At 34.7% G+C, this 72,089-nt stretch overlaps 1 protein-coding gene across 1 annotated transcript; it reads right to left on the bottom strand.

Annotated features, from left to right (window-relative positions):
- Positions 1-37,499: 37,499 nt before the first annotated feature.
- Positions 37,500-41,268, bottom strand: LOC107854939 (UDP-glycosyltransferase 74G1). Its single transcript, XM_016699936.2, has 3 exons — positions 41,134-41,268; positions 39,646-40,311; positions 37,500-38,418 (listed from the first exon to the last, which is right to left on the bottom strand). Exons 2-3 carry the CDS (start codon positions 40,285-40,287, stop codon positions 37,678-37,680), a joined length of 1,383 nt encoding a protein of 460 aa, XP_016555422.1. The 5' UTR covers positions 40,288-40,311; positions 41,134-41,268; the 3' UTR covers positions 37,500-37,677.
- Positions 41,269-72,089: the final 30,821 nt, after the last annotated feature.

Genomic DNA, 72,089 nt, shown 5'->3' with positions numbered 1-72,089 from the left:
GTAGTTGTAGAAAGCCGAAGGTTATATGGATAGCCTAGACTAAGTATATATATGGAATAGAACTCCCAGATAAAGTACGACTTTTATGATGGTTAGATGAATGATTATATATCTTCAATAACTAGTGATAGCCATTTTATGAGAATTGGTGTTGGTATAGATGTAGTTTTTGGATACCTATCATGTTAATTTGTCATGAAGACATAAATTTGAATTTTGTAGCTTACTTACTTATAGAATTATACGTGTTATATGTTTCTTATTTTCATGAGCTTATTAGTTTTCCTATCATGTGCCTTACAAATTATTTATTTATATGTTATTTGCATCAAAAATCTTTTATTATAGGTTATACGTTACATTAATCATTGTTTATATGGTAAGCATATCGTATACCATTTACTCATAACTTACATGCTACATAAATCATTTGTTTATCTATTATATATTTTATAAAGAGAGTACTTACATGTTATACGTTTCATAAGATACTAATGCATATGTTAAATATTTTTTGTGCTATTTGTTTATATGTTATTTATATACTAGACTATTTGCTTATAGGTTACATGTTATATGAATTTTTATGTCACATATTTTATAAGGGACATGCTATAGTGCCATGTGTAGATTTACGTGATTAGGTGTTTTTACAAATTACTTGTCTACATATTTGTTTCATGAAGTATTTGATCGCTACTGCATATATACATATTAGAGAATCTTTCTTTTATGTGTCATATTCATTTACATGGTGTAGATATCATAGGTCGCCAATTCTATATTACATGACTTATAATTTATCTTCTTTAACATTATACATTTTAAAAATTTAATATAATTAGAATGTCAAAACTAAACTGTTCATGTGGCATACGTTTAACTGTTTAAAAATCGTAAGTATATATGTTTAAAGGCCATATTTTATATGCTCATATGCCCTAATCAGGTTATTTTCATGCTATACATTTTCATAATTTTAAGATTAAGCCATAAGTACTTGCGTTGCTTAATTGTCTATTTGGTTATATAGGTAGATATAGTGTCATAGTCCACCTATTTACGTGTTATATATATATATATATATATTAAAAAGTAATTATATGTTCTACAAATTAATTTCTCATATCTCACCTCATTTATGATATAGTTGTTTGAGTATTATACATTCTTCATAATAAACCTATTTAGAGATGTTAAAACTCTAATTGCTCATATACTAGGTCTTCTTACTTATGAGAATTATTTGATTGATTTGTGTAGATTTGGTACTTCTTTCTGTTGTTGGTGAGTGGTTAATATTTTTCCTCAACTGCTAGATCATGGTTTTAATTGAAAGGATTGTCATACTTGGTTAAGAGAGAGAGAGAATGTCGTTCTTCAATATTTAATAGGATCGACTGCATTGTTGAATCGGCTGGCTTGCTAATAGTTGGAGACTATTTGTTGTTTGGCAAAGTAATTCTCAACGAGGACCTTGAGAATAAAAAAATATATTATATTTTTGAGTTCCTACTCAAAAGAGTATATTTATACATGTTTGTTACAGACTTATGTTGCAAGTATTTTTCTTGAATTTTTGATTGCACTCTCGCTTTAAGTAGCTGAAACCTTTATGTGGAAAATTTTCACATATGTTCTTTGTCATGGATGATTGTAGTATTTTCTAAAGAAATATGTACTTACCTTAAAAAAATGAGGGAGGATTATCTTATTTATATTGTTCTTTGTCATGGATGATTGTAGTATTTTCTAAAGAAATATGTACTTGCCTTAAAAAAATGAGGGAGGATTATCTTATTTATATTGAAAAATTATATACATTAAAAGTAGATATATGTGGTGTAGTTATCTCCTTGCTTTTAATTTTTGAAAATAAATAGCACTATGATTATCAGATTTTGAACCTCGTCTTTCATATTCATTTTTTTAAACTTTTGGAGGAATTCTCTTCTCTAGAAGACCATTGTCCTCTTTTGGACTTTTTACACTTTATTTTTTGAATAGTTATTTTGGCCCTCAAAGGAGCAACAGTTGATTGCTACGGTTATCCTTGTCTGCATTACAACGAATGTGAGCCTTAATACATAATTGAGTGTGTAATAAATCCTCTATACATAGAAATGAAATTTTTAAGTGTTTCTGTCAAGGCAGACGTTGATATATGATATATTTAATATGATGAATTTTGTATCATGGCTTATTTGTTTACATGCATCTATTTATTATCTATGTCCACATTCTATTTTATAGTTTACAAATTCTTCTACCATAGGTTTTCACAGCTTGTCCCGTGTAGGTTACATTTTATGTTCCTCTCTAGTTTACAAGTCACGCGCTTATCAAGTTTATATGTTAATAGGCAGAGATTTTTATTTTTTTATTTTTGTAGCTCATATGTTTACATGATTACATGCATTTCATGCTTATTTGGCTGCATATTATAAGTTTCTGTATGATTTGATTGTCGTTTAGATTTTGTATGCCTCGATACATACCTACTAGTAGATAGGTAAGACTCCAGAGTTAAGTTTATCTTAAGTTAGAGGCATGTAGAGTGATCGGTTAGATTGGGTTGCACTACGTGTATCTATAATCCTAGGGACTGGCATGAATGCAACTTTCGAATGTGGAGTATAAGGTAAGTTACAACCTTGGTTATAGCTATCATTTGATTATAAGGCCAAATGGAGCCTCATATTTTATCCGTTGAGCATTATGTTTGTTGTGACGCTCTGTGAAACGTATTTGTATATGTTTTGGCTAGATGACAGGTTCTCAGTAGGCCTATTTACAGGGGAAACTCTATCGAAATTTTTAAAAAATTTAGGAGTTAGTCAAAGTTTAAGACCTTAAGATAGATTAAGGAAAATGAAAGTTGAGTAAAGGATCTCATGAATGTCTTGGCTAACTATAGAAGTCAAATTAGGCTATAAGTATCATTCAAGGGCGAATGATTCTAAGTGGGGGAGATTGTAACATTATGAATTTTTTTTTCTTTAAGAGAGTTACTCCAAAAATAAAAGTGTCCATTTATATACTTTAGCTAGAAAGTTCCTCCAAAAATAAAAGTGTCCATTTATCATCCTCTTCAGAGAGGTAACGTGAGGTTCATAGTTTCCAAAGAAAGAAGTGTTTTGTACAAGTGAGTAGCTTATGTCGATTTCAAATTTCTAAGCGATTGTTAATATTCATCTAATAATTTTAGAAAATTTTCAAGAACTCAAGTTGGGGGTTAATCTCAAATAGGTAATTCTCTACCTCAACTAAAATTTAGTTATGGATTATGGATTTGGGATATAGTATAAGATAGTAATCACCTTCTAATTTGAATTTCATGTTAGTTCTTGAAATGAGTCTTGTTAATTAGGATTTATTTTTAGAAAAAAATGAAATATGATAAAAGTGGCATTTTTGGGCATTTCTATTATTGATGGGATAGATTTGATATCAACCTTGGTAAGTTGGAAAATAAAAATTCTCCCTGATCAGTTGTTAAGGAATTTGACTAATTTTAGGCCTCAGGGAAGAATATTGAAATGTGTTGTTGGATGAAATTTATATTGTTGATGAACTTTTCAATGTATTACATATATAGTTAATTGTGTTGGAATGACTGCTCATTGGTCGGGGGTGGAAGTTATTGGTTGGTTGTGCAAAGACTGCACCTAGGGGTGTTGAGTTGTTTGAAACTCTTGATACCATCGTTAGCTAGTGAGACATCCAAGGTATGTAAAGATAAAAACCTCCTTCGCCTTTAAGGCACGACCTATAATCATTTGTCGCTTCTAAAATAACCGAGATAGTTTACTTGATATATGCGAATAGAATTTTCAATTTCTATATGCCTAACACATGACCATATATTTTTATTTGAAATTACACATATTCATGCTTCTTGCATCAATTTGTTGAGGTCAAAATATTTGTACTACTCCTGTCAAGTCAAGTATCTATAGAGTTTGCTCATCTTCATTAGGACTTCTTATAAGTCACCTAGTATATCATCATATTCTATGAATTATAATAAATCGCCATACTATAGTCGCACTAATATATTAGATCACATAGCCATATAGTCATATGGTGATGTAAAGTACAAGCGTTGTAATAGTTCGATATCATTAAAGAAGTTAATTGTATATGGAAAGCACTACTTGAATAACTAGACAGTATTTTCCATAATGCATACTTGCATAGGCATACAAAGCACTATTTGATAATGGTTAGCGACAGAAGGGTATCATAGGTTTGGCTTGGCACACACGCGACGTAATTCTGTGCACAGAATTGAGACCAAACCACTATAGTGAGCTCGAATGCGTGGCATACCTACCCTTGTGGCATCATTTGTATTTTGATTCAGTTGGACTAGTTCCCCTGACTTGAGCCAATATATAGCACATATGGCCTACGGGCAGACCCTTATAGTTAGTCCCAAGGAGGGGCATACCCTGCATCAGACTGCAATTATAGTTATATGTATAACATCATAATCAGGAGTATCTAGGTTAAACATATGGTACACTTGACATAGAATTCCCTTGGTGGGCTATCATATGATTATTGGTATTAAAAGTGGTCACAGGACATCACTTAGGCAAATTACTAGGCACTTAATAATGATGATGTATTCATAAGTGTTTATATGATAAGTAATAAGGTAAATACATAGGTAACAACCTTATTTGGTGTATTTTTCACCCATTCTTTCTTAAGTTATAGTTTCAAATAAGAGGTTCTAGTGTTTACTTGTCTGCAGTTACTCATTCTATTGTTTGATTCATTGAGCATTCTTATACGTTTACTTATTATTCTGTCTGCTTTACATACTAGTACCTTTTTTATATGTACTAGCGTCCCTATGTTTAGGGGCACTTCACTTCTATAAATACAGGATAAGATATATCATTGAGCAGACGTCTATACTAAGCACTTGTCCGTATTTAGCAAAGCAGTCAGTGAGCTCCTATCTTACCTGGAGCTAATAAATGTCTAGTACTATTTCACCATGTTTTCAATTATAGTTTGGGTATGTTGGGGCCCTACCCCGACCATCTTCCCTGGTGTAGTTACTATTTCTCTAGAGGCTTCATAGATGGTGTTAAGTTGTCATGTGTGGTCATTGTTTAACTTGTTTATATCTGTTCGGTTTAATGAGCCAGAATTGTGCAAACATAGACCCTCATCATTGTTATTGTTTAGGGGTAATAACTCTTTTTCTTAGAATATCTATTAGTTGTGTAGCGCATATTTATACGGTTCTTGTTCACTCTGTCTAGGCTTCAGGGCATGACAACAAATTTCAATAAATTATTCTATGCCACATTACAAAAAAAAACTCATCCGGATAAGCCATCAGTTGGAACAGATGGGGAATCTATTTGACTACCTATTTAATATCTCACAATAGATATCCCACCTATTGCAACAGATGAACCACCAACACCACAACCAATGCCACTGCCAATGCCACCAAGACCACCACTAATGCCACCAATACCGAGATCAAGACCACCGACACCACCACCACCAAAAATACAAATATCGACAACAACAACAACATCCACCAACAACACCACAAACACCATCCAACAATACCACGACAGTCAACAAAACACTGAGATAAAACCTAGGATTTTCTCAGGTGCTTCCTACTTTTTTAGCATCAAAACACAAAATTGTTAACCCATTCTCAAAGATATTACAACTAAAAGTCTTATTTTAAATCATTAATTAAAAATCCCTAATTTTTAGAATAAAGAATAAATATAGAACTCTTCTCGAACTCTGTTACCTGTGAAGATAGAGAAAACGACAGATACAAGCTAGAATGAAGTAAAAAATAATAACTATGTGGTCGAAAATGGGAAGAAAATCAATTTGTTTTGAAGGGTTAAGCAATATGTTGAGTAGTTGTTATCTGTATTATTGAGATACAGAGAGAGGAGCGAGAACTTGAGATTTGAAATGAGGAAAATTTTTTCCTTCAAATAGATGATTTGTATGGGTTGATTTGTAATTTTGGAAAAGAATGACAAGTTTTGAAATTGTTAATTTGGCATGAATTGATCTTAATTAATTTTTAAAATTTTAAAATATATAGTTTTTAAAATATTAAGTTAATGAGAACTCATTTCAACTCAGAGTGATCAATCGACGACTCGGGTTGGGATGAATGCAATACCAACACCATGCAAATGCAACGATGCAATTGAAGTTGTTTTGACCTTGTGAGCTTATTCATTCATCCCTAATCCCATCTAAATCAATGTAGGTACTATTATTCTTAACATTAAGTTAATGAGAACTCATTTCAACTCAGAGTGATTGATCGACGACTTGAGTCGGGATGAACGTAATATCAACACCATGCAAATGCAACGACTCAATTGAAGTTGTTGTTGACCCTTTGAGCTCATTCATTCATCCCTAGTTCTACCTAAATCAATCTAGGTACTATTATTAATGACAACATTAAGTTAATATGAACTCATTCCAACTCAGAGTGATCAATCAACGACTCGAGTCGGGATGAACATAATACCAATAACATGCAAATGCAACGACTCAATTGAAGTTGTTTTTGACCCTATGAGTTTATTCATCCCTAGTTCCACCTACATCAATTGCAATGAAATATGTTGCAATAAATGACTAAGCTATTGGATATTTTTAAATAGATAATCATATTTGTTGTAACAGATGATATATCTGATTTAATTATCAAATAGACATTTGCATCTGTTGTGACAGATGGCTGAGCTGTTGAAAAATTTCAAACATATATTGATATCTATTGTAACAGATGACATATCTGATTTAGTTATCCAATGGATATTTGCATCTGTTGTCACAGATAACTGAGCTGTTGGGACTTTTCAAACAGATATTTATATTTTTTGCAATAGACGACATATCTGTTTGAAAATCTTTTTTTGTTTTAATTTAAAAGTAAGCTTCTGTCCGAGTAGATAAAGTAGTACTGCTAAAGACGGTAAAAAATATTTCTTGGGTAACTCAAAAATCACATTGAGTAGTCTTGTCTTGTCATTTCAATGTCACTGATTTTCTTCCTCGCGCCTCTCAAATTATTAATGAATATTGAAACCACTAATACTTCCTCCGTTTCATATTAGTTGGCCCCCATTGACTTGGCACACCCATTAAGAAAATACAATTAATTTGTGGTTTATTTTATCAAATTAGCCTTATTAATTATGCTTTGAAAATATAAATTTGAATAAATACACTTTGTTTAGTTATTTAATATTAAGGGTAGTACATTTGGAAATTAGAATTATCTCATCTCTCCTTCATCCCTAAATTTATTTTATTCATCTTTCATTTTTTCTTTCTATCCTCTTTAGGGTTATCACAGTCTTTTTTCACTCTTCTTTCTCATAAAGATCCTTTCGAATCTAAAACAATCCATATCTTAGATTCCTCAACTATAATTGCTATTTTGATCCCCCTTTGATATTAAGGTATGGTTCACTATTGCTCTTTCATTCTCGCCTTCTTTTTTGAAAGTTATTTTAAACTAATTTTTTTATTTAATTATCATTTACGCATATCATATTTATTGAAAAAATTTGAAGGAACTTTTAATTGTTGAATAAATGAACAGAGAATTTTTATTACAATATGCGAAAAAGTCATTTGTTGGGAGAAATTTAAAAGCCTTATTGTCAGTATTATTTTTTATATGTATTTTATTTATTTCTTTGTTGTTGATGCTGTTATTGATGTTGTTGGTGGGGTTGGCGTTGTTGAAACTTGTGGTGTGGTGTTGTTGATGGTGTTGGAACAAAGGATGTTGCTTCTTTGTTGTTGATGATGTTGTTGGAATAAATGTTGTTGTATTCTTTGTTATTGATGTTTTTTATTTGTTGTTTTTTTGTAGTTTATGCTATTGTGGATGTTGCAATAGATAGAGCAACAGTTGGAACAAATCAAACCACCAGCAAGGCTGGTTTGATGTATTTCAATAGACTCCACATCTGTTGCAACAGACTCCACATCTGTTGTATCAGACTCTACATCTATTGCATCAGACTCCATATCTGATGCAACAGACTTCTCATCTAATGCAATAGACTCTACATCTGTTGCAACAGATGGATAATGTTCTTTCTGTGACATTAATTATTTTCCTTTTCTTTATAGATATAAGAAACTGATAGTTGATCAACTTTTTCTCGACCATCATAAGAGGTTGCAGTAAATATGGGTTCGGAGAAATAAGTTGCATGCAGATGGAATCACTTCATATGTGGGAGGTATACATTACTGATAATGTTATCATGGAAACACACATAGAGTACACTGATTTTGTGAATGCTATTTTTACTGATTAGTCATAGATCATTCAAACAAAATATCTGCAATTTTACAGTTAATTTTGGTAGGTTTGAACTGATAAGGATGAGGGACCATGAATATGGTTTTGATACCCTGTTAAGATTTAATATCGGTTGTTGTTCATGTTCATTTGTCAAGCATTGTAAAGAGATCTAGTTTTGGTGTCATTGTAAAGAGATTCAATAGCGATTGGACTAACTTTTAGGGTGCATTAGACTCTAAGAAGGCCTTCAAAGCCTAGCACTACATCTAAAAAGAATGAAAAACCAATATAGTTATTGCCCTAGGCCAAATTTATATGGTTGGGTTGCTCGGGGTGATGATTATATGCCAGAAGGTGCGGTAGAAGAATTCCTTCGAGGGAAAATGAGTGATTGATGGAAAAAGATATCATATGAGAGCTAATTGAAGATGATACATGGGTAGAAAGTAACTTCTAGCAAATCTGGAAGATGAAATTATCTTAAAATCTGAGAAATCTGTATCAAGTGCAAATATAAAAGTGTATCCGGTAATGTTAATTGGTGTATTGTTTCTCTAAGAGAAAAATAATGCAGATGATCACTTTTCTTGGGAGCTGCGACTAGGTAGCATGGTCGGGATTATCACATAGATAGAAAATAGCAGAAGAACAAGAAAGCCGCCTTAAGGGAATCGAGGGTTGAAATGTTGTACAGTAAGTCTATAAAACTTCCGCTAACAGCAACTGCAGCTAAACTAAGGAATCTAAGTGAAGGCAATAATTTTTGAATTTTAAATTATATTCTATGCCTTCTTATTTGTGGTTTCGATCAGGTCCACTACTGTTGACCTGATCAGAAGCAAAAACATGATTGAAAGAAAGATAAGTGTCACTACTTTCGTAGTAATATGGTTATAATTGATTATGTTTTCTAGCCTTAGCATGCTTTCAACATTCCTTGGAGAAGAGCAGAGGCTTGCTATAGTATGTGAATCTCGATAATTTTCAAGCTTGCCTCCAGCTTGCCGATTTGGTCTTCAAGTTTGTCGTTGCCGTCTTTGAATTTGGTATAGACTTCCTGATCTCTTGTGAGCCTACCTTCAAAGTTGTGGCATTGTATAAGCCCTTCAAAACACCTTCTTCAGAAGCCTTAAAGGATACATGAAGGGTCGCTGTGTATGTTTTTAGGTTAAAATGTGTTGATGCACAGTGAAGATGTGGTCCCAATAGTTGAATAACTCACTTTAATCGAGCATTGCTCAATGCAACTTGCTCAACCAACCTTCAAGGGTTTTGATAAATTAATTAGCAAGGAGTTACGTAATGTTTGATCTAAACTGACTCTACCAAGCCTATCAAACGTTATGTAACTACAGGTTCATTATCCTATTAAAACCTTTGCCCGAGTTACTGAATAGATTAAACGATCTTAATATCACAACCTTTTTGCTGATCTCTCTTCTCCCATATAGAGGACAACATATTCGCCATGCAAAAGTCTAAACTGTCACTAGAATTGCTTGCCACAACGAAAGTCTTTAGAAGGCTTGATTATTAGACAGTTTGAAGGATACAAAGAAAAAAAGAGAAGCAATCCAAGAGAAAAAATTGAGTTTGGAGACCAGCTTGAAGGATGTAAAGAAAAAAGAGAAGCAATCCAAGAGCAAAAATTGATTTTGGCCAAGAAGTGTTTAGAAAAATCTAATGCTCTCGATGAAATTGAATAAACAGATGACTAGCAAGTTGCAACAGACGCCACATCTGTTGGAAAAGCAAACTGATATATCCATCTGTTGCAACAAATTGTCAATATGTTGTAAGTTATCTGACAGATGGAATATATTTTGCGACAAATTACCCATCTGTTAGATTTATTTTAAAACAATTTTCATTTCTTTTCGAAATACAATAAAAAGATAAAATGTTGTATTTAGATCCATTTTTTTTTAATTTATATATTCGAAAAGTCACCATTTTTATTTAATTAAGGGATATGAACAATCGTGGCTTTTTATTTGACTAAGTCAAGTCACCCCTTCCAATTCACTCATTTTATAAATTGGTCCCTCCGGCCTTCTCTCACTCATTCATTCTACTACACTTACAATACAAATAAGGCTGATCCAGATTTATACAAGAAGATTCATATCGAGTTCTTGCAGGAATTTCGAAGGCAGTTTGATGAACTCCAGAGGAATTTAGCCGACTTCAAAGCAAGGCCGAGGAGGGCCCTGCTGTTGCCGGATGGAAATTATTCTGTTGACAATAATAATAGTAATAATAGAATTTAGCGTATGTATTTTCCTTGTTTTATAGCTGATCTACCTATAAGGGAATCAAAAATCTATGTATATGTTTGGTTTGGTTTGGTCGATTTTGAATTTTTAATTCTTGTTTACTATTTAATTATCATTCTATTTATTCTCTATTCTCAAAATGTCAACGGTTAGAGGTAGGGACTAAATGATATACACAATTTAATAAATAATAAGGAACTAAATGATATACTCAATTTATAACCGTAAAAGAAAGATTATTTAATTTAAAAAAGTCACAATATTGGATTAATTAAATTATATGATGATGATTGTTAAGAAAAAGGTGAATAGTCGTGACTGTAACTTTTTGTTTAAACACATTCAACAAACAAAATCAAACAAAGCTGTTGATGCATCAAATTCCTCATCTGTTGCAACTAATGAATCAATTGTTAGAAGAAACCAAAAAAGCTCCTAAAATAAATGGTCGATTTGTTGCAACAGATGGTATATCTGTTGCAACAGATGGGTTATCTGATGCAACAGATATACAATTTGTTGCCATAACTCAATAAAAAATGGTTATTATTTTATTAAGGAAACAATTATTGAAAATCAGGTGTCTTCGATTTTTAAATTGAGAAAAAGGTTATTTAAATTTAAGAACTAATTAATAATAAGAAGCTGAAAAATCATGACTAGTCACAGTAATAAAAGCTCCAGCTTGATTTAATTAAGTCATTTCTTTTCACAGAAAACAATAAGGAAATAAATGACAAACACAATTTAAACCATAAAAAACTCACCAAAAATATTCTTATTTTTAAATCTATTTTATTAATTTATCTAATAAAAAAGTCAGCAAATTTGGATTAATGATATGATGATAATTTTTTTTAAAAAAAGATATATAGATTATATGTTGCAATAGATAGATTATCTGATGCAACAAGTTATCTATTGTTCCAATGGATGATATATCTGTTATCACAGATGAGTTATTTGATACAACAGATACATAATCTGTGGTCACAACTCAATATAAAAATGGTTTCTGGAAAAAACTAATTATTAATAATAATAAGCTGAAAAGTCATGACTTATCACAATATTGCTTAATTTAATTAAGTCATAACTTTTTACGATAATCAAGAATATCATTAATAAATGGAGGTGAACAGTTGCTCCTTTAAATCTATTTTATTAATTTATATAATAAAAAAGTCAGCAAATTTGGATTAATGATATGATGATAATTTTTTTTAAAAAAAGATATATAGATTATATGTTGCAACAGATGGATTATCTGATGCAACAACTTATCTATTGTTCCAACGAATGATATATCAGTTATCACAGATAAGTTATCTGATGCAACAGATATATAATCTGTGGTCACAACTCATTTTAAAAACGGTTCCTGGAAAGAACTAATTATTAATAATAATAAGTGAAAAGTCATGACTTATCATAATATTGCTTAATTTAATTAAGTCATAACTTTTTACAGTAATCAAGAATGTCATTAATAAATGGAGGTGAACAATTGCACCTTTAAATTTGTTTTATTAATTTATATAATTAAAAATTCAAAAAATTTTGATGTTATCATGATAATTTTTTTTTGTAAAAAAGATATATAAATTATATGTTGCAACAGATAGATTATCTGATATAACAGGTTATCTATTGTTTCAACGGATGATACATCTGTTATCACAGATGATTTATCTGATGCGACAGATATATAATCTGTGGTCACAACTCAATATAAAAATGGTTCCTGGAAAGAACTAATTATTAATAATAATAAGCTGAAAAGTCATGACTTATCACAATATTGCGTAATTTAATTAAGTCATAACTTTTCACAGTAAGAAAGAAATGTCATTAATAAATAGAGGTGAATAGTTGTGATTTTTTGCCTAACACAATCAAGTTCAATCCTCTATAAATAGGTCCCTCCTCATTCAATGGTTCATTCTACTACACTCTATTTATTCCTTGCTCTTGTTACACCTTCAACTACTTTCTCTTCAAGGACTTGATAGTTTTTTTTTGTCTCTGGTAAGTTTTTTCTTGATTTTTGTTTAATATACATTGTATTACATTTGAATTCTTTCTTTTCTTTACTTTTGTTTTTATTTTTATGTGTGTGTTTTGCCAACTTATGCATTTTCTAGCTATGACTGATCCAGTGTGGGATGCCGCTATTTTATAAGACGCCATATGGGAATTGTAAAAGGAGGTTCATGACCTGCAGTGGGAGTTGACCGCCGTTAGAGTAAGGATACTGTGGGAGATCCGCAGGCTGAGGAGGGCACTTCTACTGCCGGTTGAAGATTGGCCGGCTGGCCATACAAATAATAATGATGATAATGATAATAATAATAATAATTAAGTTTTTTTTTCTTTTACCTATGTATTTTTATTTTTTTGTTTGATAAAAAATTTATGTTTGATGCATTTAACGTTTTAATTCCTATTTAATTTTCAAGTTGTCTATTTCTTTTTCTCAATAAATGACATGTCTACAATTAAGGAATAATATGAATCTAGTATTATTAGGAAGATATCAATATATGAGTTGAGTTATCTGTTGGGTTTATGACAGGAGCTGCATTTTGCTATTTGAAACAGATTATTCATTTGTTGCAACAGAAAAATTATCTATTGCCATAGATATATATTCTTTTGCAACAGATATATATTCTGGTACAACATATTAATTATCTGTTGAAATAAATTGGTAATCTGGTACAACAGAGTATTTATCTGTTAAAATAGATTACTAATCTAGTACAACAGATTATTAATCTGTTGCAACAGAAACCCATCTATTTGATTCATATTACAGGCAACATGAGTCTACTATTGCAATAGAACATTTATCTGGTGCCACAGATGATGGATCTTTTTAAACAGATTGCACTTATGTTGCATCCATGTTCGCGTGCTAGCTATTGTTGAAAACACAGCACACTAGCAGTTATCCATATGACAAATTCAACTAAAAAACATAATTTGACTTACCAAAGTCTCCTTTCAAGTAAATGCCAAAGTTGAAAGTGATGTACGAAATAAAATTTGACATAAAAAATTGGTTAAAAAGCAGCAATTGCGGTAACAACAACAACAACAATGGTCAACAATAATAATATAACGATGGTAATGAAGTATAATATGATGATAATGAATCAGAAGATAATGAATGAAGTAGCAGCAATAATAAATAACAAATATCGCAAAAAGAAAGAAAATAACAACGGATGAGGAGAGAGAAAATGTGCCTTTTTTTCCTTCGTTTCCTGTTATATTAGCTAACATTTGGATCAAAGTATAAATTTAAAAACTTGTGGGTTATTTTAAAATTTTTCAAACTTTCTTAATCCATAATTAGGTAATTGTCATCTCCACTTAATTATTAAGACTTGTGTCACCTACACCTCATTTTAAAACTTTTTTATCACCTGTAGCCCAAAGCCCCAAGTAAGTATATTCGTCCTAAATAAAATGATCAATTGACTAATTTGATGTGAAATGATTCATATTAAATCATTATTAGTAATAAATAAATTGGTTTAACTAAAATTATCTTTCAATTAATAATCAATTACAATTTTAATTAATTTCATACTAATTACATGGTCAACTAAGTATATTCATCCTGGATAGAGTGATCAATTGACTAATTTAATGTGAAATGATTCATATTAAATCATTATTAGTAATAAATAAATTTATTTAACTAAAATTATCTTTTAATTAATAAGTTCAATTACAATTTTAATTAATTTCATAGTAATTACATGATCAACTTAGTGTATTAATCTTGAATAGAGTGATCAATTGACTATTTGATGTAAAATGATTCATACTAAATCATTATTAGTAATAAATAAATCGATTTAACTAAATTTCACTTTCAATTAATAAGTTCAATTAAAATTTTAATTAATTTCATAGTAATTACATGACCAATTAAGTGTATTCATCCTGAATAAAGTGATCATTTGACTAATTTGATGTGAAATAATCCATATTAAACCATTATTAATAACAAATAAATTGAATTAACTATAGTAAATAAATTGATTTAACTAAGTGCATAACCTATTGCAACATCATGTTTGATGATTTCCAACAGATGAGACATCTGTTTCTACAGATAATGTATCTGTTGTAATATATATCTTTATCTGTTTGATTATTTTCAATAGATGAGTCATCTGTTGCAACATGTTAGTTATCTTTTGCAACAGGTGTGTATGCTTGTTTGATAATTTCCAATAGACGTATCATCTGTTGCAACAGATATCTATATCTATTTGATAATTCTCAACAGATGAGTCATCTATTCCAACAGGTTAGTCATATATTGCTATTGATGTCATATCTGTTTGATAATTTTCAATAGATGTGTTATTTATTGCAACAGATTTGTCATCTGTTGCAATAAAGATCTATATTTGTTTGATAATTTCCCATAGTTGAGTCATCTATTGCAATAAGTTAGTCTTTTGTTGTAATAAATATCTATATCTGTTTGATAATTTCCAATAGATGTATCATCTGTTGCAATAGGCTAGTCATCTATTGTAACAAATGTCTATATCTGTTTGATAATTTTTAACAGATGTATCATCTATTACAATAGGTTAGTCATCTGTTGCAACAGATGTCTATATCTATTTGATAATTTCCAACAGATGAGTCAGCTGTTGCAACATGTTAGTCATCTGTTGCAACAGATGTCTATATCTATTTGATAATTTTCAAAAGATATGTTATCAGTTACAACAGGTTAGTCATCTGTTGCAACAGATGCATATATCTGTTTGATAATTTCCAATAGATGGCTCATTTATTACAACAAGTTAGTCATCTATTGCAATATATAACTATATTTATTTGATTATTTTCAACACATGAGTCATCTATTGCAAAAAATATATCTGTTGCAATATTTGAATTTAGTAATCCATTTTAAACAATAATATAACAATTTTCAAATCTAAGGATAAAATAAAACTCATGACAAAATATCTGGTCATCAATTAAAATAAAATTCATAAAAAAAAAATTCCAAGCCATCACAAATTACATTAAATAATTTAACAAAAACATGAAATATAAAATTGTTATGGATAATTTGTTTCAACAGATGACCTATCTTTTGCAACAGACAAAGAATATTTACAAGTTTTAAAGCCAACTTTCTAAGGTTACTATGACAGACTCAAGCGAGAGCAGTTGTGCTTCATCTGGTGGTATGAAATTCGGCTTTGGTCACAATGAATCTTCATTGTCACTTATGTACCCTTTTCGATCCTTCACAATTTCATAATTCCACTAAAGTGTAATAAAAAATGCTTCTCACAGGGCTATATAATCAATAATTTTACATAGCAATAGCAATAATATAAGATGGCCCCACATGAAATATTTGAATAAAAGTTGCTCACGAGACATAAGGAACATACAATTATGGCCCCACACGACCTATAATACAATACAATGTAAAGAAAACTTACTTGTTCCTCTATCATATGATCAAGCTAATCTCTCCCTGGGACTACAACATAGTGTGCCTTTGAAATGCGTCGAACCCCCCGTGTCTATTTCCTAGCTTATGGTAGCACTGAGTTGTCCTCAGCGATCGGCCAATCAACTCTGGCCTGAAGGGTCGAATCCTTTTCCAATTCCATACCTAATAGTTACATCAATTTTTTTTAAGTAAAAATATAACTAAACAACTTAAATTTATATAATGATAAAGGTTACCTAAAGGATAGGAACAAATCCTCCTAGCTGATTCGCGCACATGGATACCCGACACAAATACCTATAACTGAATTCTAGATGCCACGACCCAATTTATGATTCATGATGGCACCTATTAATTTCCACTAGTAGGTAAGCCAATACCTTTACTCGGAGCTAACACAATAGGTTAATCCAATAAGAAAGGCCCAACATAGGCAAAATTTGAGTAACATCAACAACTAACATAAGGATTTTAGGCAAACTAAACAGTCATACAAGATAGCAATCCTAAAACCTGGTAGAACTAGTACAAGGGCTACTAATAGTATTAATACAACTCTAAGTCTAGAATAGTTAATACATCTTTCTTGAATACTAAAGACAGAACATAAGAGATGGAAGGAAATCGGGTGACTCAAAATCCAAGAGCTCACCCTATCTTTGAGATTCAATCACTGCATGAACCATGTTCAATGAAGACATCTAATACTCGAATTTGCATTAAAAAGATATTGAAGTGTAGTATGAGTACCAAAACAACAGGTACAATTAGGCATCGTCGGCCGACTGGGCTAAATCATGATGTAAGAATGATAAAGTGCATGATAATCATAACTAAGTCAAGGTATAGAATCGAACTGGAATCGTCCCCATCATCACTGTATATAACAAGTAAGCAATAAACACAAGGCATCAACACATGCCAATATCGCTGAACATAACAAGCGTAGAATATCGAAAATAACAATATAATATAAGGTATCAATGCATGCCAATTCGTCTACCATAAGAAATAAATGGTTCAAAATCATAAAGCAATACAAGTGTAATAACGGGCAAACACAAGTAAAAAGTTGGCGCCCATACACCAACTAGTGAATAAAGTAAAGAACCCACCATGGAGTCCCATACCACCGGAGAGTACACCCAAGAGAGCGTAAAGTAAAGAATCGAATCGCTAATTTATATATATATATATATATATACAAAAAAAAAAACACACAACCAACTTTCTCGTTATCTATCGTTTTCCACAGTTTCCATCAAACGACCATTTGTCAATATTCATAATCATCACCAATAATCACAATTGAATAAAATATACCAATATACTCGTAACCGTAACCATACTACCATATAGGCATCTATCTCATCATTACACCCTATTCACTCATTATTAGCTAGCCATGCTTATTACTAAACCTATTACTTACTAGTCATCATATAACCTCTAATTATTATCCATCCACTATTTATCACTTAGTCACTATTTATGGATCAACGACTAACAATTATTTATCCACTAGCTAAACGTAGCATTTAGTCAAGATTCACCACTAGATCGTATTCTCTAATTAACCAATATTCATTTCTATCCAACATAATTCCACTAGTAACCATTTAAGAAAGGACCACTAATCATCATGAGTACACTTATTCATCTCTCAACTAACATCTCTTATTAACTAGCATCATTAATCAACAAATCCTCATTAAACAATTAATCGATATCATAAATTTAGTCATTAGTAGCAACTAATTATCACCATCACTAAAATCCATTATCATTACCCACCATGATAAAATAATCATCCCTATTAATATCTATCAATGCCACTATTTCTCTTTACCGCTAAGGTTCACAAAACCATTAGTCACTATTAGCCACTTAAGTAATATCCACCACTAAGTAACTTTCTTCCTTAAATCAACAACTATACCACTTTATATCTCAACCCATGAGAGGAATATAAACGGCATCTCTAATATCAATATTATAGCCAATTGTACTAGAACATACATAAATATATAGTTTCCATACATAGAACCAGCTAGATTCAACCAGTAGGTGCACATATAGGCACATCAATAATCATATCCTCCAGCCTTTTCGGACATCATCTTGTCATCATAATATCCTCCAGACTCAAATTGGATATCAATATATCATCGTAATATCCTCTAGCCTTGCCGAGCATCAATATATCATCAAAATATCCTTCGACCTTACCGGGCATCAATATATCATCATAATATCCTTCGGCCTTGCCGGACATCAATATATCATCATAATATCCCCCGGCCTTGTCAGGTATTAAGATATTATTATAATATACTCCGAACTCAAATTGGGTATCAACATCACCAACATATTTTTCAAACTCAAATTAGGTATCAATATCATAAACATATCTTTCGAACTCAAACCGGGTATCAATGTCATCAACATATCCTCCAAATTCGAACCAAGTATTAATATAATCAACATATTCTCTGAACTCGAATAGGATATCAATATCATCAATATATCCTCCGAACTCGAACCGGGTATCAATATCATCAACATATCCTCCAGACTTGTCGGGTATCATTATATCATCACAATATCATCATAATCGACAATCAATATCAATAATAAAGAACAAGCATGATAAGGGATAAAGTAATTGACAAGCTCCACAAGGGCTAAAGTAAAGTGCAAGCCCTACGAGGGCTAAAGTAAATGACAAGCCCCACAAGGGCTAAAGTAAAGTACAAGTCCCACAAAGGCTAAAGTAAATGACAAGTCCCATGAGGGCTAAAGTTAAAAGGGAAGTAAAGAGAAGCGTACCTTCGTATCTCATCATTTGTCATCTAAGATAATTTATCCATAAATATGTGAATATATATAGCATGACTATTACATAGCATTAACGGGTTCAGCATGGTTAGTAGAATAGCTTCTCATGTAGTCAATAAGTATAACTTTTAAAACTCTTAGTACCATGACTAATAATATTAGCAACAAGAAGGCTTTCTAACATGATCACTAGTTGGGTTACTAGACAAAGCATAACATGAGTCCAACAAAATCTGTAGAGTATCTTTACGCATAGTCAATAAGCATGCCTTATAGCACCATTAACATCATCATTTCCAATATAGACAATAAGAAATATTTTCAATACAATTTATTAGCATAATTATTTAGTATGATCATAACTTGGGCAATAGTAAAGTTAACGGTTCGAACACTAGCCTAAATGATAGCTTAATAAAGAGTATAGTCCCTTGACTCATCATTACAAAATACATAATTTAGTCATTTAGTCCTTGGGCATAACCATAAGCAATATCATGAACACTGACCCATTAGTAGTATATTCATTGGCCTAAATATATTTCATCATTAGTATGAACAATGGATAAAGCATTACATGATCCATAATTTATTTATAGCATGGTAAAAAATATCATTTATGACTTAGGCCATATTATAGACAAGGGCTCATTTAATAGCACGTTCATTAGCCCAACCAATAGATAATTGTAATAACATAATTAATAGCATGACATAAGCTTTAGACAACAAGGCATATAAAGGCATAAGTACTTGAGTATAATTCTCAATGCCATTCCACATAACCAACAAGTACCAAGATTTATCAATATTTCCTTAAAGGTCACTCCTTAGTCAATTACTAGGTGTAAGGGTTCAAGGAAACTAATCACAAGTATTGTCTTAAGGTGGGTCAACAAGCCCACATCTAAATTCCCAAAATGCATTCTAAGTCAATTTCTACCTTCGACTAGGCTAAGGTATCTAAATCAACTATTAGGTACATAGCAAGACACCATAAGACTGAAGGTAGATATTCTATTCAAGCACCTTTACTATGTCCACTGGAACCAAGGCAACCTTCCCTAGTATAAGAAACTAAGGCCAATTTACTCTAAATATGAGAAACTAGATCATTCTGTCTAAGTTTTAGTATTCTAAGGACTTCTCATGCTAAACATGAGTAATGAAGTCTATTCCACCTAATATAATGGGAAACAAGTCAAGCTTTCCAACTTCTAAAATTCATATAGCTTAATTTATCCATCTAACCCAAGTTTGAATTTCATCAATTCAATACTTAAAACCCATCCCAATCTAACATGAATCACAATTATATCAAAAAATATAGCTCAATCTAACAAGGAGTAAGCCTAACCTACCTCAAAACCAAAGAAAACTCACGAACTGCTAAACCTTTGCTTTTTCTTTTCGAGAAGCTTCTTCAAGGAGACAAGATATCAAAAACACAATCTATACATTATTAAGATAATTTCGATACCCATATTGCACCATTGTGCTTCAGGTTCAAAAATGACACCAAAAATTCCAAGTGGGTCCTACATATAGAAAACACATTTTTAAGACTAACCCAATGTTTATACACACTTTTAGGGCTCAAAGGGGAGTTAAAATGGCCAATTTTGCGACCAAGGAAGCTATTTATAGTACCTTGGTCGTGGTTAAATGGGGTCCCTGAGGTTAAAACTTATTTTTGACCTTTCAGACTTATTCAGACTCCATTTTTTCCAAACGAACTATGTAACCCCACTAAATTTGATGTCCTAGACGCATTGGTCAAGTTTGATTTTTCATTGGATGTTGTTTAGGCTACTTGTGGATCCCACACCCATATCTTTTGATTTTTGACTTTTTGACCAACGGATCAAAATGAGCTCGGGTGTAGTGAGACCCAAATCAAGTGTCTACCTAGCCTAAAATTAATATTATAGAGCTGTTGAAACAATTGTAATTTGCATCTATGTTCGTTTAATTGAGGTTTTTGCTCGGTGGCCATTCGAAACCAACAAAGAATTCTAAATAGGGAATTGGTCCTAAAACCAAAAAGATTGCCTGGTAACTAAACTATCAGTTCCAACAATTCATAAATAACTTGGGAAAGCTATGTAAAATCTCTAATGGCAAAAATAAGAATACAATATGAAAAATGACCTAAAGGGTCATTACAAAAGACTAATTGGGATGGATAATAAAAATATTAGAGTTGAACATTCCCTCTTGAACTTGGAAAATCATGAGTCGAAACATCTGTCTTCTGCTTTATTTTGCAAAGAGTAGGTAAAAATGGTACACACTTAGAAAATACACATAATTGCATACCAACAAAACATCCTCAAAACATTTAGTCCTAGTGCTAAATCTACACAATAAATGCAAATTTAACTAGTCTACTACTCCTTAACCAGGAGCAGTAGACTAGTTAAGGAGTATTGAAGGGGAGCCTTAGAGTAACTGGTAAAGTTGCTGCCATGTGACCAGGAGGTCATGGGTTCAAGACTTGAAAATAACCTATAGAAGAAATGCAAGGTAAGGCTGCGTACGATACACCCTTATGGTGGGGCCCTTCCCCGGACACCGCAAAGAGTGGTAGCTTTAGTGCACCGGGCTACCCTTTTTACTACTCCTTAACCAGACCAAAAATTGATTTCCTTTTTCATAAAATGAAGCATAAGACAACACAACAATAGGTTGGTACTGAATAATAGTATCATAAGCTTGACACAAAGTTTGTCCACATAAATATAGTATGACACAGTGTGCTCAACATTAGTTAGACATTTTGAACAAACAATCCTAACAAATGATTTAAACCATTATTTTTTTTCTAAAAAATTCAGAAATTACCTCAACTTGAATAGTAATAATTTCTCGATTTTCAAGCACCAAACTACAATCACATAGGATCAATGGTTAGGAATTGACTAAAATTTGTGTCGGGGAGACCAGATAGGGAGAATCAAAGTGGGAGATTTGTAGGATTTTTCTATTTTTTTAAGGAGAATAGAGTAAAGGTCAAGTGGAGAAGAGGACTGTGAAAAGGAATTTATATTAAATAGATAACTCACATATTATGTTAGCTTTATAAAAATAAAAATAGATAACTCACATATGATGCGAGCTTTATAAAATAAAAATAGATACCTCATATATTATGCGTGCTTTATGAAATAAAAATATAAAACTCACATATTATATGACCTTTATAAAATTAAAAAGGATAACTCACATTTTTGGTGAGATTTATACTTTTTCTAAAAGTTGACACCAATGCCAAACTTCCGTTAAAAGAAAAGGATAAAACTCACAAAATATGTGAGTTTAGACCATTTTGATATCATTTTAAATATATGACATACTTTGGTATTTTAAATAAATGGAGGACCCATTTTGATCGTGAGTTCTATCAAATGGATATTAAGAGTGTATTTTTGAGTAGATACTTGAAGGAGGAAGTCTATGTGAAGAAACCACCTGAATTTGAAAGCATAGAGTTTTCTGACCATGCCTACAAGCTAGAAAAAGCTTTGTATATATCAAAACAAGCCCCAAAGGTTTGAAATGAAAGATTGTCAGATTCTTGTTGGAACGTGGGTATACTAGAGGTAAAACTGACAATACTCTCTTTTGGAAAACTAATGGAAAAAACTTGTTGATAGTGCAGGTATATGTAGATTATATCATTATTGGTTTTACTGATGAAAACATGACTCAAGAATTTTTTAAGTCTAATAAATAGTAAATTTGATATGAGCATGATAGGAGAACTAAACTTCTTCCTAGGGCTGCAATCAAGCATACTCCAACTAGAAACTTGATTCATCAGCAAAAGTATATGAAGGAACTACTCAAAAGATTCACTATGAAATAGGCAAAGGAAACAAACATTCCCATTGCCACTGCCACAAAGTTTGACCTTTATGAAACAAGTCCATCTGTGGAACAAAAGTTGTATAGATAATGATTGGGTCTCTCTTGAACCTCATTGCAAGTAGATCTGACATTGTGTTTAGTGTAGGACTTTATGTTTGGTGTCAGGAAAATCCCAAGAAATCTCATCTTAAATTTGTCAAGAGGATCCTAGGTATCTAAATAAACCACTGACTTATGTCTATGGTATATGGGTTATGCAGATGCTGAATATGTTGGCTATCTAGTTGAAAAAAAACCCTCTTTGTTGAATTCAATTTTGTTCTAAATTGGATTCCTCATCCTCTTTTTCCTAAATAAAAAAATCATCTAAAAACCGTATTCTCAAATCTCTTTAGATAGTGATTCAAGAAAGTGTCAATCCTACACCAGCGATTCCACCTGATATTTCAGTCAAGATGGTTGATTTGTGGCGAAAAACATTAAAAACTCATTCTCTACCTTTTACAAAATCCTCCATTTATCTGTATACCTCCTTTTGAGGTTATTGAAGTAACGCCTCTCCAAATTACTAATTTTGATGACTTCCCAGTAGCAGATCTGATCCCCTAAAATCATAGATCTTAGTTGAGGAAGAAGTCAGGAGCCCTTATGACACGAACCAAACTAGGGACTTTTCATAATAGGCATCCCAAGTCCAATTAGGTCTGGGGACCACCGCCGTTACCCAACCCAACCGCCAAATGCATACCTTGAGTCAGATGAATTCCGAGCATATAACAAGATAGCGTATTTGTACAATTCTAGACTCTGGGATAGATCCATAACCGTGAACAACCTAAGAAAGTCCAACCATCCGACACCTAACCAATAACCATACAAAAACAAAAAACAATAGCCAAATGTGAGTCCAAAGCATAATAGGATGGAAAAATCATAAATACAATCCAATGATGTCAGACCCAATACCAATGCCAATACTAAGGCTAACACCATTACCGACACCGCTCATACCAACACACAGTAGTCTCACAAAGCCTCTAACCAAAAGTAAAACAACATCCGGTTTAGACATGCTCCCAACCATAGCAAACACAAATATCTATGAAATAAACAGAGTATGCAATGACATCCATTACATGAAATGGAGCCTTTCAGAATATATAAGCTCAACACATCAATCCAACTGAGCAGATCCCAAATTCGATCACTAAGCGGGAGGAGTGGAATGACCGGTTCCTGTATCGCGTGGGGATACAGCCGCCCGAAGATGGGGTAGCGGGTGAATGTTACAATGCACTCAGGATAAGGATAACACAATACTAACCTTTAAAATCAAGTAAACAAACCATATGAATTCACAACCCCATATATATATATAACCATGCAGGGAAAATGCTTTAAAACCATTAATTTAGGTATATGCAGCTTAACCATCCTAGAACCACCCACGGGATATATGGTTCTAGTATAACCCCCTGAACAGGCCCCAATACGTGTAGCTAGGGGTGTATAGACCAAACCGAGAAGTCAAACCGAACCGATGAACCAAACCAAACTGAGAAAAAAAATTGACTTATGGCTTGGTTTGATTGGTTTGGCGTTAGAAAAAACCCAACCATTATTGGTTTGGTTAAGTGTTAACCAAAAAAAAAGTCAAAACCGAACTCGAATCAAACCAACATAATATATATATATATATATATAATATTTGAACTGTTTTATACATAAAATATTAATTATACTCTGCTTTTAAATACTTTTTGAACTAGTTTTAGTAATTTTCAATAATTTAAAAGTAGATGTAGATATCTATTGGAAAAAATATATAAATTAGCATACTTAAGTATTAAATTACAAAAAAATAGCAACACTTTTATCAAATTACATTTTGTAGCATATGTATTTGTATGTATTTGTATTTTTGTAGCAACAGTTTGCAAAAATACAAAATACATATCGATCATAAAGGCAGTAAAAATCATATGTATTTGTATTTTTGTAGTAATAGTTTGTAAAAATACAAAATACAACTTGCTATATTATGTAATTATGAAATTGTTGCTATGAAACTCATAATTAAGGGGATAAGTATGCTATTTCTGAATTTTGCCCTATATATATATATTTAGATTTGGACCTTTAAGTTGTAATATTTGTCCATTAAATGCTAATTAAATGATGGAAAACCCAATTTAAACTTAAAACCTAAACATTTCACTCTTCATCTCACTTTTTAGTTTCAAGAGAGTTTTTTGCTCCTCATTTTTTCATAATTATGGTTTTTCATTAGCACATGAGTGAAAATATATTTGATCTAGTATTTGATCATAATATAATTGTAAAAACTAAAGATTATAAAAAAACCTGAAAAAAACCAAAAAAAAAACAAAAAATCTAAAAAAACCGACTAAAACCTAAACCGAAAAAACCAATTTTATGTTGGTTTTATTTGGTTTATAGTTTTAATAAACCGACATGATTGATTTTTTTTTTTTAATAAAAACCGAACCAACCCGACCTATGTACACCCCTACGTGTAGCAGTATGAACCGGAGATACCATAGGAGTAGGGGACTCCCAAGTACCCTTCGCTCTCTATGATACATATGTACAAGTATACTTAGGGGATTCCTTTATACCCCATAAGTATTATCTATGGTCGTCATGACTAATGATCATGTCGGCAAACATGAGTTTTCAGTGTCCATCCGTTAGACTCACACCTTCACGGTTAACTATCACACCCCATCATTATTGTCCAATTAAAACCATTACCACACAATTAAACCACCAATTCTATTTATTATTTACCAAGGCTATAAGTAGTGGCAGCGTCATACCGACTATAGCTTACGAACAATTTCCGTAGCCATCCTTTTTAAGTAAAGGGATTTCCATGTACCCATTGATTAAATTATCTAGATGACTTGAGGGAATCCCATGCAACCCATAAGTGTTTATTATTAAGTTTGCTCAAGGGAATCCCTTGTACCCTACAAGGCTTTGAATTAGACCAACCATAACCACCAAGACCTTACCATTTAACCATTCAAACCATTTATACTATTTAGGATTCCATTACCAAGTTATACCATGCAATAGTTCAATGAAAGTCCAACAATTTAACCAAAACATTCTCATAGGCATTTTATCAAACATGTTGGGGGCATATTGTTTCCAAAGCCAAAACCAATTACCAATTAACCATTCCCATGCAAGCAATTATTCAAACCAAAATTATAATATGAAAACCATAAGTAAAAGACATAGAAAAACTATACCTAACCATTATAACCCAAACCCCCAACATATAATTGAAAACCCAAAACCATATAAAAATTATGCCACAAAAACAATTCATAAATCATGAGGGAAGGAGTACATGCCTTAGATTAAGAAGATGACGGAGACAAATCACCCGTTACAAGCCCCAAATTGATCCATTGATAAAACCCTAGCCTTTATTGACCCAAGATCCTTGAGAGAACTAGAGCGTGTTTAAGAGAGTTTGAGTGATTGTAAATAGGTTAAATGATGTCCCAAGAGTGATATAAGTCGCGAGGCCTGAAGATGTTAAGAGGGGAAATGTCCAGATTACCCCCAACTTAAACTGCTTAAAATCCCTGCAGGATGGTACGATCACTCCACCTTAACCGTACCCTAGGGTATGAGTGGTACCCCTATCTCGTACCCTAGGCCTAACCTTGGACCCCAACACTATCCAACATATGATGACCCAAGCCAAACCGTACCCAACCACACGATTAGTATCATGAAACTGTATCCTAGGCAGAATAGAATCACCTAGGCTTAACTTAGGGCAACATACGATTGACACCTTAACATTGGTTCCCAAAGGTACGACTAGTATGATCCAACTGTACCTTGAACAAAAACCATCCAACCCACACTGGTCACCATACGACCAAGACCAACCAAATCGTACCCCATCATATGAGAAGTACCCCAAGTCGTATGATGTCCAGAAGCCAAAAACTTTGAAATTTTCTAAGGGTCAAAACCCAGGGTGTTTTAGTCTCCCCTACTAGGATCATCCGTCCCTGAATAACGAATAAGGCAGTACTGGCACGATTTGAATCCCCAAACGCCTCTACTTTTACCTTTAAGACAGAAAATAGAATACAAAGAAACCAATCCTTCTTTTAACAAAGTCAGAAAACGAAGATGTGATCAACAACACATACCTTCGCACGAATATTCATAGCCAAAAACAAATGCAGATACTTGGACTTCATGTCCTTTTCCGCTTCCAAGTAGATTCTTTCACCTTGTGGTTCCGCCATAGAACCTTAACTGAAGCTACATCCTTGGTCCATAATCGACAAACCTACCGATCTAAGATCTTAGCTGAGATATCTTTATAAGATAGAGAATTTGAGATACCCAATCCTTCCAAAGGAACAACCGATGAAGGATTACCTATACACTTTCTCAACATAGAGACATGGAATACTATATAAATAGAACTCAAACTAGAAGGCAATTCCAATTCATACGCCATATTACCAACCCTCCTTGAAACCACATAAGGGCCAACAGACCGGGGATTGAGCTTTTCTTTTTTGAAAATCCACATTACTCCCTTCATAGGAGACACCTTTAGGAACACCCGATCCCCAACCTCAAACTCCAAGTCCCTACGCCTTATATCCATATAAGACTTTTGGTGACTTTAGGCAGCCTTAAGGCTATCCCGAATCACCTTTACATTCTCCATAGCCTGATAAACCGAATTCGGGCCAAACATATTTGCATCACCAAGCTCAAACCACCTAATAGGAGATCTACACCGCCTACCATACAATGCCTCAAAAGGGGCCATCCCAATGCTAGAATGGTAACTATTATTGTAAGCAAACTCTACTAGAGGTAGATGCTCAACCCAATTACTCCCATAATTAATCACACACGTACAAAATATATCCTATAATGTTAGAATATTTCTTTTTGCTTGCCCATCCATCTGCGGGTGGAAAGAAGTACTCAGACTAAACTTAGTCCCCAATCTTTTCTAAAACAACCGCTAAAAGTGAGATAAAAAACTGCATACCACGATCGGAGATAATCAAAACGGGTACCCTACGCAACTTCACAATCTCATAAAGTTACAACCTCGCATAATCCTCAGTCAAAAAATTAGTCCTCACTGGCAAAAAGTGATCCGACTTTGTCATCCGATCCACGATGACCCAAACCAAATCAAATTGGTTCTTAGGATGAGGAAAACTGATAATGAAATCCAAATTGGTCACCTTTCATTTCCATTCAGGAAAATTAATTTCTTGATACTACCCTCCAGGTGTCATATGCTCAATTTTCACTTATTGACTCATTAAACACTTGGCCACAAAATCAGCCACATCCCTCTTTATACCATACCACCAATACATCTCCTTGAGATCATGATATATTTTTGTCAAATCGGGATGAACAACATAGCGCGATTTATGCGCCTCAGCCAATATCCTTTCTCGTAAACCATCGACGTCGGGAACATATAATCTCCCTTGGTACCTCAAAGTACTATCACCACTAATCTCAAATACCATCATCTTTTGTCCACCTACATTACCCTTGATTTTCATCAAGACAGGATCTAGCACTTACTTTTCTTTGATCTCTGCACCAAGAGACAATCGAACCACTTCATCTACCAACACACCACCATTTTTGGAGTCTAAAAGGCGAACTCCAAGATTATCCAAGCGATGAATATCCTTCACCAATTCTTGCTTCTCTATCCACATGAGCTAAAATCCCCATGGACAACCTGCTAAGAGCATCATCAACCATGTTAGCTTTACCTGGGTGGTAGTGAAGACTCATATGATAGTCCTTGAAAAGCTCAAGTCATCTTTTCTACCTTAGATTAAGCTTTTTCTGAGTGAGATGATGTCTATGTGAACTCTATATGAATAGTGGCACCAAATTTGTAATGCAAATACAACCACTAAAAGCTTGAAATCATGAGTAGGATGGTTTCTCTTATATGCCTTCAACTTCCTAGAATCATAGGATATCACCTTTCCATGATGCATAAAACACAACCAAATCCCACTTAGGACGCATTATAACAAACCACGAATCTCTTATTTCCTTTAGGCAAAGTCAAAATCGGAGCCAAAGTTAGCTTATCCTTTAGCTTCTCGAAACTACCCTTGCACACATTTGACCAAGATACCTTTACCTTCTTCTGAGTCAACTTAGTTAATGGGGAAGCTATAATAAAAAGACTTTTCACAAATATCTTATAATACCTAGCCAAACCCAAAAGCTCTGAATATCGATTGGAGTCATGGGTCTAAGCCATTTTATAACCACCGCAACCTTTTGTGGATCCACCATGATCCTCTCACTAGAAATAATATTACCTAAAAAAGTGACAGTATTCAACTAGAATTCACATATTGAGAACTTGGCATACAACTACTACTCTTTCAAGGTCTGCAACACCACACAGAGGTGATTGGTGTGATCCACCTCACTTTTAGAGTACACCAAAATGTCATCAATGAACACAATGATAAAAAGATCCAGAAACTGGCAGAATACCCTATTCATCAGATCCATGAATACCTCCGTGGCATTGGTCAAACCAAATGACATAACTAAGAACTCAAAGTGCCTATACCAGGTACGAAAATCTATCTTAGGGATATCCACCTCCCTAATCTTAATCTGATGATACCCAGACTAAAGATCAATCTTAGAAAAGAATTTGGCACTTTGCAACTAGTCAAACAAGTCATCTATCCTTGGAAGAGAATACTTGTTCTTAAGCGCTACCTTAGTCAACTGTCGATAGTCAATGCATATCCGAAAGGAACAATACTTCTTACGTACAAATAACATCGGTACACCCCACGGAGATACACTAAGATAGATGAAACCCTTATTTAAAAGATTCTTAAGTTGCTTCTTGAGTTTCCTCAACTCAGCTGGAGCTATTCTATTAGGAGAAAAAAATATTGGACGAGTATCCGAAACCAAATCAATCCCGATCTCAATCTCCCTATCTGGAGGAACATTAGGAAAATCATCCAAAAAGACCTTATGAAACTCATTCACCACCGGAATGAATGCAAAGAAGGATCTTCCGAGTTAAAATCTTTAACCTAGACCAAATGATAGAGACACCCTTTGGAGATTAATCTCTGAGCTCTAAGATATGATATAAAACTTCCCTTGGGAGTTAGGGAACCACCCTCTCATTAGCTAACTGGTTCACTAAGGAACTTAAAGACAACCTTTTCGGTCCGAAAATCTAAGGACGCGTAGCATGAGTGTAACCACTTTATCCCTAGAATAATATCAAAATCCACCATATTTATTTCAAACAAATCCACCAAAGTCTCCTTACTACTAACAGATACCACACACCCTCTATAGACTCTTTTAGCAACCACAGAGTCACCTACCGAGGTACAAATAGAAAAATGATTTGAAATAACCTTGGGATCAAAACCAAAATACACAGCCACAAATGGGGTCACATTAGAGAGGGAAGACCCCAGATCAAGTAAACAATACACATCAAAAGAGTTGTAATATACCAGTCACGACATTAGGCGATACCTCAGACTCCTGTTGGAACGCAAGAGCATATAATCGATTTTGGCCTATACTGGTACCAAAAGCATAAACAGATGCAAAAGCAGTACCCTTTGTTGCAGGAGCAGATAAAGAGGCAACCAAAACCTTATTTACCCCCAAAGAACCCTTACCAACCAGACAGTTTCTAAGCATATGACCTGGCTGAATATATTTAAAACACCTGTCCCTCCCCTTATCACAGAAACCCCGATGTAACCAACCACAGAACCTATAAAGAGGACATGATGAGGCTGACTGAGCCCCACTAGCCTAAGATTGGTCACCCTGTGCCTTTTAGTTATCGCCACCCTACTGACGCCTATCACCCGACTGCTTCGGCTAGGGATCACTAGCTATAGAGAAAGAACCATAGCTCTTCTACTTCTTCTTTGGCCACTTACCTCTATCCCGACTACTTTACTATTGTCCGCTCTACTCAGAGAACCTAAACTTCTCACCTGTCTTTCCCCTACATTAAGCTACTTTCTTATTTACTCCTCCACCCATTCCATATAAACAACCAACCTAGAAATATCTATGTACTTAATCAGTAAGACAATCTTTCTTTCAAGGATCAAATCTCGAGATAGTCTTGAAGCAAACTTTCTCATCCTGTCCCTCATATTAGACACCATTTCTAAAGCATACCTAGACAACTGATGGAATTTTAGGGCATACTCCTTGACTGACATCTTTCTCGATTTTAGATTAACAAATTCCTCCAATTTTGTTTCCCTTAACTCTTGAGGAAAGAAGCGGTCTAGAAAAGTATTAGAGAAAATCTCCCACAGAAAAGACTGCTTAACCTCACTCCTTGCCTGATTTAATTTCTTGTGCCATTGGCATACCACATCCTTTAGCTGATAGGCAACAAAATTCACCTCTTCCACATTCATGGCTTGCATTACCTTGAAGATCTTTTCCATTTCATCCAAAAAGTCTCGAGGATCTTTCTCTAATTTAACATCAGTAAAAGTTGAAGGATTCAACCTTATTAACTAGCCAACCCTTGTGGCCTCAGAAGATAGAATACTAGATGCACCACGCTCAGCCTGAGAGGGTACCAACTGAGCAATCACATGAATCGACTAATGAAATTCTTCATTTGTCACATCACCTTAAGGAGGACTATAGGGAATCGGTGGAACTCTAAAAATATCATGGGATGGACCCCTAGACCAAGTATATATCCTATGAGAAGAGTGTGTCCCATCAATATTGTCCCCAGTTAGGACAGAAATTTTCTTATATCAGATCGTCGAGGCATGATCTAAAAAAGAACAAACAAAAATTAGAGAGGATTCCAGGACTTAGACTCTATCTTGAAAATAGAACATAAAGAAGAGAAACACTTCCTAAATGCCTTGTAGACTCTCCCTTATGATTGTGGCTCGTTACATACCCCTAAAAGAGACTCTACTTAACACATATTTGTGGACTCCCAATTGACCACGAACCTAAAGCTCTGATACCAACATAATACAAATCGAACCAGTGCCTTGTCGTAATGACATCCCAAGTCTAACCAGGACTGGGGACCACCCTGATTACCTAACCTAACTGCCTAACGCGCACCCTGAGTCGGATAAATTTTGAGCATATAATAATAAGATAGAGTATTTATACAATTTAAGACTCTAAGATAGGTCCATAACCATGACCAACCCAAGTATGTCCAACCATCTGATACCCAACTAATAACCATACCAAAACCAAGAATAATAACAAAATGCGAGTCCATGACATAATAGGATGAAATAATCATAAATACAATCCAATAATGTCAACCCTTATGCCAATGCTAATACTAAAGTTGACACCAATACTGACACTGCCCATACCAACCCATAGTAGTCACACAAAGCCTCTAACTAAAAGTAAAACAATATCTGATTGGGACATGCGCCAAACCATGGCGAAAACCAATGTCTATAAATAACCAGAGTATGTAAAGACATCCATGACATAAAATGAAGCCCAATGGAATATGAAAGCTCACTACTTAATCTAAATGAGATAATCTCGAATTCGATCACTAAGCAGGAGGAGTATAACGAAGGTTCTTGTATCACGTGGGGATACAGCCGCCCGAAGATGGGTTAGCGGGTGAATGCTAGCATGCACTCAGGATAAGGATAAAATAATGCCAACTTTTAAAATCAAGTAAACCAACTATATGCATTCACAACCATGCATACATATAAACACACACAATTATATATGTATGTGTGTATATATATATATATACTGGGAAAGAAAACCAGGTTTAGCATACCTTTAAAACTATTAACCTGGGTATTTGTAGCTTAACCATCCAAGAACCATCCATGGGCTATTGGGTTCAGTGTAACCCCTTGAATGAGTCCCGATGCATATAGCCTCACGAACTGAAGATATCATAGGAGTAGGGGATTCTCAAGTACCCTTCCCTCTCCATGATACATATATACAAGTGCACTTATGAGATTTCTGTGTAGACTATAAGTATCATATATGGTCGTTATGATCAATTCTCATGTCAGCAAATATGAGTTTCCGGTGTCCGTCCGTTGGAATCACACCCCGCCATTATTGCCCAATTAAAACCATTACAACACAATCAAACTACTAATTTTATTTATTATTAACCAAGGCTCTAAGTAGTGGCATCATCATATTAACTGTATCTTACAAGCAATTTCCTTAGCCATCCTTTTTAAGTAAAGGGATTTCTATATACCCATAGATTAAATTATCAAGATGACTTGGGAGAATCCCATGTACCTCACAAGTGTCCATTATTAAGTTTGCTCAGGGGACGCTATTGTACCCCACAAGGCTTTGAATTAGAACAACCATAACCACCAAGACCTTACCATTTGACCATTTAAATTATTTAAACCATTTAGGAATCCATTACCAAGTTATACCATGCAATAGTTCAGTGAAAGTCCAACAATGTAACCAAAACATTCTCATAGGCATTTTATCAAACATGTTGGGGGTATATAGTTTCCAAAGACAAAACCAACTACCAATTAAAAATTCCCATGGAACCAATTGTTCAAACCACCATTATAATATGAAAACCATAAGTAAAAGACATGGGAAAACCATAACCAACCATTATAACCAAAACCCCAAAATATAATTTAAAACCCAAAATCATTCAACAATTATGCCATAAAATCAATTTATAAATCATGCCTTTAGTTGGAACTAAGGAGTACATGCCTTAGATTAAGAATACGACGGAGAGAAATCACCCTTTACAAGCCCCAAATTGATCCTATTGATGAAACCCTAACCTTCCTTGACCTAAGAGCCTTGAGAATATTAGAGAGTGTTTAAGAGAGTTTGAGTGATTGGAAATAGGTTAAATGATGTCCCAAGAGTGATATAAGTCATGGGGCCTTAAGAAGTTAAAAGGGGAAATATTCATATTACCCCCAACTTAAACTGCTTAAAATCCCCGTGGGGCCTTAAAAGGTTAAGAGGGGAAATGCCCAAGTTACCTCTAACTTAAACTGCTTAAAGCCCCCGTAGGATGGTATGACCACCCCACCCAATTGTACCCTAGGGTATAAGTGGTACTCCTATCTCATACCCTAGGCCTTACCTTGGACCCTAACACTATTCAACATACGACCACCCAATATAAACCGTACCCAACCATACGATTAGTACCGTGAAATCATACCCTTGCCAGAATAGAATCACCTAGGCTTATGGCAACATATGATTTATACCTCACTATTGGTTCCTAAAGGTACGACTAGTATGATCCAACCGTACCTTGGACAAAAACCATCCAACCCACACTAGTCACCACAAGAATAAGACCAACCAAATTGTACCACATCATATGAGAAGTACCCCAAGTCGAATGATGTCCAGAAGCCAAAAATCAAGAAATTTTCTAAGGGTCAAAACCCAAGGTGTTTTACCTTGTGTTTGTGTCTGATGATGAACCATCTATTGAAATACGACCTCCACCTATTTTAAATAAAATTCCTCACACACAAAACAAGAAGCATCAAGAATTTACTCAACTGGAAGAAGCTCATTGGGCCAGCAAAAAAGAAACACTCCTAATCCGATGCTTCTTTTCTATCTGAGACTATTTTCTCAGATGATGACCTACTTCTTTGCAAAGTCAAACGGGATAAAACTGTAAAAACTTTTATCCCTAATCCCTTCACTCTTCATTCATCTTGCACTCCTAATTTATTAAGGTTTGTTCCTAAGAAGAAACCCATTACCTCATCGAAGTCCTCTTCAAAACCCAAATCTACTGCCAAATATTATCCATCACAATAGGTTAGTAAATTTATTTCATCTGATGACTCTGACTCTGAATCAACCGAGGAGGACTCACCTAAGCAAGTTAAGTCCGTTGATGTTTCTAATCCCAAACTGTAACACTTTCTTCATTATTTTTTTAAAATCCTTTGTTCGAGGGAGAGTAGTAACAGGTTTTGAAGGTCTAAAATGGCTATTTCTCTAGGAAAATTAGATATTCAGGGATGGTTTCAACTGTTTATACTTAGAGAGAATTTAGTCGACATAAGTTATATGAGTTTTACACAAATAGTTTTGAGAATTGGGAACTTTTTTCTACTACTATAAGGGGTGTGTCTACACACCTGGTGGCTGAGGATCTCTTTAGGATCTTAGGTGTTTCTTTGGGAGGATGGAACTACTACGTAAAGTTTGAATGGTCTTCATTGGACAACATGGCCTCTACTTTGTCTATAACTAGGAAGTTTTCCAAAGACCCTCACCTTTTTCAATATCGTCGGGTGTTCAAATATGAAATGTCCCCTCTACAACAGTTGTACTTCAATGTAGTGGATAAGATCATCACTCCAAAGAAGGAGTGACACACTGAGGCAAGCAATATAAAAATAATAATAATGGAGCTTCTTAACACTAAAGTCAAGATAGACCTGCCTAGCTTGATCATCAAGCCTAAGCATCGAGTTCTCTTGAAGGATGAAAAATGTCATGCCCTTCTTTATGGGTTCTGGTTAGCTTAGGTGCTTGAGTATTACTCTGTCCCTGTCTAAGTTTGCAATTACAAACCACGAAATGTGTGTTTGATACTGTGAACCATATTTCACTACATCCATTAATAACACGTGCAGAAAATCCCCACAAAAGTTAAGAAAGGGTCTAGCTGAGAAAACTACTAAAGTCGAGACTGTTCAAGCAACTTATGAAGTAGATAGGGTGGATTTATAGGCAAGGATTGATGCTTTGCAGGCCAAACTTGATCATGAAAGGATTGAGAATGTTGAGATCATTCATCGTTTGACATAGTTACTACCTCCTCCTCTACCCTCCCCATCTCTAGAATTTGCTTCACTCTCTTTCTTGTCCTTTTTTACTGTTCAGTGCTTATCCTATTTTGGTTTTCACTACTAGTAAAGATATTTTATATTTCATATTTTGACGGATCAATGAAATAAATATCCTTTTGCTACTTTGCCTTGTGCTTCTGCATTTATTAATATACTATTTTGTTAAACCTATGTATTGCTTTTATTGTTTTGGTGATAGCCCTAGTGACCATAAATAGTCTAAAAATTCAATTTGATTGCTATAGCATCTTGAATCAGATTTTCAATGATGCCACAAGGAGGAAGAAATAATGAAATTATGCAATGTTTATAACCTACTGATTAACCTATTTCATTCTAGTGTTCATGATTTATTATCTACAGGTAAAAGTGTTGGATGCATAAAGACAAAAGGTTTTTCATCAATAAAAGGGGATAATTTATTGGGATCTATGCAATTTTGATGATTGACAAAGTGAATAAAACATGCCAGTCAAGCTGGTTCAAAGATATGCCATCTCAAGGAGCCTAACTTGCAGTAATGCTCACTAGTGAATGAAGACCTGTCCATAATTAAAGGAATGGATAGTGATAAATTCTGATAAACTTAATGGAATAATCTATTTGCTGAATTGAAGAGTTGAAAATTGACCACCATACTTAAAGAGGCACTAGTTTGAATTGTAGAAGGAGTCTCACTTGAAGTAGAACTCTATGCATGAGAGTTCTAATGCAATGAGGAGTTTGAATTGAATAATAACTCTTTGGAGAGTTGTGCTTAGATAGAGGAAGTGCTATTCAGAATCACTTATGCACTTACAAAGCTAAATGACAATTGACAAATTTATTTAGCAGTATGCTACTTGAATACTGAAGGAACACATTATTGAACCTGGTCTTAGTACTAAGTTTTATAAGAAGTCTTAATATACATGTATTAGGAGTTGGTTATCGAGTTGTAATGTTGATGTAATCTTAGTTCAGTGAAGTATAAACTGATTTAGGATCATTGTCTCCAAGTTGGGAGAAACTCGAAGAATTGTTTATGAGTTTCTTAGGAATTAAAGTTTATAATTCCGTAAGTTACATAGGTTTATAATTGTTATTGAAAGACTCATTTTGATTTAGTGAAATTGGGTTAAATTTTATAGAGGTACAAGTCGTAATTTTTTGCTTTTTTTGTGAGCTGGGCGTTCCATATAAAATATATTGTGTTCTTTATTTTCTGTTTTTACTTCTTGTTGAAACCCATTAGGCAACTTGTTTCATACATAAGAAATGAATAAGTTAAAAGTAGCTAATCTAAATCATGTAGATTATCAACGTTAGTCTCAATACGCGAGAGCACGGGAGAAGAAGAGAAGACCATAAAGAACATTTACAATTGGAAACTTGCTTTTGTTGGACCTAACCATAAAAGGAATGAACATCCACAAATATGTAATTTCATTATATTCCCTCTTAAATGTCACCTCTCGTTAAATCTTTCAAGAAAAAAAATGACATTGCTTAGGAAAATTTATGTACGTGCTATTGGAGAAAGCTCCTATAGGAGAAGAGCTGGATCCAACATATCTATAGCTTATCTTGCATCAAATAACATTATCTAATCCACAATTATTTGCCAATCTTAATTAATAATTTAAAATTTAAATTAGCAAAGGTTTAGTTAATTATATTCAAATGTTTGTTAAAGGTGGGATGACAAATAAAGCATTCAATCATCTTGCAAATAAGTTGTTAATGACTCACTGACCATGACAACTTTGTTACTTTGTCTCATCCAACTTGCTAAACAAAAGAAGATTCAGGTCAAATTTTACTACTTCAATTAGGAAAAAAATTTGCAAAATAAAACTCAAATTCTAAATTATTTTTTGCGAATCTTATTTGACTTCCTACTTAGGAAATAGTCACCAACTTGGAAACAAATTCTTCAATGTTTTTGTCTGAACTTCCACCTTCATCCATAGCATTTCTAGCCAATTCCTTCCATTTCTTTGCATTTTCCCTAATCAGCTTTCCTTTCTCTTCTTCCATCACTAGGTTTATGCATTCTTCAATAACATCTCTTCTAACTATCCCTTTGTCATCTTGTTTGGCTCTAACTCCCATCTCCCAAACATTCTGCACAAGCTTTGTATTTGTGGGCTGATCTGACCATTGTGGCATTGTCACCATTGGCACTCCCAAACTAATTGCTTCCAAAGTTGAATTCCATCCACAGTGCGACAGAAAGCACGCTATTGATTCATGTTCCAATACTTGTAATTGTGGACACCATGACACCACTAGGCCTTTATTATTGCTACTTGTTGACTTTAATTCCTTTAGTAAGTTCTTGGGAAGTTTGGGTTCTTCATTTGACCTAACTACCCACAAGAAGTTCCTGTTGCAATTCTTCAAACCCCATGCCAATTCTTCCATTTGCTCACCTTCTATTTTGACTAAACTTCCAAATGATACATACACCACTGAGCTAATTGGTTGATGGTTTAACCAATTTAGGCATTCATTTGTCATTGGCTTGAACATACTAAGGCCATACTCTTTGTCATCTTGTAGCCTCTTGTCTAGGTACATGGATGGTATTGTTGGTCCAATTGTCTTGATTGGATAAATCTTGGACATCCAATCAATTACCTACATGCCAAACAATATAAACACAATAAGATCTCATGTACTCACTCTGTCGCAAAATAATTGGCAGGTTTAATTAATTTTCTATAATTCTTAAGAAAAAATTAATTAGAAATGTGATTTGATTAATATATTTCTTATTAATTCTTTAATCTTTACCTATGTATGCTTCACTTAGTTCTAGAATAATTATCGTTAAGGGTAAAATTGAAAAAAATAATTAATGTTTTCTTCTTATTTTAAACTGTCAACTATTTTGAGATAAATATTTTTAATAAATATATTAATTATTTTGAGATAAAAAAATAACTATTTAAACATGTTGTACAATTACTTAGATCTTAGGTGACTAGAAGTGAACCCCAAAAATGAGTAGTATTTTGGGGCGTGAAGCTCGAGAAAAAAAATGATAGCTCAGAAAATTAGTACTCCTTTCTAACATGTAATAAAAGTTTCCACGCTAACATTTTGCTAAAAGATGAATTAACTATTACTAGGCATTTGATCATAAATATTATTCATAATTAATATATTTTTATTTTATTTTTGAATGTTTATTTAGCCATAAAAACTAAAATTTTATTTTGAAATGTGTTTTCACAATCTTTATTTTTTCGAAAACACCTTTTGATGTGATTTCATCTTTTTTGCACACAATTTTTTCTCTCACTTAGTAAAAAAGTATATCAAAAGTCTAAAAATAATTTTAAAAATACAATAACCAAATACAACTTTAATTCTATTTTCAACTTTAAAATATCAAATAAAATAAATACATTTTTGATTTTCGTGCCCAAACAGATCCTTAGTAGATTAGTAAAAAAAACTAACATTTGGAATCCAAATGGAATATGTCAGACTGGTTCTGTGAATCTTGATAAGAACATCAAGGATCATATATGCAGCCAGCAGATTAACTTCCAAATGGAACAGACATAGACAAATATAGGTTAGACTAATTGTACACCTAACACCAACAAAATAATGATAAAAAAGTTGATGCAACTACAAAAACTTCAACCTACCCTCCATGAATAGATATTTGTCCATATTACTATAAATATATATCCAACAATATTTATCTAATTTTAAAAATAAATAAATAATTTATCTATTTTTATCAATATTACGTGTAGCTATTAATTATAATCATTACCAATATATTTTTCAAAGTATAGAATTAATTATATTCAATAGTCAAGAAACACTGGAACGACAAAAATACCATACCTCTTTCTCCAATTCATAGACGCTGTTGATTAGGACCCAATCCACTTTGTCAAGATTTGAGTACTGATTCACCAACATTTCAAGTATTCTTTCTGCTTCAGGATCAATAACAAAACTAGGCACATCTGAACTCCCAATTGTACATGATAATCCAGGAATTAATATTTCTTGATCAACTTGAGTAGGAGGAAGTTTTACTACCCCTTCATGTACGTGGTAATAGATGTTATCCACAACACAGTTTTGTGTGAAAAATGCAGCAGTAGCTAATCCAAAATTCTTTGCCACTTCAACAGCCCAAGGAAGGAATGGATCATATACTATGCAATTTACGGGGCATCTACAATTTGTCAATTTTTGTATAAGCTGAGAAAGAGTATCCGCGCCAACTTCATTGAATTGTGTTGTGTAGGCCACGAATGATTCAGCTTGATCGCGACCACCATCATCATAGCCATCGGATATGGCCTCAACTGACACAGTAGTAGGCAAATCTTGCATGTTTTTCAAGAAGGATTTTGTGGGTGCTATAGTTATTTTGACACCTTTGGATTGCAAACGTTTGGAGAATTGGAGCATTGGGTTGACATGACCTTGGACAGGATATGGCAAGATCAAGCAATGAGCTTTGTGAATAGTCATCTTTTGCAACTTCACAATTTATGGCTGACGGAATAATCAATCAAGAAAATATATTTAGTTATTTGGAATTCTCAAAAGTATTTGTTTCACTAGTCAATAATGCAATTACACGTTAAAAACACATTCTATATCATAAGTTTCATAGGTTAAGTTTCATAGGTTAGAGGAGTAGGCGGATCTAGAATTTTAAACTTATGAATTTTCAATAAAATAAATAATATGCCAAAATAGTAGTTCCAAGAGGATTCAAACTAGGGTATATAAGCATGTGAGGCACTTCTTCAAGTTCCTTTTGAACCACTGAGTCAACTAACAACTTTGTTTATGAAGTCCTCACTTATTATTCTTATATATTTAATATATTTTTAATATAATTACAAGGTATATGGAAATACTTGGGGATCCCTAGAACCTCCACCCCGAATGCTAGATCCGCCATTGAGTAGGTTTCTAATATGGTCATGTAACTAATAGTCCATCCGTTTTAATTTGTTGGTATAATTTTGACACGGAGTTTGAAAAAATAAAAATAATTTTTGAATCTTGTGATACGAGTGGAATAACCCAACTGGAACTAGTTAGCTCGAACCGTTTTACAGTTCTAAAGTATCTTAAACTAAAAATACGTAGAAAATAGCAATATATATTTTTAATCTTGTGGTCCTAACCATAACACGTAAAAAGTTTGAATTAAATAAATAAACTAAAATAGAAAGTAGGACAAATAAATTAAAAATGAAAGGTAGTTATTAGTATCTCCAAAAGTCATTGTCTTTCTTGAGGAAAATTAGAATCAAGAAAAAATGTGACTTTTTAAAATAATAACCACGCATAATTAAGTAGTACCTGTAAAATCTTCCGCACAGAAATTCTTCAGCAGAGAAGGAAGAGAGTTTTTGATGAGGATAGGAAAAGTGTGTAGTGAAAATGTGATTATTATAGTGTGTTAATAAAGTTTGAAGTGTCCAATTTGGTCATTAATTACTAAGAGGTTGTCTTGGCGGCTTCTTATTTGTCAAATGAATATCGACTTCTGAAAAGCCAACATGTGCAATGACATAAGCAGGTCATATGCATTGAAGGGAATAGTTTGGATCATGTGGGTGTAAAGGTATGGCTTATCATTCAAAATGTTTTCTAAAAAGGATTATTATATTATTTTTTTTCTCATTCAGTATTCTGTACGTATATTAGAGCCGACTTATTCATATTATACATTGCATGATTCATTTATGTAGTAACGAACTTAGAATTTTATAATAGTAGATTCAATCAGTAAAGAAAACAATGCCGATAGCCAATATTGTAAGCAGTGTTAAGTAAGATAAAAGATTTGCTCGATGCTCTTATATTTTTTCTTTTTTGTTGATAACATAACATCAAAACAGGGTTATTTAAAAAAGACAAAAAATTCGACACCTTTTTTATTTAACTGAATTGAGCAAAACATTAAAAATTTAAAAACAACCTATTTTCATTTATTTTTACTAAATTAAAGTAAACTAACAAACCGTATATAAGTTCAACCAAAATAGTTGCATGTTTTAGCAAAGAGCTACGAAAGAGAGTACCAAATTTCAACTAATAAAAAGTTAACATGTTTTTCAAGTAAAATAGATTCTAAAATTTTATTAAATTTGAGTAAGAAAATAGAATATACTCGGTGAAATAGAAAATTAAAAAGAAATAAATATAATCAAAAGCAGCAATTTGACCTACCATTACATCATACAGTGATACACATATTGAATCAAAAGGAGCAAAATCAAAACAAGCAGACGGGATTCGGTACGGCGCATTCATTGTGCCTTTGAACTCTCTTGACAACTGCTCGACAGTCTTGCTTCGTCTCTTGTAGGATCAATTTAGTACTTATCTCAATTTCACAATAATTTTTTCTGTATAAAAATAGTAAATTTTCTGATGAAATGGATTCAACAGAACCCACAAGGTACCTTGCGGGATATGGGTCTACCCCTGCATTTCTGGTGGCAGCCAACAAGATTTTTTCGTATCTAAAATCTAAACTCAAGTAATAATGTAAATATGATAAGTTGCATTTATGGTAACTGTGTAATTATAATAATTAGGAAAAAATTATTAAACTTCTATTAGAAAAGAAAAATATATATTGTAGTCCTACCGAAACAGAGACGTCAAGCCTAGACTATAAAAGGAGGTAATATTGTGAATATTGAATAAGAAAGAAGGAAGAGGAAATTTCTCATAAACATGTCTTTTCTTCTTCCATATCTTTATTTTAATATGGTGTCAGAGCCATGATAAAGGAAGAAATGAAAACCCTTAAAGCAACAATGGAAAGAGATGGTAGCAAACCAACTCGGAGATAATGGGAAAGGGATTGTCCCAGATGAAGAAACGTATCAAAGGAAGACTATTTCACCAAACACAAAAACGACAATTAAAGAGTTGTGATAACACAAGTCCTATTAAAGGGACAATAAGCGAGGAGTCGTCAAATTTAGAAGACTGGTGGACTATAAACTTATTAATGATGTTGTGAATTCACAACACCATCAAACCTACTCTTTGCTCGACTATATCACATAGAGAGAAAGTAAAGGAATTGTAGACTAGTATCCAGGGTCTTTCGCAGTAGTGAATGGTCTCTAAAAACTTCAACTGAAGAAAGAACTAGTTGGATGTTAGCAAAAAGATATGACCGTTGTGGGAGGAATTATCTAATCTAATGCAGATCCCAACATGCCGGGCAAAAATTGCACTTATAATTTCAAAGCAACTCTAGAAACCAAGAGAGGAGAGGAAAAGGTACATCTTTTCCTTATGATATGTGATGAAGCAACACATGGGATGTTGAGCTCTAATCTATTGGTGCAAGATCTGTTGTGGTCATTGAATAAAGTCTATTTGAAGCTGTACAAGAGGAACTAGGGCTGTTCAAAATTAAATAGTAACTGTAATTGATAAGCTAATAGCAAAATTAGCTTATTAGTATTCAATTATCGAAAATAGTTGGTGAACAAATTAAAATTTTATAATTAACGGATTACTAGGGGAGGGAGAAAATTAATTAATTTTCTTACTAGATAAACCATTAAACCGTTACGAATGATCATACATTCAGTTTTACCCATCTATTTATTATTAGAATTTAACCCTTATGCCCCATCAATTCATTTTGTATTTATCACTGCTTCTTTCTCTCTGTTTTGGTGGTTCTCAAGTTTCATTGCTTGTCAAATTTTCAACTCTTCATATCTCTTTTCTTTTTATTCAATTGTTTTTTGTTTTAAATATTTTATATCTTTCTTTCTAGCGAGTTGCCGACTTATGGTCCTTTTTGATTCCTCCTCTTTTCTATTTGGTTACATGGAGGTTAGTCGACACACCAACTGATAAAAGCCCAATAATTGCTACCCATTATTGAATCAATCGATGTCTTCTTGGTTGACTAGGAATTAGTACATTTAAAAACTAATAACAATTAAGCAAATTGTTAAACATAATTATTTGCACGCTAAACAACCCTTAGAGGAATAGTTGAAAGAGTATTGTGGGAACGATTAACATAGTGAAGCAATGTTGTTTTCAGTGCAAGGAATGATGTTGAAATAACATTGCTTCACTATGTAAGAAAACTAGGCATGATGTTGAAATAAGCTACCAACTTGTAGAGAACTGGGATGGTCGAAAAATAATCCAAAATATGAAGGACAAGCTGGAGGCTAAGGCAAATGTCAATCGCAACAATAAGATGAGATCTGGAAATTAGCTAAGAAAGGGGAAATTACCTTGCTAATATGATAATTACTATATATGGGGAGAACTAAGCATGGGACCGATGAAAGTAGGTCTGATGAAACCCCTAAAACCGAGCCCTAAAAGTTAGCTAATTATGATCGGAATGTTGAAATCTTGAAGATCGAATTCAAATTACAGAATTGATGGTGAGACTAACAAACCCTAGTCCACTGACACCAGGTCCACAAATCATTTCATAGGTAATTCGAAAGAACTATGCTATCAATGGGAAATGTTTGGTTGGACGTCCAAATAGAAGCACCTTGGTTGCCACCAAAGAGAGTTTTGTTATACTGAATGATTAAATATGGCTAAAGAATGTCCTTTATGTTCTGGCTTAACATGCAATTTAGTTTTCGCCTCGCAATTAATTGATTATTTGGATAGAAATATCACATTAAATAAATTTATGTGTGCCATACAGGATGGCCCATGAGGAATCTCATTAGAGAGTATGAACGCAAAGATGAACTATTTTCTAAACATGCCACAAAACTGGGCTATGAAGGGGGCCGTTGTGTATTGGTTTGATCATTGGCACAAGCAACTGAGATATTCTTTAGTACAAGTGATAAGTGTTTTTTGGGTAACCATGTAAAGTACTATTAACTGGCAAAATAATACACCTGAAGAACCCTTACCCTTTTAATCACTTCAGTAGTACTAAGGGTGAACCTCAAGTATAACTACTTACACTTCCATCTGGTATCTATGAAAAAATACATCAAATAGAAAGAATTATACTTATAAACTCTACACTACTATGTGCCTTCTTTGAAGTATTTAACATTTCTATTCTACGCACTATTTTCTCTTTGGTCTACCTAGCCACTTCACTTGCTAGTAGGTTTTTCACCTGAAATAACGTCCAGTTTCTAACCGCCCATGTATGATAGATTGTTGCTCCAAACAATGCTGCTATCACCTCTTTTTGAACTTCTTCCAATGCTTCTTCTGATGTCTTGTATTACCTGCTTCATAGTGTCAGTATAAATTGTGACATTAATCCACCACATTAGGTCCTATATAATTAGTTTAACCCAATTACACTAATAAAATAAGCGTGTGCTGGTTTCCATGGCTTGCGCATCATAAAAACAACATAAATGATCCAATGCTTCCATCTTGAGCCTGAGCATCCCCTCCCAAATGAGTAACCTCCCTTTTTCTACTAGCTATCTGATCATTTTATGTCTAGGATAAGCTACTACAGTTTAGATTAAATCACCAACATTTATTTTAGGTTGTATTTCTATCAATTTCAAATAACTACTTGTAATAGAATAAGCTTTATTTGCATTTAGCTTATATACATCACCAGTGTACTAGTCCTTCATTTTCTCCTTTAGGGAGTTTAACTTTCTCCAGTACCAGCTAATGTTTTGGTGTTCTTTATGATCCCCAAAAGAAGTTTTATTTTCTGTATATACACACAATGTATTCATCTTACCCAAAAAGAAGCTTTATCCATTATAATTTGCTATAACAGTTTCCTCCAGAGGTAATGTTTCAAATTCTGCAACCTTTTATGTTCAAGCCTCCTTGATTCTTAGGTACACAGACTTTACCCCAAGCTATAAAGCTAGTGTTTCTCTTTCGCTCTATATTCGCCATACATACCTTCTATATTTTCTATCTACTTCTTTGAGCACACCATGAACAAGATTAAAAGTTAATCCCTAGAAGCTTTGAAGAAGAATAAAACTACACTGAAAACATATAGCCTCTTGCATAGGACAATTTCTCGACCTAAACTTTAGTAATTATACTACTTATCTTATCCACATATTGCTGACATTCAAGTTTGTTTCATTTATTGAAAGTTGGAGGTATACCCAAATATCTAATTGGAAATTCACCCAATGCATAATCAGTTATGGTCAATAAGTTGGTTTTCACCTGATCAGTAACTCCAGTAATAAAAATATTATAATTCTCCAAGTTTGATTCCAATTCAGTTGTTGACTAAAATGATCCAGTGCTTTCTTCACTCTAGTGACAAAAAACTCTTCACCCTTACAAAGAACCATTAAATCATTAACAAATATCAAGTGAGTCAACTTAGTCCTATTACATAGGGGATGAAACTCAAATTAAGGAAATCAGCTCATGATGTGGAATATTCTAGTCTGGTACTTCATCACTAGTACAAAAAGTAGCGGGACGAAGGATCACCTTGTCTTAGTCTTCTCTCACCCTGAAAGAATCCATGTCCCTCTCCATTCAATTTGACAATGTACTTGGGAGAAGTAACACGTCATTAGTAATTTTATAATTCTAACATGGAATCCATATCCTGTAGAATCTTTTGTAGGAATTCCCAAATTACCATATCATATACTTTTTGAAGATCTTTCTTCATTAAATATCTAGGTGTTGTATTTCTCCCATAGTGCCTAAGTAGATTATGGAATATATGCACATTGTGCACCAGGGACCTACTATACACAAATATTGCCGGGTTGTCTGCAATAATATGTTCTACTGCTTCCTTCGGTTACTACAAAGCATTTTTGATATGCATTTATAGAGGACATTACAACAAGAGATGAGCCAGTATTGAATAGCATACTCAGGACAATCAGTTTTAGGATTAAGAGCAATATTTGTAGCATTAATCTGTTTAAGAAGTTTTCCATTATTGAAGAATTCTAGGACTGCCTGTCATGACACGAACCAGGGCCTGGTCGTGACGGGTATTCCAAGTCAACCGTGGATTGGAGACCACCCTTTGAACTTAACCCAAACATTACACACTGCCTAACAATGGCTGAATTCCGAACATATAGCAAGATAGCATGAAATAATCTAGAAGACTAAAAGATATGTTTGTAACTGATAACCAACAGCCGACCCTGAAACAACCAACAACACCACTCAAGTCCACAGTAATCCAACAAAGCCTCTACACAAAAAAACCAAAACTAGTTTTGGTCAGAACATGTCCCTGACTCTGACGATGACAATGATAATGTAAACTCTTGATTCTAGTGTATGAAAGAAACTGATGAAGTGTCTAATTTTTTTGGTGAATGGAAGCTCATCACTTCACCACAATGAATCAACGAACCGAGCCAATCCACCTAACTCTGCGTAAGAAAATAGCAGTATCTCCGGTGCCTGTATCACACGGAGATACAATATCCGAAGACGGTTAGTGAGGTGAACACTAGCATATAAATCAAGGATAGGGGACAAAATAATGTCAAGTCAAACCATTTCAAATACCATATGAACCACATCATAATACATATATAAATAATATGTCGGGATAGGGAACAAGGTTTAGCTTGAAGTAAAACAATATCCTGGACTATGTAGCTCAACCATCATAATAGGTACCCACAGGCTATATATGTTCAGCTCTCCTTGCTGAAAGGGCTCCAGTTCATGTTAACTACCCGAATCGGAGAAAATCTGAGAGAAAGCTAAAGACATTAAGGCAACTCGCCATCCTAAAAGTATATATATATATATATATATATATATATCAAGTGTGACATATGCACACAGGTCATCAAGACCAAACCTCATGTCCGTTAACACGAGTTTTCATTACAAGTCAACCAAGACCCATACCTTTACGACTTTGCTACATAACCCCCATTAAGCTCATTTTAAAGTAAGTTTTACATAACCCATTTATTAATCAATAAACCAAACATTAAGGCACACCATGGGTATTGTCATACCCAAACACTTGCAAGCGTATCTTTATGCCATAATAATCATATTAAAACTTGGGGGAACGCCTCGCCCCTTTCGTTCATTAATATAATAGCCAAAACGGCTTTTAAAATCCAAGTTCATTGGTTTACCAATTATGCAATGCAATAACATTGGTGAGAAAGTCAAACCAAGTGACAATTTTACAATTCAAAACCATTTACACAAGTAGGTTGACAAAATACCGTTATTCAAAACCTTATTATGCACCCTATTCATGATCAAACACTAGGGGCAGATAAAACCCTTATTCAGAATATCAAACAAATCATCAATCCTTAGAAGGAGATACTTATTTTTCATGATCACCCTATTCAATTAGCGGTAATCTCTGACATCCGAAGGGACCCATTCTTATTATGCACGAATAGAACCGGAGTTGCCCAAGGATAAACACTATGGCAGATAAAACCCTTATTCAGAAGATCTTTTAGCTGCTTCTTGATTTCTTTCAACTTAGCTGGAGCCATTCTATAATGAGGGATAGAGATAGGATGTGTGTACAAAAAAAGAACATCCCAAAATTAATTTTTCTAGCGGAAGGAACACCAGGAAGATCATCAGGAAGCACTTCAGGGAACTCACTAACCACAGGAACAAATTAAAATGAAGGACCTTCGGATATAGAATCCTTAACATTTACTAAATGGTAGAGATACCCCTTGAAAATAAATTTTAGGGCTCTAAGATAAGATATAACCTTCCCTTGGGCACTAGGAAACTACCTTCCCATTTAATCATCGGTTCCTTCGGGAAATGGATACTGAACCTTTGGGTCTGAAAATTAAGGAAAGCATAGCACGAGTACAACCAATCCATCCCCAAAATCACATTGAAGTCTAGAATGTCCAACTCTATCAAAGCTAGTAATGTCTCCCTACCATAAATAGATACCACAAAAACCCTATAGACTCTCCGAGCCAAAATAGAGTCACTAACCGATCCAGAATATACTCAGGATCAATACCAAAATAAATATCCATATAAGGAATCACATAAGAAAGAGTGGACCCGGGATAAAGTAGATAATACACATCATGAGAGAAAATTTTTTGCATACCAGTAACAACATTAGGTGATGCCTCAGAGTCCTGGCGGGTAGCAAGAGCATACAACGCTGGAGAAAGAAGTAGCATCCTTTGGTATTAGAGCAGAAGAAACAACCATCGAGACCTTATTCACCCCTATAGCAACATCGCCCGAAGGATAATTTTTCTGAGAGTGGCTAGGCTGGCCAAACCTAAAACACTTATTTCACCTGCCTATAAAATCTACAAGGAAGATGGGATAGAGATGATTGGGCCCTACAGGCCTATGATTAGGCACCTTATGCCTTGGGACCAATACCATTTAGAAGACTACGATCACCTGGCGGCTTTGGATAAGGAGCACTAGCCGTAGACTAGAATCAAAATTGCCTCATTTCTTCTTAGACCATTTTCCACCATCCCTACCACTATACTGCTGACCTCCACCCTGATCCGAATATTGAAATTTCTTATTCTGCTTTTCACTCATCTTAACCTGTTTCCTCTTTTCCTCCTCAACATGTTGTATGTACATCACCAACCTGGAGATGTCCATGTCTTTGTTCAATAAAGCAGCTTTGCATTCCAATAACAAATCATGGGACAATATCGAAGCAAATTTCCTTATCTGAGCTCTCATAGAGGACACCAACTCTTGAGCATAACAAGATAGCTAGTGAAACTTTAAGGCATACTCCTTTACTGTCATTCTGCCTTACCTCAAGTTCATGAACTCCTAGGACTTTACCTCACTCAACTTCTGAGGAAAGAAGCGATCAAAGAAAGCACTAGAAAAGTTATCTCAAGATGCCAATTCTGCCTTATCTCCCCTTGACTGATCCTACTCCTCATACTATTGATATGCCATATCTTTCAGGTGGTATGCGAAAAATTCCACACTCTCCGAGCTAGACGCATGCATCACATAGAAAATTTTTTCCAACTCATCAATAAAGCCTTGAGGATCTTTCTCAACCTTAGAACCAGTGAAAATCAGAGGCTTGAGCCTCATAAATTGGCCAAATCTAGTGACCTAAGAATAAGGAGTAACATCACTCTCACGCTCTGACTGGAGAGACTGAGAGTCCAACAACTATATAAGCAAATGGTCCAAACTACGGAACTCAACATTAGTCAAATCACCTTGAGGAGCTAAAGGAGGACTAATGGAATTCGAGGGAACCCTACGAGAGCCATCAGGAGCAGGTGCTCTTGACTGGGTATGAACACCATAAGTAGGATGGGTTACATCAATGTTGTCCTCGAGTAGGATCGAGGAGTTTTCTTGAGCATCAAATCTTTGAGAAAAACATATGAGAATTAGAGGAGATTCAAGATCTCAGACTCTATAGATAAAAAATAGACCACATGGAAAGGAAATATTCCTAAATGCCTCATAGCCTCTCCCTTATAAGTGTGGCGTGCTACACATTTATAAATGATACTCTACTTGACATAGATTTGTGGACACCCAATGACACCAAACCTAGGCTCTGATACCAACTTTTTTATGACTCAAACCAGGGCATGACTGCGACGAGTATCCCAAGTCCACTGTGGATCGGAGACCACCCCTTGAACTTAACCCAAACAACACATACTACCCAATAATGGTTGAATTCCGAACATAAAAAAAACATGAAATAAGCTTAAAGAATATAAGATAAGTTTGTAACTGATAACCGGCAACCAACTCCAAAAATACCAACCAACACCACTCAAGTCCACAGTAATCCAATAGAGCCTCTACACAAAGAAAACCAAAGCCAGTCTTGGTCGGGACATGTCCCCAACTCTGACAGTGACAATAATAGTGTTAATAATATGTAAACTCTCAATTATAGTCTATAAAAGGAACTAATAAAATGTCTTTCCTGAGAATGGAGGTTCACCACAACAAAGCAACGAACTAAGCCGATCCACCTAACTCTGTGCAAAAAATATAAAAGTATCTTTGGTGCCTGCATTGGATTGGGATACAAAGTCTGAAGATAGTTAGTAAGGTTAACACTAGCATGTAACTCAAGGATAGAGGACAAAATAATATCAAGTCAAATTATTTCAAACACTATACAAGCCACATCATAATACATATATAAATAGTATGTCAGGATAGGGAACAAGGTTTAGCATGAAGTAAAATATTATCTTGGACTATGTAGCTCAATCGTCATAATAGCCACCCACGGGATAAATGGGTTCATCTCCCCCAATTGAAAGGACCCCAGTGCGTGTTAGCGCACAAACCAGAGAAAATCCTTGGGAAAGCTAAAGACATCGAGGCAACTATTCATCCAAAAAATATATCTATCAAGTGTGACATATGAACATAGGTCATCAAGACCAAACCTCATGTTGGCAAATACGAATTTTCTATACAAGGCATCCAAGACCCACACCTTCACGACTTTGCTATATAACCCCCATTAAGCCCATTTTAAAGAAAGTTTCACATAACACCTTTATTAATTAATGAACCAACCGTTAAGTCATACTATGGGTATTGTCATACTCAAACACTTGCAATATTATCTCTATGCCATAACAATCACATTAAAACTTGGGGAAATGCCTCGCCCCATTTTTGTTCATTAATATCAAAATCTTGGAGGTACTCCTCGCCCCCTCGACTCATTAATATCATATCTAACAAGGCATTTATAGCCCAAGTTCATTGGTTTTCTAATAATGCAATGCAATAACACAGGTGAGCAAGTCAAACCAAGTGACAATTTTACAATTTAAAACCATTTACACAAGTAGGTTGAGAGAACACCGTTATTCAAAACCAATTCCAATTTGTAAAATATCAATTTGGGGAAAACCATGACCCCTTAGTTTATTCAACATTCCCATGTAACCCACAAGTTTCAAATCATTAATAAAGTATAAGCAATGTATAATAAATCATGGAAAAATAGTTCAAGGAGCAACCATGTCAAAACCCTCAACCATGTTAAAAACCCACATTCAAAACCATCCAATAAAACCAATTGAATACATACCTTTCACAAAATAATAATTAGAGAAGTGTAACATTCCTGAAATACCAAGTTTACGGGAAAAATTCAACCCTTGAGCCCTTGGATGACCTACTTCTTGCAAAAACCTAAGTATCTTGACCTTTAAATTTTGAGAGTATTTTTTGAGTGTTTAATTACGTTATGAAAGATAAATAACCTCTTTGAGTGCTTTATGAACATGGGATATTAATTGGTTAAGAATGGAATTGCCCAAATTGCCCTTAAATTAAAAGCTGAAATTTAGTCGTCAGTGACCACGGGCCATTATACGACTTGTAGGGATCCGTTATGACTCATCACCATGAGTCATAGCCAAGACAGTTTCTAGGGTACACACATAATATTGACCCTTTGACTTACCTGATACAACTCGTAATTAGACACTATGACTCGTAGGGTCCAATCGTAGTTAACACCATATCCATTTAGGTATGTACTGGGCATCCTATAATTTGTACGTAATGACCCGTAAAGATTCCTTGTGAATCGCAGTGAGCCACTCGTACTCAGAGTAGAAGACTTAGCCACACACACTGGTCAGGCTACGATTTGGGTCCAACGACTCATCAAGACTCCCTACAACTCGTAGCGTAGGTTGTAGTCAGGACAGTGAGGATAAAATTTTAGAAATTTCGGATGACAAAAATCCCAAGGTGTGCCTCTGCAACATCCTCACTTAATATCTCCTAAGTTGCTTAAAAACAATTCTACATCTATTAGTCCCCAGGCTTTTAGCGTTTTCAATCCCAAATAAGGCTTCTTTAACATCCTTTTTAGTGAACTCCTTTTAGCAATTTCATCTAATGAACGAGGCAAAGTACATTACCCAGCTGTATAATGTATGGATTAGCTGGTATTCTTTCTGCTTTCTTCTATCCCAGTAAGCTCAGATAATAGTCTACAAAAATTACAACATCTTTTGATGGATCATACTCCCTTACCCCTTGAACATTTTTAACTTGAGTAACTGTATGCTTTAATTTCCTATGCTTAATTACTACATAAATTAGCTAGCGTTGTCATCACCAACTTTCACCCAATTCACCTTGCTTATTCATTGCAGATATATTTGTGCAAGGTAAGATGACTTCCTAAATGCCTGGTACTTAGATTTTTTCTTCACCTATAAATCTACATTAAGGGGCTCTTCCTGTATTTGCTGTTGTATCACCTTTAGATCTTCTCTATCCTCCTCAACTTTCATTACTATATTCCTGAAATTCTTGGAATTAGGCCTTCTTAAAGCAAGCTTCAACTTCTTGAGCTTCTTCGCAACTTGATACATTCTACAATTATCCACTTTTTTCATTACAACTGTCTTTGACAATGCCTTGAAGGAGAGGATGATGGCTCCAATTGTTATAGTACGGAAATGGTTTGGATCCTCCCATTCACTTTTTTAAAAACACCTTTGTAGGGTAGTGACCACTTTCACCTTTAGGTAGAAATATGACTTTACTTGTAGGCATATCACCCTACCAAGTGTCATTAATAAATGCCCAGTCAATTTTTTAGAATATTCTATTATCACTATGCTTATCATTCCAAGTATACCTTCCACCTTGATAAGGAAGTTCCAGTAATTCACACTCCTCCAAGAAAGCAAGCAATTATCTCAGCCTAAGTACTAGATTTCCATCTATCCTATAATCTTTAATCAAAATCACCTACGATTAGCCAGGATAGTTGACTGAATGTCTCAGTCTCTTTATGTCATCCCATAAAGTTTTCCTTTACTCCTTAGTGTTGTGAGCATAAATAAAACTTATCACAAATGTCCTCTGTAAGGTTACATGAATGACCTTACATAACATTATTTGAGAAGAATTTCTAAGTAGAGTTACTTGAAAGAAACATGGCTTTCACACAACCCAATCATTATATTCTAAATTAGTTACATAATTCCACCCATTAAAGAGTTTAGCAGTTTTATCCACAATCTTGTTATGCTTGATTTTTGTTTCTAATAAACCTAGCAAACCTACTTTTTTCTTCACTACAAAGGAGTTTAAGTTCCTTCATTTTATTAGGGAAATTTAGACTCTTAATAGTCCAGCGAAAAATGTCCTTTATCTCCAGACTTAGGGTTGGCCTAACCTGTATCCCTTTCTTTTGCATTTTCTTTGTCTGCTTCACATTCTAAATAAAGAGCTTGGAATTTATTAACCAACTTAGTGGTATGCTGCTTGAGTTGCCCATGAATGGATTTAGCAGGAGTGATCCAAACTTCCTTAATCTCATTATGTGAGTTCTGTTTACTACTTGGTTTGGAAATGCTATGCTCCTTTCCCTTTATTCCTCCTTGCACACCTATTTTATACTGAATGTTTGTACCCTGAGTCTACTCTCTAGGCTCAACTTGATTCAATTCGATTGTTCCATTTACTTGAGTCTCTCTAATTCCTTGTGGCACCCTTTTCTTTCTACATTGGTACTCAGAGTGACCATACTTCTTATATTTTTTTACACAAAACTGGTCTCCAATCATAGCTGATTTTTTTCTCCACAATGTTACCCTGTCATTTTTACACATAACATCTCTGGCGGGTCTGAGTCTATCTCCACTTCAACCAGTAATCTTGAATAATTTAGCCCTACCTTTTTTTTAGTATTTTGGTCCATTATAATTAGTTTGACAACTAAACTTCTGATCTTACTCAAACTCTTTTCTCCAATTTAAATTCAAGGCCAAGCATTTTGATCAAAATTGGAACACTATGTAATTCATCCCTCGTGAACTCTATTCATGACTCCAAGCCTTGACTATGAATGGATTATTGTGAAAATGAAAGATTCCACACTACACAACCTCATCCTGTCCCTCAATAGTATCAAATCACATAAGAACCTATTGTTAATTTTGTTCCTGGTCCATAAATATTGAATAAATCCCTGCAGCACCTCAAATATGGGATAGGGTCCCAACATATAACAAACTACAACATGTTTCCAAAAATTGATCTCGGCTTTGATGCCGTCATAGTTTATTTCAACTATAGGAGTCTCACCATTCTTCTTTGGAGCCATATACTCAAGTTTAAAGCCCGCATTCAATGTTTGTGAGATGTCAAAATTGTCCCAAATTGAGATATTCTTCTCCATTACAAATCCTTCTTCCTCAACTAGTTCAACCTATGTGTTAGAGCTACTGGTTTAAGAATCATTACTGGTACCATCTGGAGTATCCTTGACAAGTCATTTAATTATTGAATGTCATGACCCAAGTCGAGACCCTGGCCGCGATGGGAATGCCGAATCATAAAGGCCTGAGTGCCCTTTCTAACTGACAATCATCTGCATAATTCATATACAATAAAGAAATGTGGAAAATATAACAGAATGGAAACATGGTCATTCTCTTACTTAAAATAATTAAGACGAATATGAGTTCATAAATATTCAGAAACATCTAAAACCAGTCTGCAAAATCTCTAACAATACAAAAACAAATCTGTTTGAGATTGGGACAAGGCCCCCGGCCGGACCATGAACTAAAAGTAAATGAATATATAGAATGAACTAAGGTCCTCCGGGACGAGGGAGGCTCACCAACTTCAAAGTCTGATAAACTGATCTACTGCTTAGCGGGACTCCAAGACTGTGCCTCAGATCCCAAAATATAGGGGGTCAATACAAATATATTGGTATGTAGAGCAATCCAAAATAACATAATTTTTAGACAACATAAGTGAGAGTAATTCATAAAATGTTTTTACATACAATATGTGAAAACACATGAGCATACTTAAAAGACTTTAAAATAGAAATCATGACTCACTCTTTATCTTACTTCTGAGTTAGATAGTACACCCTACAAGTCTAGTACCCACGATCTATATGGTCCGCCATTTACTCATCGGCCAATCCCCCACATCCAAGTTTGCCGCAAGGATAGGGGTCCTATATACTAGTCTAGTATACTAGTGTCTCAAGGATAAGTATACATTGGTGTTAGCCAATTATATCACTCGAATCGGCAAAACTCGATTTTCAGCGATGAGCCCTTACACTCATCCCTTCTTAGGGTAACCATCTAACTCTCTTTAAGTTCACTTTTAATATTTTAAACTATGCATCTTTCTGAAAAATGGTCTAATTTCTGAAAACATTCTGTAGTCTAGTTTGGTCTGAGTCTATTATGACATTTTTTTGATTTGGTATCAAAGTGTATAAGCCATATAGTATCATGTCACAGTCTTTTCATTCAAAACATGTTAGTTGGCTCACCCAAACCATTTAAACAGTGCAAGAGAACTTGTAATTCAAAATATATGACAACTTATACAAAGATTCTCATCTTTCAATTCTTAAACATGTGGTGGTCAATCACTTCATAGCAAACCATGCACGTCTTTCAATCTTCACTTTTCATTTATATACATAAGCTATAAAACACCCGTTTTTTAGTTCATAACCAATATCAAGTCATTAAACAATAGAAAAAGCATTTACCTTATGCTTCTCAATATGAAATTGAACAATTCATAACATGTGAAATCAAGAGGGCCATAACAAAAGAGGGAGTTTAGTATTCATACACTCAATTCGAATTTCATAACTAAAACCGCATACATATACATACACGAGCAAAATTCAAGTTCAAGGGAAGGCCTCAAGGCAAAAGACACACATACACACACACACACACACACACACATATATATATATATATATATTTCATTGAAAAAGAGGTTTCATGATTTGGCTATTCAAAACAATTATCCAAGCCCTTGTTATAAACTTTGTAATATGCTTTCAAAAGCTTAGTAAAACAATAACTTATGCCCATAGAGTTTTAGTATAGCCCCATGTACCTTATGTTACTTAGTTTGAAGATTGGAACCCTAGTCTTGACTCCTTTCTTGAAAATCTTGAACTTACGGGTTGAATTCTTAATCTTTGGAGAAGAGTTAGGGTTTATTTTGGGAGAGAAATTGAGTAAACTTTAGCAAACAATGCCCTAATGATGACTTAATCCTGTGTTATTACGACTTTGGGCCACAGAGAAAAGATGAGATTGTCCTTTGGAAATTAAGTTCGTAACTGAATCCTATTTTTGGGACTCACCACGACGTGATGACACCTCCATCGCTATACCTAATGCGACACAGTGTAATTGCGGTGAGGTTCTAGAATTGAAATCCAAACGTGCCCTAATCCCCATCCAAAAAATTCAAAACTTTCCCAAGACATGTCCTTAACACTCCTAAACATAAAACAACTCAAAAATCCACGTCTTGGGGTCGGGAAGTCCCATTTAAAAATCATTGAAACTAAGAGGCTTAGAATATGCCTAAGTCTTTCAACACTTAGAAAAATTTCAGGTCCTAAACTTCCTATGCATGTTACTAAGAGTGGAATCAAGTCGACAATGATATGGGGTATTCCATTGAACTACTTCCTATACCTTTTTGGCTTGATTGTTTCATTTATCCGACCACAATTGCAAACATCGTTCACTTGTTCTCTTTTTATTGAAATTGATACTATTTCATTGGATATGAAGCTGCCCATTCATGATTTAATCTCCATGTTTCAATCGCATTCCCTTTCTTCATTTCTTGATGTGTATTCCCAGGTTCTGACGCCATGATTGACTTCGCAGCAGGAAAACAAGCCTGCTTGGTTATGGCCGGTGCACGTTAGCTTAATATGCACCAAGAGAGTACCCATTTTTCCTACAAGTAATAAGTTAATCTATGGTTTAATAGTAAATAAAAATGGTGACAGATTAAACAGAGAGTGTGATATATAACAAAGGGCAAAACAAACCAGAAATATTTTTCTTTGAGTGAACATATAGTCATGTTGTTTGTCTCTAACTCCTATCTCCCAAATATCCTTCAAAAATATGCATTTGTTGATTGATATATCCATTGTGGAATTTCACTATTGGCACTCCTAAACTAATGGCCTACAAAGTTGAATTCCACCCACAATGCGTCTGAAAGCACCCTATTGATTCATTTTCCGACACTTTGTAATTTTGGACATCTTGACACCACTAAGATTTTACTCTCACTTGCAAATTTTATGTCCTCTAAAAAGTTTTTGGGAAGTTTGGATTCTTCAGTGTATCTAACTACTCACAAGAAGTTCTTGTTGCTATTCTTCAAAACCCATGCCTATTCTTCCATTTGGTCAACTTCTAGTTTGGATAAACATCCAAATGACACATACACCACTAAGCTAATTGGTTGATGTTTTAACCAATTTAAGTTTTCATTTGTCATTGGTTTGAAAACACTAAGTCCATACTCTTTGTGATCATATAGCCTCTTGTCCAAGTACATTGATGGTATTGTTCGTCAAATTGTCTTGATAGGATAAATCTTGTCCATCCAATCAATTACCTACATGTTAAACAACACACAGAATAAAATTTCATGCAACAATATAAATGAATAAAGTATGAGGTATTATTTGGTTTAATTCCTTCTATGTCTTTCCTACTACATATATGGTTGAATTAGTAGCTTATGTGTAGCACCCCGACGTCTTCTTAGCTAAATTCCGTCCATAGAAAGTCTAAGAATTATCTTCTAGAATGATCTAAATTAATTTTCATGTAGAATTTCCTACATTTCAGCCTTTCATTACATAGATGACTGAATTTGCTTTCCAACAATATAAGATTCGTCCAAAATGGACCCTCGGTGAAGAAGTTATGAATAATTTATAGTTTTAGTCGTAAACATCATCATTTTGGTGTCTAACACATCACGGAGAAGGTCAAATTTTCAATCGTCAAATTCTAGTGGGGCTCCATAATGGTGGCATGTCACAGAGGTACCCAATTTCCCACTCGTCAAATTCAAGTGGACCACCGCGATTGTGGTGCATCGCGGTGTCACCCGAAATCGGGTTTTTTAGTTTAATTTTTTAGTTCCATTTAGGAGTCATTAAGGGTAATTTTGAATTTTTCCTAACCTTTAAAACCATCCAAACAAAGGATTTAGGGTATGTTTGAGCAACTTAACCCTATTTTCATCAAAATCATCAAGAATACTCTCTGGGGTTTCAAAATAAAAACCCAAGTACTGCAAGATTCAATCGTAGGTTTTGAAGTTGATCGCGTATTCGGAATCCCCAGGTCGTAGGCTTCATTAAGCACCTATTGTATTCCTAATCTGAGGTACGCGGGGTTTTTCCTAAAATCTCATGGGCATAGAAATCATGTTTTAAGAATGGCGTTTTGAAGTTTATGAATATAGCCATGTTTTAGAAGTTTTGACGGTAATGTTTTGGTCTTTAGGTCTTTCCCCCAAATTGATTTGAAATTATGTATATATGTACGTATGTGTTCAAGAATGGTTATTCAATTGAGAACATGAATTATAACGAATCCCTCTCTTGTTATGAGTTTTCTCATCTTTGTATTATATAAATTGTTTTGAATGCGTTTTGAAGAGCATGATATGAAATACTTTGGTTTTTGCTATGTTTTGAATATGATTTTTGAATACGAAATAGAGAGTTGTGAATATTGAATATACATATAATGAAAGAGTGCATGGTATTGCGAAAAACACGTGACCACCATATGTTTGATGAGAGTTTTTGTATGGTTTTGACTTGAGTTTTCGAACATGAAATCTTTTATGCAAACTACATATTTTGGGTGGTCTGAAACTACATTTTTATGAAAGATCATGCTTATTGTATTATGGCTTAGAAAATGAACTTGCAAGTCTTGGTGTGACGACACCAACTCAGAAAATGCCATGATAAATTCATAACAGAATAGAATGCATGTTTGGAATTAGATTTACAGATTTTGTGTTTAGAATGTTTCACGATTAGAAATAGTTAAAAATTGGTCAGAAAGAGATGTTAGGTGGTTCCCCAAAGAAGGTATGAGTCTAGATACTCATTGCTCGAAATCGTGATTTGTCGATCCGGGTATATCTTATATTACGTTGGACTAGTGCTGTATGGCGTATTAGAATCAGAGACTCCAACCCTTGCGGCACACTCGGATTGGAGGCTTCCCCGCTGAGTCAATGGTGGATTTCATATACCCCGTGGAATATAAAAAAATGTAGGTGAGTGCCACCTAACTCAGAAGTAATACAAAGATTAGAAACTGTTTTGACAAGAATGATTTATGATTACTCGAATGATGCCCATGTGTTTCCACAAACTATTTTATGCATGACGTTTGATAAAAAATTGCTCTCATCTATTTTATATATATGTTCAAGTACTCTATTTTGGATTGCTTTGTGTACCAGTACTTTTGTGCTGACCCCCCTCCCTCTAAGTTCTGAGGCACTATCTAGGGTTCCAGGTAAATAGTAGATATTTTAGATTATAGATCAGATTGTGCAGTGGTGAGCCTTCTATGATACAGAAGGCTTGGTTATTTCAGATAATTATCTTTAGTTTTGTTTTGGTCTACTGGGGGCCTTATCCCAGTTTTCAGACAGTTTTGTTTAGTCCATAGTGGAGATTTCGTAGACTGAGTCAGACATTATTATTCAGATATATCTTGGATTTCAGTTTTCAGTGTTATGATCACATTCAAGTTGACCATGTTTCCGTAGTATTGTGAATCTTCCGCATTTTTTATCATATGAATTATATGTATGATTACCAGATAGATAGGGGTGTTTCGGGCCTTCATGGTATGGAATGATCGTCACGGCCAGGGCCCCGATTTGGGTCATGAAAAACTTGGTATCAAAGCATGGTTCATGGTCCCAGGGTATCTGTGAAATTGCGTCGGGTAAAGTCTTATTTATGGGTGTGTATCGTGCCACACTTATAAGTAGGAGACTACTAGGAGTTTAGGAAATGTTTCCCTTCTTTGTGATTTATTTCGTGCTTCAGAGTCAAGTCTATTCCTAATCAGTGATCTTTTGTCTTACAGAAATAATAGTCATGCCTCCTTGTCGCAATACTAATCAGAGTTCTTAGAATGATGAAGTCTGTCCCATTCATGGGATGAGGACACGTAATAGAGCTCCCACCCCAGACCCTGTCCCTACTCTGGGAGTCCCAACCAGTCCACCTCGGGCTCTACGGACCAATGTTAACCATCCCCCGACTGCTCAGAGGGATATTTCAAATACCGAATTCAGATAGTCTCTTCATATACTGGCACAGTTGGTGGCTAATCAGGCTCAACGATCAAAAGATGTTGGATCTGCATCAGTGACGTCGGAGGCTACTAAGGTGGGATAGTTCATGAAAATGAACCCACCCAAGTTTACTGGCACCAAGGTATAAGAAGATCCGCAAGAATTCATAGATAAAATGGATAAAATTTTCAAAGTGATGCATGTGGATCAGATTAAAGGTGTTGAGTTGGTAGCCTACCAGCTGAAAGATGTAGCAAACCAATGGTACAATGAGTAGGAGTATGCAAAGGGTGACAGTGCTGAGCTCACAGTTTGGGATGAGTTTGTGGAAGTTTTCCTTGACAGGTTATTTTCTCTGGAGCTGAAGAAAGCAAAAGCAGAGGAGTTTATGAACCTCAAGCAGGGTAAGATGAGCGTGCAGGAGTACACTTTAAAATTTAATTAGCTGGCCCGTTATGCTTTCAAGATGACGAGTAGTATGATGGCCTGAATGAGGAAGTTTGCTTTCGGCATTTCAGATGATCTGGTGCTTGTGTATCAGGGAGCTATACTGAATAAAAAGTTGGACTTTGATAGGATGACAGTTCATAAGCAACAAATAGAGGAGAAGAAAAAGAAGATTTCTGAAGCTAGGGAGAAAGAAAGAAAGACAAAAAGTGCTAGATCTGCCGACCAGGGTTACAGTCAGCATCAAAGTGGTAAATGGGGAAATAAATGGTAGAAGAAGAAGAATTGGGGTAATGCACAGTCTGCTGCCAGTGCCTTAGCGCCTAGACCACCAGCAGATAGACGATCTCAAAGTTTTCAGATTCATCATGGATCCAGAGCACCGGATACTCAGTCGCAGGGTAGTGTGGCTCAGCAGCATTGTACTTTTTCGTGGTGTGAGACTTGTGGTTGAAATCATCCAGGTAAATGTCAGTTGGGCGCATTTGTATGTTATTCATGTGGTCAACCAGGTTACATTCAGAGGGACTGTCCACCTACTAGGAAGAATGTTGGTGGTGCAAAGTCTCAGGAAAATTCTTTAGCACCACCCCACCTCAAAAGGTGCCATATCAACTGTCGGGAGCAGTCGTAACCGGTTATATGCTTTGACCAACCGCCAGGAGGCGGAAGTTTCCCCATACATTGTCATCGGTATGTTACAAATCTTTTCCCGTGATGTTTATGTGTTACTTGACCCTGGGTCTACCCTATCCTATGTGACCCCTTATGTGGCTATTGGTTTTGGGTTTGAGCCCGATATAATTTCTGAACCTTTCTCTGTTTCCACTCCGGTGGGTGATTCTGTTATGGCTAGGAGGGGGTATAAAAATTGTGTAGTATTTATTCTTAGCTAGGATACTGAGGCAGACCTAATAGAACTCAATATGGTTGCTTTTGATGCTATCTTAGGGATGAATTGGCTCCATTCATGCTATGCCACGTTAAATTATAGGACTCAAAGAGTCACTTTTTCTTTCCCCAAATGAGCCAGTGATAGAATGGGAGGGACATTCTTTAGCACCTAAAGGGCACTTTACATCCTATATCAGGGCCCGAAGACTTATTTCTAAAGGTTGTTTGTATCTCCTTATCGGGGTTAAGTACTCTAATGCTGAGGGTCTTCCTCTTCAGTCTGTCCCTGTAGTAAATGAATTTATAGAAGTCTTTCCAGATGATCTCCCAAGAATACCACCTGATAGGGAGATAGAGTTTGGTATTGATGTGTTGCCAGATACCCGCCCCATCTCTATTCCTCCATATAGAATGGCTCCTGCAGAACTAAAAGAGTTGAAGGAACAACTAGCAGATTTTCTAGATAAAGGTTTATACGCCCCAGTGTGTCACCTTGGGGTGCGCCTGTACTCTTCGTGTGAAAGAAAGACGGTTCCCTTTGTATGTGCATAGACTACGTTAGCTGAATAAGGTCACGATTAAATATAAGTATCCTCTTCCTAAGATTGATGATCTTTCTAACCAGCTTTAGGGTGCTAGATATTTTTCAAAGATAGACCTTCATTCGGGATACCATCAGTTAAAGGTTAGAGAGTCATATATTCCTAAAATAGCTTTCCAAACTAGATACAATTATTTTGAATTCTTAGTTATGTCCTTCGGATTGACTAATGCCCCTACAGCCTTCATGGACCTAATGAATAGGGTTTTCTGTCAGTTTCTGGATCTGTTTGTGATAGTATTCATTGATGACATCTTGGTTTATTCCAAAAATGAGGAGGATCATGCCGCTCATCTCCGAATTATTCTTTAGTCTCTTAAAGATCATAGCTTGTATGTGAAATTCTCCAAGTGTTAATTCTGGCTTAATGCCATTGTGTTCTTGGGTCATATTGTGTCTAGTAACGGTATTACAGTGGATTCCCAAAAAGTTAAAGTAGTAAGAAAATGGCCCAGACTCGCAACTCCAACCGACATTCGGAGCTTCTTGGGTCTGGTGGGTTATTACAGAAGGTTCGTAGAGAGTTTTTCCTCCATAGCTGCTCCACTCACTAAATTGACTCAGAAAAAAGGTAAAGTTTGTGTGGTCTGACTTGTGTGAAAATAGTTTTGAGAAATTGAAGGATAAGCTGAGTACTGCTCCTGTTTTCACTCTTCCCGAGGGGGTAAATGGTTTTATGGTATACTGTGATGCATCCCGTATGGGACTTGGTTGTTTTCTGATGCAGCAGGGTAAGGTGGTAGCTTATGCGTCTAGGAAGTTAAAGGTGCATGAGCAAAACTACCCCACTCATGACTTAGAGTTAGCAGCCGTGGTGTTTGCACTTAGAATCTGGAGGCATTATCTCTATGGAGTACATGTTGATATTTATATTGACCACAAAAGTTTGTAGTCTGTTTTCTCGCAGAAAGAATTGGACCTCAAGCAGAGGCGTTGGATGGATCTTTTGAAAGACTATAATATGAGCCTGCATTACCATTCGGGCAAGGTAAATATTGTAGTTGACGCTCTCAGCAGGTTGTCTATGGGCAGCCTTTCTTATGTTGAAGAGGGGAGGAGAGAGATGGTGAAGGACATTCACCGCCTTACAAATCTGGAAGTACAACTCTTAGATTTCGAAGATGGAGGGGTGGTTGTTCATGAGATAGCTAAATTAGCCCTTTGTGCCGAAGTCAAAGAAAAGCAGGCCGAAGATCCCATCTTGATGCAGATTAAGAGAGATGTGGTTCAACAAAAAGTAATGTTGTTTAAGATTGGTGGTAATGGTATTCTGAGATATCAGGGTAGATTGTGTGTGCCTGATGTAGATGGGTTGCGAGAAAGAATCCTTAGCGAGGCTCACACCTCAAGGAATGTTGTTCACCCAGGCTCTACAAAAATGTATCATGATTTGAAAACCATTTATTAGTGGAATAATATGAAGCATGATGTGGCTAAGTATGTTGCCAAGTGTTTGAATTTTTAGCAAGTCAAGGTGGAACACATGAGGCCAGGTGGTACTTATCAAGGGATAGCATTGCTTTAATAGAAGTAGGATATGATCATATGGACTTCATTAAAGGACTTCCGAAGTCCCGAAACTAGTATGATTCTATATGGGTAATTGTAGATAGGCTGACCAGTTCAGCGTACTTTCTGCCTGTCAAGACTAACTATTTAGGAGAGGATTATACTAAGCTGTTCATCGCAGAAATAGTTCGTTTGCATGGGGCACCTATGTCTATCATATCCGACCGAGGTACGCAGTTTTTTTCTCAGTTTTGGAAATCTTTTCAGAAAGACTTAGATACCCAAGTGAACCTAAGTACAACATTCCACCCTCAGACTGATGGTCAAGATGAGCACACTATTCAGACACTTAAGGATATGTTAAGGGCCTGTGTGATTGATTTTAAAGGTAGTTGGGTGGAGCACTTCCCATGGATAGAGTTCGCGTATAATAATAGTTTCCATTTTAGTATTAAGATTGTGCCATTTGAGGTATTATATGAGAGAAGATGTAGGTCACCAATAGGGTGGTATGAAGTGGGTGAGATACAGATGTTTGGGCCTGATCTTGTTTATCAAGCGATGGAAGATATGAAGCTTATTAGAGAATGACTTAAAATAGCTCAGGGTCATCAAAAATTCTATGCCGATGTTAGGAGAAGAGAGTTAGAGTTTGAGGTTGGAGATTAGGTATTTCTTAAGGTTTCTCCCATAAAGGAAGTTATGCGATTTGGGAAGAAGGGTAAGCTGAGTCCTCGCTATATAGTACCATACCAGATTGTGAGAAGAATAGGTGGAGTTGCGTATGAATTAGAGTTGCCTAGAAGTTTGGGCTGTATCCATCCGGTATTTCATATATCTATGCTGAAGAAGTGCATTGGCGATCATTCGCTAGTAGTACCTATCGAAGAAATCAAGGAGACAGACTCCTTGTCCTACGAAGAAGAGCCGGTAGCAATTTTGGATCGCCAATTTAGAAAGTTGAGAAGTAAAGAGATTGTTTCGATTAAAGTGTTATAGAGAAATCAGAAAGTCAAAGAAGCAACTTGGGAATTAGAAGATGATATGAGAGATAGATACCCAAATTTATTTGATCTGGTGAATGAAGTGATGGAAGGTACAATTTTTGTCTTTTTCTTTCTATGCCTTTGTTTTCTTGAAATCGTGTTTGTCTGTTTTCCACATCATCATTCTGGGATGAATGATCCCAAGGGGGGGATATTGTAATACCCCGACATCTTCTTAGCTAAATTCCGTCCATGAAAAGTCTAAGAATTAGCTTCTAGAATTATCTAAATTTATTTTCATGTGTAATTTCCTACATTTCAACACTTTATTACGTAGATGACTGAATTAGCTTTTCAACGATATAAGATTCGTCCAAAATGGATCCTCGGTGAAGACGTTATGAATAATTTATAGTTCCAGTTGTAAACATTATCATTTTGGTGTCTAGCGTATCACAGAGAGGATCAAATTATCAATTGTCAAATTCCAGTGGGGCTCCACGATGGTGGCGCATCGCAGAGGCACCTAATTTTCCACTCGTCAAATTCCAGTGGACCATCGCGATTGTGGCGCGTCGCGGTGGCACCCAAAATCGGGTTTTTTAGTTCAAATTTTTAGTTCCGTTTAGGAGTCATTAAGGGTAATTTTGACTTTTCCCTAACCTTTAAAACCATCCAAACAAAGGATTTAGGGTATGTTTGAGCAGCTTAATCCTATTTTCATCAAAATCATCAAGAATCCTCTCTGGGGTTTCAAAATAAGAACCCAAGTACTGCAAGATTCAATCGTAGGTTTCGAAGTTGATCGCGTATTCGGAATCCCCAGGTCGTAGGCTTCATTAAGAACCTATTGTATTCCTAATCTGCGGTACGCGGGGTTTTTCCTAAAATCTCATGGGCATAGAAATCATGTTTTAAGAATGGCGTTTTGAAGTTTATGAATATAGCCATGTTTTAGAAGTTTTGATGGTAATGTTTTGGTCTTTAGGTCTTTCCCCCAAATTGATTTGAAATTATGTATATATGTACATATGTGTTCAAGAATGGTTATTCAATTAAGAGCATGAATTATAATGAATCCCTCTCTTGTTATGAGTTTTCTCATCTTCGTATGATATAAATTGTTTTGAATGCGTTTTGAAGAGCAAGTTATGAAATACTTTGGCTTTTGCTATATTTTGAATACGAAAGAGAGGGTTGTGAATGTTGAATATACATATAATGAAAGAGTGCATGGTCTTGCCAAAAGCACGTGACCACCATATGTTTGATGAGAGTTTTTGCATGGTTTTGACTTGAGTTTTCGGAACATGAAATCTTTTATGCAAACTACATGTTTTGGATGGTCTGAAACTACATTTTTATGAAAGATCATGCTTATTGCATTATGGCTCAGAAATAGAACTAGCAAGTCTTAGTGTGATGACACCTCAGAAAATGCCATGATAAATTCAGAATAGAATAGAATGCATGTTTGAAATCAGATTTATAGGTTTTGTGATTAGAATGTTGCATGATTAGAAATGGTTAAAAATTGGGCAGAAAGAGATGTTAGGTGGTTCCCCGAAGAAGGAATGAGTCCAGATACTCATTGCCAGAAATCGTGATTTGCTGATCTGGGTATATCTTATATTACGCTGGCCTAGTGTCGTGTGGCGTATTAGAATCAGAGACTCTGACTCTTGTGGCACACTCGGGTTGGAGGCTTCCCCGCCGAGTCAATGGCTGATTTTATATAGCCCGTGGAATATCAGAAAATGTAGGGGAGTGCCACCTAACTCAGAAGTAATACAAAGATCAGAAACTGTTTTGACAAGAATTATTTATGATTACTCGAATGATACCCATGTGTTTCCAGAAACTATTTTATGCATGAAATTTGATGAAAAATTGCTCTTATCTATTTTATATATATGTTCAAGTACTCTATTTTGGATTGCTTCGCGTGCCAGTACTTTTGTGCTGACCCCCCTCCCTCCAGGTTCTGAGACACAGTCTAGGGGTCCAGATAAACAGTAGATATTTTAGATCGCAGATCAAATTGTGCATTGGTGAGCCTTCTATGATCCAGAAGGCCTGGTTATTTTAGAAAATTATCTTTAGTTTTTTTTTTGGTCTACTGGGGGCCTTGTTCCAGTTTTCAGACAGTTTTGTTTTCTCCATAGTAGAGATTTTGCAGACTGAGTTAGACATTATTATTCAGATATATCTTGGATTTCAGTTTTAGTGTTATGATCACATTCAGGTTGACCATGTTTCCGTAGCATTGTGAATCTTCCGCATTTCTTTTATCATATGAATTATGTGCATGATTACTAGATAGATAGGGGTGTTTCAGGCCTTCATGGTTCGGAATGCTCGTCACGGCCAGGACCCTGGTTCGGGTCGTGACATTATGTTAGTACTCCTTTGTAACATGTATTAAATGTTTAGATGGGATCATTTCATTAAAAGAAGAATTACTATAAATAGTCATTTGATACCCGTTAAGAAAGACAATTAATATGTAGCTTTGATCATAAGATTTAGTTAATTAGTCAAAACGACTAATATTTGGAGTCCGATGGAATATTTCACTAATCTAACATATATAAAGTCAAACCTCTGTATGACGTTACCTCATTATAACAACATTTCACGATAGCGGTCTAATTTTCTCCAAAACTGACTTTCCATGTTACATTTTACTTCTCTATAATGGTATTCTACATATAACGACGATGACGGTTATTATAGGGTATACTCTTTTTAAAATTATCTCTCTATTACAACATACTCAAGTATTATGTAATAATATTTTGTAATAAATATATTGTATACAAAATGAACTATAAATATTTAAATTTCAAGTATGAGTATCTAATATAGAGGAAAAATTGTGTTCAAATGGTGCATATCAGCTATTTCAGAAATGGCTATATCAATTGTACAAATAAGCTAAGAGAAAAGATATTCAATAATGTTTTCCTTTCTCCTGCATTGCTTCTCTACTTCTTTTCTACGTCCTTCAATGGATGCTTAAGCTGTAATGCTTATTTTCATATGGTATCAGATCCATCCATGTGCACCGTGGAGTAGTTTCGAGTAGAGTTTTCTCTTGGGTTTTTCGGCATCGAAACCCAGGTATTTGCAGCTGGTTGTAATTTGAGAAATCAGCAATGGCGCCTCTCAGGATTGATCAAAATGATCTTCTTTACATCGGTGCATCAGACAATTCAAGTGCAGTGTTAATCCCGGTCAAATTAGTTGGATTTGAGAATTATAGCTTGTAGAGTCGATTGATGCAAATTGCACTTTTAGGAAAAATAAAGTATGACTTTGTTACTAGAGCTTGCAGCAACACATATTACAGGGATGAGCAACATGAACAATGGGAGACATGTAATGTTATTGTGATTTCGTAGATAATGAATGTAGTAAGTAAAGATTTTCTTAATGGGATTTTATATGCTACAAGTGCATTCACAGTTTGGGAAGACCTTAAGGAACATTTTGATAAGGTGAATCAAATGCACATTTATCAATTGCATCGAGAAATCGACATACTCTCACAATTTATTTATGAAATTGAAGAATTTGTGGGGGCTGTATGCTGTCTTATTCCCAGATCCTAGTTGTAACTGTCCTAAGTCAAAGGAGTATGTAAATCATTTGTATCAAACTGATTCAGTTTTTGCATGGTTTCAATGAGCCCTATGATCAAGCTCGTAGGCATATTTTACAAAAAGAAGTAACTCCCATTATAAATCAAGCTCATGCGATAATAATAGTGGAAGAAAAATTCAACATTCAACATGTATGGTTCCTGATAAGCCAGAACCAATAGCTATGCAAGTCAACAGAAATCAAGGCTATAGGCTAATTCAAAATATAAAGGAAAGAAGTGTGAATATTTTCATTTCACAGGTCACACTCAGGGGCGGCTCAAGCACATCGGTGGCCTATAGCGAAAATCAAATGGAGGCCTTAAATTTTTAATAAAAATTATTTTTGTTAATAAAGTCTATATTTTAAATTTTGAGATTCAAAGTTATAAATATTATAGACGATTCTTTTAATAATTTTTTTCATTAATATAACAAATGCATTTAATCTTTATGGAGACATACTTTAAATACATTAAAATTCTTCTAATAATTCTTTATTTTTATATAAGAAGTTTTTTTTATAAATAATATTTAAGAATTTTTTAATAAAATCCTACAATCTAAATATTACTAATAAAAATAAATGAGGCTCCTCAAATTTGAGAGCCCTAGGCGGTTGCCTTTTTTCTTACTAGATAGAGCCGACACTGGTCACACTATAGAGAACTGCTATAAATGACACCAAGGGCCTGTCTTGTTTAATTTCTTTTTATCCTAACTTCTATGTATTTAAGGACCTCTTTAGTGGCAAGGCGAAGGAAATTGGTAAATAAGAAGGAGGATTATACATCTTTTGGATGGAATAAAAAGTAAAAACTGAAAATATAGTTCAAAATAATCAAAAGTTGGTTGCAAAAGTTTCACTGCAGGAGTACTCTTTGGTACAAAAGACTTGGACACCCATCATCTCAGGTTTTAAAGCTTTTGGATCTCTTGAAGAGTAATAAGGACGTAGCAGTTCTAAATAAATGTATAGTCTATCCATTAGCTAATAAAACTAGGGTTATATTCCTTACTAGTGATTCTAAATCATCTATGTGCTTTGATCTTATACATATGGATCTCTGAGGACCTTATAAAATACCAACTTTTAATAAGAAGTGTTAATTTAACAGTGGTGGATGATTATAGTAGATATGCATGGGTTCATTTTCAGCTCAAGTCTAAGGCAATAGTAGCTAGTAAAATTTTCCTACCCATGATTAAACTCAGTTTAGTGTATTGATTAAAACAATAAGGTCTGATAATGGCACGAAGTTTTTCAACTATCAATGTAAGACATTATTTCCGTCCTTAAGCATCTTGTATCAAAGTAGTCGTCCACATACTCCACAACAAAATGGTGTTGTGGAGAGGAACCATAGGCCGATTTTAAACATAGCAAGAGCTCTCAGATTTTAGTTTCATTTGTCTATTAGATTCTGGGGTTCGTGTGTCAAGGCAGCTATATAATTAATGAATAGGCTGCCATCCTTTTCAATTTTCGGAAGAATCTCTTTTTAATTTTTATATTCTAAGGTGCCTAATCTCTCACACTTGAGGGTCATAGGATGCCTTTTTTATGTAATAGCTGTTCCAAAAGGGGCTAAGTTCTCTGAAAGGGCAAGACCGTCTTTGTTAATGGTGTATTTTGATTCATAGAAGGTATACTTATTGTTAGATATTCAAAAATCAAAGTTGTTTATTAATAGAAATGTCACATTTCAAGAAAACATATTTCTTTTTGCACAATTGTAGTCTCAAATACTTGTAACAATTTACATAAGGACAATACTATTGACCTACTTGTTACACCATCTGTTGTTCAAGAGTTTAGCACAATCACTACTACATTACCTTATCCAGATATATCGATGACAGTACTGGTTCAGATTTACACAACAACACTGGAGAACTTTTTATACCATCACTACTTAAGACTTCACCCAAAAAAACCTCTAAAATCACTAAACCACCCATTTGGATGCAATATTAAACAGGTTCTACTGTATCAGAGGTGCAAATATTCATTGACATACCATTTATTCTATAGTAGAGTCAATGGAGCAAACCAGAGTTATTTAACTAAGTTTTCTATCTTAATCGAACCATGGTATTTCAAGCAAGTTGTCAAAGATGCAAAATAGGGTGGAAGCTATAAAATTGGAGATTTAAGCTCTAGAGGACAACAACACATGGAAAGTTGTTGAATTACCTGAGGGTAAGAACATCGGTGGATCCAAATGGGTTTACAAGATCAAGTATCACACCAATGGTGAAGTAAAGAAGTTTAAGGCTAGTCTAGTGGCTAATGGTTACAATTAAGGGGTTGGATTATCATAAAACCCACTCTCCTGTTGCAAAGATGATAACAATTAGAAGTGTAATTGCAATGGTAACATCTAGGAGATGCTTTTCTCATTAAAATAGATGTATACAATGCTTTTCTACTAGGTGATCTTGAAGAAAAAACTTATATGAAAATGCGTAACGCCCCGAAAGTACCCCCTGGAGTCACTCGATGCTTAAAGACTATGAATAACTCTAAGCTAACCCATGATATCTATTAAGCTTGAAACTCACATGACAAGTAAAATAACATGTATAGAAAATGAACATAAACCATTTCATATCTCAATATAAATCCTTAAATTCAAAAACCTTAAACAAACTTCTTGAACTTAGAACATAACAGTCTGACAAGCCTCTACTGCTATCTAGAGAGCCACTGGGATAGACCCCAGCTAACTTGAACTTTAAATGGAAACCAAAGATCTAAAATAACATTCAATCTTAAACAAGAGTCTGATAAGCTGGGTCCTCAAACTAGAAGGGCTCACCAATAGTCGGGATGCAAGTGATGATGCCCGTGGTCAATTGCGCTCCTGGAAACGAGCACCAAAACCTACATTATAAGAAAATATAGTACATAGACATATTTATGGCTCAGTACTTATGGAATGTACCGAGTATGTAGGGGTGAATGCATGAGTAAAACAATGACTGAATATATAAGTAAACTTTCAAATGAGGTGTGCTAAGCGTAAATGACTCACCTTGAGCTTGAATAAAACAAAGAACCGTAAGATCATAAAA

The sequence above is a fragment of the Capsicum annuum genome, chromosome 1 (assembly GCF_002878395.1).
Source record: "Capsicum annuum cultivar UCD-10X-F1 chromosome 1, UCD10Xv1.1, whole genome shotgun sequence".
Taxonomy (NCBI): domain Eukaryota; kingdom Viridiplantae; phylum Streptophyta; class Magnoliopsida; order Solanales; family Solanaceae; genus Capsicum; species Capsicum annuum.
This window is presented reverse-complemented; position numbering and strand designations above follow the sequence as displayed.

Excerpts from the sequence above, each read along its gene's own strand:
- LOC107854939 (XM_016699936.2), bottom strand. The coding sequence starts at position 40,287 with ATGACTATTCACAAAGCTCATTGCTTGATCTTGCCATATCCTGTCCAA. Across the intron at positions 38,419-39,645 it reads TCTATGAATTGGAGAAAGAG|GTAATTGATTGGATGTCCAA; the intron begins GTATGGTATTTT and ends TTTGGCATGTAG.